The sequence below is a fragment of the Muscardinus avellanarius genome, assembly GCF_963383645.1.
Source record: "Muscardinus avellanarius genome assembly, chromosome: 14".
Taxonomy (NCBI): domain Eukaryota; kingdom Metazoa; phylum Chordata; class Mammalia; order Rodentia; family Gliridae; genus Muscardinus; species Muscardinus avellanarius.
In genome coordinates this window covers 37107777-37179865 of record NC_137800.1, presented here as the reverse complement: position 1 = coordinate 37179865, position 72089 = coordinate 37107777, and the positions used below count along the sequence as shown (strand labels likewise).

Below are 72089 nucleotides of genomic sequence, written 5' to 3'. Positions count from 1 at the left end.
TACACAAGGTCATGAGATTTAAAATAAGAATGTTTAGCCGGGCATGGTGGCACACACTTGTAATCCACTGTGCTTGGGAGACGGAGACAGGAGGATCACAAAGCCAGACTTGCTGGCTTAAGAGACCCTGTTTCCAAATAAAAATAAAAATAAAAATAAAAATAGGTCTGGGAGTGTAGCCCAGAGATAGAAGGGTTTCCAGGAACCCCCAGCACCACCAATAAATAAATAAGAATGTTCACTCACCTTTACTAGTTTTCTTGGAAATATTATCTTGTTGAAATTCTCCATTATCTAGGTCTTCATATGTTCAAGTGTTTGCTTGAAAACTCACAAGTCACTAAATTTAATTGTTTTCATTGAGAACGTGACCTCAAGTATTAGCAACCAGATGGTCCCAGACTCCACCACTTCACAGACCCAATCTTACCAATTCTCTTTGACCTGCTTCCTGGAGAAGAAGGTGGTTTTAGAAAGCTTTCCCCTCTGTACTCTGAATACTTTTAAAAAACTTTTTATGTGGAACATATTGAAAATGGCATACTTTCAGACTATGCTTGGTACCTTCTCGCACTTTCCCTCCCCTTCCCAACAATGAGTGTCCAGGTTAACTATGCTTTTTTATTTATATTTTTACACAGATTAGGATGTAGCTCCTTCATTAATCAACCTCAGTCTTCTTCCTCTCCTATCCTTCCATTCTACCTTTACTGAGGATTCCCCTCCATTGTCTGGTGTCCCTCTGGTATCCCTAATACTCTCTAGTTTGAGCATATTAGAAAAAACATAATGTTCTCCAGGTCTTTCCATCTTCTTGCAAATGACATGATTTTGTTCCTCTTTATGGCTGAGTAGAATTTTTCAATCTATTTTTCAATCTCTTTTGCAATAATGTTTGCAATCTATTTTGCAATAATTATGCAATTTGTTCATCTGTTGATGGAGACCTAGGTTGGTTCCATATTTTGGCTATTATGAATTGTGCTGCTATGAACATAGGCATGCATATGTTACTGTAATTCTCTGATTTCAACTCCTTTGGGAAGAGCCAGTAGTGGTAAAGCCGCATCATATGGTGGATCCATTCCCAGTTTTCAAAGGAATCTCCACACTAATCTCCATAGCAGCTGAACTAGTTTGCACTCCCACCAACAGTGAGAGTTCCTCTTTCCCCATATCCTCACCAGTATTTGTTGTTATTTGTTTTCTTTATCTTTGCCACTCTGATTGGGGTTAGATGGAATCTCAGCGTAGTTTTGATTTGCATCTCTCTAATGGCTAATGATGTTGAACATCTTTTCATGTATCTATTGGTCATTTGTATCTCTTCTTTTGTGAAGTGTCTATTCAGTCAGTTGCCCATTTCTTAATTGGGTTATTGGTTTTGCTAGTGTAGAGTCTTTTGAGCTCTTTGTATATTCTGTATATTAGTCCTTTATCAGAGTGGTGGCTGGTAAAGATCTCCCATTTTGTAGGCTTTCTCTTTAGGTTCTTGATGGTTTCCTTTGATGAGAAGAAACCTTTTCGTCTGATGCCACCCCACTTGTTAATTCTTGCTTTAACTTCTTGTGCTTTAGAGGTCTTGTTGAGAAAGTTACTGCCTGTGCCTGCCTATATATTGGAGTTTTGAGCCTATGCCCTCCTCTAATAACTTCAGTCTTTCTCTAATTTCTAAGTCTTTGATCCATCTCGAGTTGATTCCTGTGCATGGTGAGAGGTAAGGGTTTAGTTCCATCTTTCTACAAATGGATAGCCAGTTCTCCCAGGACCATTTGTTGAAAAGGTTGTCTTTTCTCCAGCATACAGGTTTGGCCCCTTTGTCAAAGATCAATTGACTATAGGTGTGTGGGTTTGTTTCTGTATCTTCTATTCCACTGGTCAGTCTGCCTATTGTTGTACTATTGCTCTATAATATAATTTGAAGTCTGGGATTGTGATGCCTCCTGCATGGTTCTTATCGCTAAGAATTGCTTTGGGTATTCTGGGTCTTTTCTTTCTCCATATAAAATTCATGACTGATTTTTCTAGGTCTATGAGGAATGTTGTTGGCAAGAAGATCAGGTATCCCGATGGCCTCAAGAGACTCCACCTTCAACCTTCAGGACCAAGGTATTTTCTGTGCCTCAAAGTTCCATCTTAAGTAAATCCAAGGCAACTTCTGGCACCTTAAGCACTCCAGCAGAGAGGCACACACAGGACCCACAGTGCAGTGGGTCACTCAGTAATACTGAGTCCTATTCAATGCCCCCTGCTGGCCTTCCCTGTGGAGGCTGGACTTGCCAATCTCCATAAGACTGGAGAAAACTGTGAAACTAACTCTCTCTCTCTCTCTCTCTCTCTCTCTCTCTCTCTCTCTCTCTCTCTCTCTCGTGTGTGTGTGTGTGTGTGTGTGTGTGTGTGTGTGTGTGTGTGTGTGGTGTGTGTGTGTACATGTCCTTTTATCCTGTTTTCTGGTAGGTTGACAGGAGAGAGCAGGTGGACAGTAGAGTTGAAAAGAGCAGCCAGAGCCTTTTATAGAGCTAATCAGAAGCAAAGTTTCAACACCTGCACAATAAAGGCCTAATTATTTTTTCACAGCATTTTAAACTCCAAAAGGATCTTTTCTTATCTATCTTATTTCCCACTAGCTTAATTTAATTCAGATAGAATATTTATCTTGATTCATTAACCATTTACCAAAAAAAAAAAAAAAATACAACCCTGAATTCCTCCTATGAAAACAACTTTGCCAGTAACACTGATGTCCAAATTTTCTGATTGTGCAGCTCTGTCAGTGAGAACCTTTGAGCCTGTACATTGATATATACATAGCTATTTACTTGTGAACTGTTTACATTACTATGTATTATTTATTGTATAAAATATGCGAAAATAAAACTTTGAAAAGTGTGAGATGAAGGTGAAAATATACTTTAAATATTTATGGCATTAAATGATAAGCAATACCTTTTGCTTTCACAAAAAGTATTAATAATTTGTAGAGTATAATATGGTAAAATGCTTCATTAATTTTTAAAATCATGGCTTAGTATTCTATGTATAGCAATTCAAAGAACTAGACCTAATTTTACTTTATTTGATAATACCATTACTCAGTTTTAGTGTTTTTTGCAAATGGAAAAAGCATGCATGTGTGCACGCGCACACTCACACACACATTTTTAAAAATGTTTAACAGGAAGAAATAAAAACTAGTTTCTTTAAAGTCTTGAACTAGCTGGGCATGGTGGTGCATGCTTGTTAATTCCTTGGGAGGCTGGCACGGGGGATCACAGGTTTAAAGTCAGCTTCCACAATTTAGAGAGACCCTCAGTAACTTAGACACCATTTCAAAAAATAAGAAAGGAAGAAAAGAAGGAAGGAAGGAAGGGGGGAGGAGGAGGAAGCAGATGAAGAGGAGGAGGAGGAGGAGAAGAAGAAGGAGAAGAAGAAGGAGAAGGAGAAGGAGAAGGAGAAGGAGAAGGAGAAGGAGAAGGAGAAGGAGAAGGAGAAGGAGAAGGAGAAGGAGGAGATGATGACGATGACGGTGATGACTGAGGGTTTCATTAGGAAGTAAAATGCCCTCGGGTTCAATCCCCAGTATTAAAAAAAAAAAAAGCTCTGAATTAATTATATAATTCTATCTAGTAATTAGGAAAATATTTTTGTTGAACTACTTCTAGAAAATCCATTTCGCCTGCTGTTGTGTATTTGCAGACTATTAAGAAGCTGATACATTTTTGTACTTTTACGAAGCGATTTCATGATCTACTTAAGGTTTTTGTTTCAAAGATTTTTTTTTTCCTGGTACTGGGTATTGAACCAGAGACATTTACCTCCAAGATTATCCCCCAGCCCTATTTTTTATTCTTTATTTTGAAACAGGGTCTCACTGATTTGCAAAGAGCCTAAGTGTAGCTGAGGTTGTCAGTGAACCGCAGTTCTCCAGTCTCAGCCTCCCAAATGCTGAGATTACCAGCGTGTGCCACCATGCCTGATTTGTTTCAAAGATTTAAAAAAATTATAGCTGGTAGTTTTTTACTTTGGTGCTGGGAAATGAACTCAGGGCCTTGGGCAAGCTAGGCAAAAACTCTACCGCTGAACTACATCCCCACCCTGTGTTTTCAACTTTTAAAAGAACAGATACAAGAATATTTATAAGTAACATACACTTTTTCAACTCTAACATAGCACCATAACAACAACAACAAAAATGTCCTCTATGCTTGAAAAAAAGATTGGTATATTATTATTTTTTCGGGTCTAGGGATGGAACCCAGGGGCATTCGACCTCCGAGCTACATCCCCTGCCCTATTTTTTATTCTTTATTTTGAAACCGGGTCTCATTGAGTTGCAAAGGGCCTCACTAAGTAGCTGAGGCTGGCCACGAACTGTGATCCTCCAGTCTCAGCCTCCCGAATGCTGGGATTACAAGCGTGCGCCACCACACCCGGCTATGCTGCTAAATTTCTGGGGTTGGCCTAAATCCTATGATCCTCCTGTCTCAGTCTCCCAAGTACTGGAATTACAAGTGTGTGTACCATGCTGAAGTTTGAAGTTCAATATCTTGGTCTCAATATCTTGGTCTCAATGATAAAATAGATGTGTGTACATGAAGGTATGTGGAAATATATTGACTTATACTATTAAGATGTGTATTTATATTTGTGCTATAATTTTAAAATTTAAGCTACATATAATCTTAACACATTTGGGTTGCTATTGCAAAATACAAACATTAAAATTCATTTCTCACAGTGCTATAGGCTAGAAGTCCAAGCTCAAGGCATCTGCAGTTACTGGTGAACACCTCCTCTCCTATAGGGCCTTCTTGATATATCCTCTGATGACAGAAATCAAACAAGCTTCTCCAGTCCTCTTTTTTAAGGGCACTAATCCCGTTCAGAGGGATTAAAAATTTGTGAGATCACACAAATATTCAGATCCTACTAATCAGTGTGTTCTCTTTTCTTTCCTGTATACTATAATGATGACATTATTCATACCAAGCTCAATTCTTCTTTTTGTTTTTTGTTTTTTTTGGTGGTACTGGGGTTCCTGGAAGCCCTTCTACCTCCGGGCTACACTCCCAGACCTATTTTATATTTTTGATAACAGGGTCTCTTACGCAAGCGCGGCTGACTTCGAACCTGCGCGATCCTCCTGTCTCCGCCTCCCAAGCGCAGAGATTACAAGTGTGCGCTACCACGCCCGGCACCAAGCTCAGTTTTAAAAACATATCTCAGCATTCTTTCCTCATGGTCATATCATGGATCCAAGCTATCTATATCTTGACTTATATCCATAACTTATTACTCATAATTATATTTTTCAACTGAGTATTTCAAAAGTTTATTGGGGCAATAAAAGAGTCAGAAGCACACACAAAAAGACAAGAGAATCAACCTAGAAGGAGAAATAAATCTAAATAAAGAAGAAGTAATCCTTATGGAAAAGCCCTCATTACATTCTTCTTCACAGTAATAAGGTTAAAAAAGGCATCTCATCAATTTCACAATTTATGAAGTCAAGGTCTGATATTGCTTGATATTTTTAAAATTAACAAGCATTTCTAGAAAAACACTATGCAAACAGGAATTAAGTATTTTGAAAATATGGTCTTTCGCAGTTGACTTCTTTCAAGTCTTATCTGAGTAGCAACATGATAGTGCAAAACTGTTAACTAATTTAATTCATGCTCAAAGGGACTGATTATTTCCTTAAGATTAGCGAATTCATTTGGCATTATTAAATTTTGTTTTCCATTTATGCTGATGGAATATGATCTTAAATTGAAATGAGTATAATTGAAATTACCATGATCACAATGGTATAATTTAAAGAAAAGAAGAAAGTCTTCTATTCAGTTTTTTCAATTATCAGACCATGCATAAATAATTTTTTCCAACAAATAAAAACATTTAAAAACCTCACAGTTTATTTGAAAAGGTGAATTAGTGACAGCAACTTTGAGGTTTTTGTTTTACAACTAAATATAATTATAATAATGCAAGCTCCTGAGCTTTCTTTGTTGTAATTTATCATTCTTTAGCACCTATAAAAATAAGTGAGTTTAAATAAACACCAGAATAGGATCAATTAAGTAATTAGTGGTAAGACATATCTGAACTCTAGCTCCCTTTAGGAAGGACTCCAATTACTCAAGTATGTTTTCCCTCTTAGTTAAAATAGCCAATTACATAACTTAGGATCACAAAACAAAGTATACCAAACTTCAGTGTTTTTGAAACAAGAAACACAAGATGTCATAACTAGAAATACACTGAACATTGATCTGTTTCTTGAGTTTGAAGTTGTATGTTAATGAATCATATCTTTTTAAAGCCAAAGTGATACTTTATTGATTTGTTTAACCAACTGCTCTGATCCTAAACAATGAGGCTAGGAGCAGGTGATGTTATAGACTATTTCACCCCTTCTCCATTAAATTGTATTATTTTATGACATGATAGAAAATAACAAGATTGATTAATACAGATATTTGTTACTTCCCTTAAGATAAAATTTAAGAGTAATTTAGCTTGTAAGGATCTGGTTCCTGCTTATCTTTCCAACTTGATCTTCTGCATCTTTCTTACCATGTGTACTACAACCAAACTGGATTTCTTTCAGCTCCTCGAGCATGCCACGACTTTGCTCATCTCCTAACCTTTGTCTATGCTCATCTCTCTGCTGAGAATGTTCTTACCAATTCCCATTCTCCCTGAGAAAAATATTATAATTGGCAAAAGTCTTGACATAAGCCTGATCCCTTCTTCAAGTCTTAGCTGAAATGTCACATCATCAAAGGCCTCCCTCTACTACCTCCAAGCCAAGTCGTGCAATCAGATAGGTCCCCCATAAGGAACACGCTTCTCAGACCAACATCTGAATCATTCATTGCAGTGGCCTAGCACTTAACACAATCTCTGGCACATGGTAGCTCCTCAATAAACCGTTATTGAGTTTTGGGAAACATTTCTGAAGCATAATAGCACCCCAGTTTGTTCTTTTATGTTTTTCTCTGTCCTTGGTATGTTATCTAAATTGGTAGTTGGATAGAAAGGTTTAATGTGATTTACTTGGTTATTTAAACTTTTTGAGGGTAAGACTCTTTGGAAGTTGTGTTGTATTCTTCAGGAATCAAATATTTCTGATTGTCTCTTTTTATGATATTAATAGCCATGTTAAGTACCAATGATATTTATTAATTCATAAAGAGCTACAACATTATTATATTCTAATTTTAACATTCCTTTACATTTACTAGCTGAGATATTTCTGTAATGAGTAGTTTTTTGTTCCTCTAGTTTTTGGTTACTCATTGATATAATTGGTGGATGAATGGCATGATACATGCTTGTTTCTCTTTTTAAAAATTTTTTTATTGGTGCATTGTAATCACACATCATAATGGGGTACAAGATGGTAGAGGCATACATGCACACATCACTCAATTAGCCCTTACTCCAATTCCCACCTCATTCCCTCCCTCTCCCTCCTACTCATGTTTGGCTTAGTGACTGACTTTGATACGTTTGTGAACATACATCACTTCCATTAGGGAATTTCCCTCTTACCTCCTCCCATCCCTCCCAGTTAGGTCGCCTTATTTGCTCATCTGTGGTTTCTCCTTCTTTGTCTAGAATTACTCTTATGACCTTTCTTCCTGGCTTCTGAATATTGGGAAGAACATCTGATTTTTTATTTTTTGTGACTAACTAATCTCATTTAGCATAATGTTATCCAGTTCCATCCATTTCCCTATAAATAACATAATTTTTGTCTTTTAGGAACTGGGGATCAAACTCAGAGCACCACACCTGCAAAGCAGGCACTTTGCCACGGAGCTACATCCTGGCCCCTAAATGATGTAATTTTGTTCTTTTTCATGGCTGAGTAAAATTTTATTATGTACATATCCCATTTTTTCATAAGTTTTTAAAATATTGAGTTTAACATTTTCCAATTGTAATCAAGGTGTGCGTGTGTGTGTGTGTGTGTGTGTAAATGTGTGTGCTACAATCTGAAGAAATTTGTCTACATTAGCAAACCCAACACAGACAATAGTAGGATTTTTCTGAATGAAGCATCCAGAACCTGTTTTGCCAGCACAAAATACTTACGTAACATGTGGTCAAAAAGTTGTGGGATAACAACCAGAAGAGTAGTTTACACATTTCTAATGAGAAATGCATTTTCCTTCTGGAGAAAAATTTACATGGGAATCTGAATTATTATATGATATTTGTTGGTGAATTTGGAATGAGAGCTGGCTTGTTAGATAGGTTTTAGAATGAGCATAATTACACTATAGCACCTTGATGCATCTGTTTTTATTCTAGAGATATGCCTGCAAATAGGCTTGTTTTATTGGGCCACAGCAGATGTTCTAGCTATTATTTACACATGTATTCGCTTCACTGGCACTTTTTTTCAATTTACACTGAAGGCTTGGAGCATTTGTTTTTATTTCATTTTTTATTTTTCTTTTCTTTTTTCTTTTGCTTTCTTCTTCTTTTTTTCTTTTTTGTAGTGCTGGGGGTAGAACCCAAGGCCTTGCACATGCTAGGCAAGTGCTCTACCACTGAGCTGCATCCCCCAGTCCTTACTTTATTTTTTATTATGACTTTGTAAAACTTTACTGGAAGCTGGATGGAGAAAAAACATCTAACCCTGAGGGTGAAAGTTAAAAAATATCTCCATGAATCAGAGAGGCATTCAATCAAGGTCAGCTGAGAGAAAAGAACATCACATTCAGCAAAACCTACAGGAAATGTACAGGGGAGAGAGTGTTGGCTCAGCATTAGGAGTTGAGGATTCTGTGGGAGGTCTAGTTCTGGCAGAGCTTGAGCTGAGATCTGATCTGAAACACATGCTAGTTATGGGGAACAAAGACAGAACATGTCAGTCTCAACTCAGAAGTCCAGTGTGGGGCATAACTGCGGTATTAGTGGGACGTCAAACCAGTAAGGACCACCAGGGAAGTAGAGATGTGTTCATGTGACCATGTGGTACTGCTCTTGAACAACTAAAATAGTCAAAGTAACTGTATAATTAGACAATCTATGCTTCCTTCTTTTTCTTTCTCTAGCTAGCACTGATGTTCATAATTGACTTTTTAGATCTAAATAAATTCCTATGGATTTTGAATAATTTGTGGGGTTAGGATTAAGGGCTCAGAGAGGAAGAGAATAGACTTCTTTTTTTTTTTATAAGGCATTTGGGAGCTGAAATAATCAGTAACCAGAAAAATGTTAGACTTTTCTCTAAATTTGTACTATAAACTAGTAATATGAATTGCATTGGTTACAATCACTGCCGCCCTCAACATCATCAGTAATCATGCTGAGACTCCTTATGTGCCCTGGCCTACATTGCAGGCCAGTGGCTATAAAATATATTCCATGGCCTTCTAGGACATACTGATTTAAGAGAGGGTTATGCATCAATAAATGACAGGAAGTAGTTCAATAAATGATGAGGAAAATGGCAAATAGCAAGCCCACATTTACATGAGCGCAGGGGAAGTTGAATTGCTGATGGTTATGGTGGCCAGAGAAAGTTATGGGACTGAGTCAAACTATGAAAGAAGAACAAGAGCTGGCATTTTGCGAATGAGGAGACAGTATCTTCCTTTGAAAAGTAAATGCATTTAAAAAACAGGCATATCTGGCATGATGGAGCCTTCCTATAATCCCTCAGCTACTCAGGAGGCAGAAGTGAGAAGACTGCTTGAGCCCAAGAGTTCAAGGCCAGCCTGGGAGACATAGAGAAATCATGGCTCAAAAAACATTAATAATAGAATATTCAATTAAATTTTAAATGGGCATAGTTTCCCTTTTTATAACTGGCAATCATTATGCCAGGTTTGTAAGTGAATTATTAGCAAACATTTAAGGAAGAAATACTTTGTCATAAAAGTCAAAAAATAGAAGCAATCATTCAATATTCAATAATTCACTTAAGAAATAATCCTCTGAATTCAAATTATACTAATACTAATACTAATAATAATCTTATAAGAACATCTGAGAGAAGAAAGACACAGAGCAATATCACCCATTAATGTAGATGCAGAAATCTGGAACACAATTTTAGCAAATTAAACCTAGCATTATATAATGGAAGATAGTGCATCATAACAACGTGAAGTTTGTCCTGGAGTTATAATCTTACTTTAGAATTTTAAAGTAAATCAGTGTAATTTACCATATTAGTAGATAAAAAGAGAAAAACGAGATGAATAATTTACTAGACTCAGAAAAATAATTAATAAAACTGATACTTAATTGTCATGACAAAAACAAAACCCTCACAGCATACTAGGAATTTGAAAGCCTTCTTAAACTGACAAAGGGCATCTATGGAGATGATTATTCAGTATTGATGATAAAATACTGAACTCATTGCCCTTAAAATAAAAATGAAGGCAGATATTTCCACTCTCACCATTTCTATTAACTCATTCTACTACCAAAGGTCTAAGCCAACACAATAAGAAGGAAAAAAGGAAAGAATAAGAAATAAAACACTGGAAGGAAGAGATCAGCATAACCATTGGGAATGAAGAAGTAAAACTGTTTATTTGCATAAAACATATTTGTATATGTAGAAAACTCATAGGAACCTAAGAAAAAGCCTACTACATCTATGCTAAATTGTTTTATTCTATTCTAACTCTCAAAAGGCAATGTGCTCTGAACAGATGTGGTGCTTTTCTGCACATTACTTTTTATCATATTCATGATTCATTAGACTTTAATCCACTACTCATGGAATTTCTAACAATTCTATGAGGTTATTAGATTACAGAGCCTTCTACTTATTTTTGGGTTTATTCTCTAGTAGAAACAGTGGTAGTCTCCACCATGCTGTTATATCTCTCTGTAATTGAATGTTAATGTAAGTTACTCGCTTGTATAGTTTAGTATAAAGCTTAAGTCATTTGATTGCTAATGGTAAATAGAAATAGGCATGATAAGAGTTATATTCTTTTAGTTTTCAGCCAACGGATTATGTTCTTTTTCAAAAAACACCCTTTTGTGTATCTTTTAATGAAATCTGGCAAAGCAGAATGACTATTTGTGGATTCAGAATATAGATGGAAATATTATGAGAAAACATGGGAAGTAAACTTAGCACGCTCCTGTCATTAGAGAACCCTCCAGCTGTTGCCCATTTGGGATTGAGATCAGACCCATGAATAAAGATTCTGCATTTTTTTGCTCTTTACCTTTGAATCCAATAAGAGGTACTGAAGTTCAGTTCCCACCTATACCTGTAGCAACTTGCAGGAAGTGACAGCTTCCAAAGAACACAGATCAGGAGCTTGCATGGACTGACTGATTCTAAGTGCTGGTTTGTATAATAAACTTTGTGTTTTAAACAAAGGGAGACTAAGCTGGGCGTGGTGGTGCACACTTGTAATCCCCACGCTTGGGAGGCAGAGACAGGAGGATTGTGCAGGTTTGAAGCCAGCCTCGCTGGTTTAAGAGACCCTGTTTCCAAATAAAAAAATATAAAATAGGTCCGGGAGTGTAGCCTGGAGGTAGAAGTGTTTCCAGGAACCCCAGTACCACCACCAAAAAAATAAATAAATAAATAAATAAATAAAAATAATAATAGTAAAATTTAAAAATAAATAAACAAAGGGAGAGACTATTTTTGCTTCCTGTATGTATCAGATATAGAAACTCTAAATCAAATAAAAAAATGTTCTGAATTTTTATCCCAGTCAACTCTATCATAAAGTTGGGACTATAAAATTAGCACAAAGTAACTTGGACTTTAGCTGTATTATTAGATTTTAGTGTAAATTATGGAAAGAGGGTTAAGTTGATTTCTAGTGCAAGGTAGATTTTTTACAAGTAGATTTTTTTAATGGAAGGAAATATTTTAGGGTTATAACTACTTCTAAAACATCCTGTGTTCTAAAGAAAGCAAACGCTTCAATAGGGCCTGGAGTATTACTTCTTCTTCTGCTAGTGGATATGGAAATCCTCTTAGGCATGGAGGCCACTTAGTTTGAATCTTGGTTCTGCAAATTGTTCTCTAGTAAGTTTTCTGTTCACTCTATGTATCTCCTTATCTGTAAAACAAGCAGATAAAGAGTACTTACTCATAAGGTGGTTGTGATCATTAAGTATTTTGACACATGTAAAGTTTTCAGCATAGTGCTCAGCCCTATAGGATTAGGGGAAATTTTCTCTCCTCCTCTTAAGGTTCACTGAAATTAACTGACAATAGACAGGGTAATATGGAAAATTCACACAAATTTATTAATGCACAAACATAGGAGCCATGCAAAATACAAAATTCAAATAAAGTGTCGGGGTGTTGAATCTTATATATCCTTTTCTTGGGAAGAGGGAAATTTCCCTGTGGACATACTACGCATTTTCATCTTTCCTTATTTATCTTGGTACAGGCAGCTGAGACATGAAGGATGCTGCTCTTTCCTTTAATTTATTGTTTTAATATCATTATTATCATTGTTGTCATTGTACTGGGGATTGAACAGGGCCTTGCATATGGTAGGCACATATTCCACCACTGAGCCACATCTCCAGCCCTTACCAGTTACCTTTAAAGTGACTCAAGTCCATTGCTTGCAGGTACAATTCAAGGTTTGAGGATCACTGATGAAGAAATAAATGCCTTTGCCAGACTTTATTTGGGAAAGCAGCGGTTTTCAAACTATGCTGTAGGATACAAGTGCTTGGGGATCATACAGCAAGTAGTTTTCTGGCTCCCATCGATGATTTGATCCCTCAGGGATGGGCTGGAAACCAGATTATTTTGAGACTCAGTATTTTGAACCAACAGGAAACTCCTGTGAGAAAAGTCTCTGCTTTGCATCTTATGTCATCTATGTCTGTGATCTGGAGAGGTTGCAACTCCCCCTTAAAACATTTTTAGCCATTTCTGTTGTCCTCTAGAACATAATTCCACGGCTTCTCTTTCTATTTAAAAGTTATTTTAGAGCCGGGTGTGGTGGCGCACGCTTGTAATCCCAGCATTTGGGAGGCCGAGACAGGAGAATTGAGGTTCGCGGCCAACCTCAGCTACTTAGTGAGGCCCTTTGCAACTCAGTGAGACCCTGTGTAAAGAATAAAAAATGGGGCTGGAGGTGTGCCTCCTGGGTTTCATTCCCAGTACTGCAATCTGCAATATATATATATATATATATATATATATATATATCCTTATTAAATTGTGATAAGGAATAATTAATTGTACATACAAAGGGCTAATGATCTAAAAAATTTCCAAGGATAGTATAAGACTTAGAAGAATGAGAAAAAAAAATATACTTCCTTCTCCTAGGAGCTATCCAACATGGTTCAGAATACTTCTTATTCAGTCCTAAGCAAGTGTCACCTCAAGTTCTTTCAATAAACCACTCTTCGTATTGAATAGATTAATAAAAGAAGCTGTAAATGATGGAACATCATGTGTGTGTGTGTGTGTGTGTGTGTGTGTGTGTGTGTGTGTGTGTGTGTTACCAGGGATTGAATTCAGGATGTTCTACCTCCAACCATACCCCCAGCCTTATTTTATTTTGAAACAGAGTCTTGCTAGGTTGTCAAGAGTCTGGGTAAATTGCTGAGGATGACCTCAAACCTGTGATCCTCCTACATCAGTCTCGAAAGTGCTGGAATTATAAGGATGCACCATCGTGCCTGGCTTGGACAATTGTTGTAACTTGTGGAGTTTTATTATGTTGCTCAGGAAGATTTAGAGTTTTACTCATATAGAATCTTCCCAGGCGCTCCTCCGCGCACGCGCGCCCTTCCCCACGCAGAGGTGCAGCCTGAGGCGGAAGCGGCCGGCGGACCGGCCGGCTCAGGGCGCCGCGATGGCTACGGGCGTCCCGTGCGCGCTAGTCACCAGCTGCTCCGCCACCTTCTCCGGGGACCGGCTGGTGCAACATATCCTTGGAACGGAAGATCTTCTTGAGGAAACAACTTGCAACGATACGGTGAGATATTACCCCTGGACCATTGATAATAAGTACTACTCCGCGGATATCAATCTATGTGTGGTGCCCAACAAATTTCTTGTCACTGCAGAGATTGCAGATGCTGTCCAGGCATTCGTGGTTTACTTTGACAGCACACAAAAGTCTGGTCTTGACAGTGTTTCCTCATGGCTTCCACTGGCAGAGGCGTGGTTACCTGAGGTGATGATCTTGGTCTGTGACAGAGTGTCTGAAGAGGGAGTAAATCGACAAAAAGCTCAAGAATGGTGCATCAAACATGGCTTTGAACTGGTTGAACTAAGTCCAGAGGAGTTGCCTGAGGAGAATGATGACTTCCCTGAATCTACTGGAGTAAAGCGAATTGTGCAAGCCTTGAATGCCAATGTCTGGTCCAATGTAGTGATGAAGAATGATAGGAACCAAGGCTTTAGCCTTCTCAACTCATTGGCTGGAGCAAATTGTAGTATTGGATCAGCAGAGGCCACTCACTCAGAGCAGCCCCATTCGCCAGCAGCAGATAGGACAGAATCTCTCCCGGACCATCCAGATGGTGCATCTAACACCACAGATGTCCAGGTTGACAGCATTGTGGATCCCATGTTAGATCTGGATATTCAAGAATTAGCCAGTCTTACTACTGGAGGAGGAGATTTGGAGAATTTTGAAAGACTGTTTTCTAAGTTAAAGGGAATGAAAGACAAGGCTGCAACACTTCCTCACGAGCCAAGAAAGTTGCACGCAGAAAAGGTGGCCAAGGCATTCTGGATGGCGATTGGCGGAGACAGAGATGAAATCGAGGGCCTTTCTTCTGATGAAGAACACTAAATTATTCCTTCCAGATCGACTAACAAAGATGCTAGATCTCTCCACCCGGGATACTCCCCGACTCAACAGTTGTATTTTGCTGAGATTCCCCTTATGTTGGCCGCCTGACTTGTTTTTTAGGGTCCCATTAATTTTAGTTTTTAGTAGGGATTTAAGGGGAAATCGTTTCTTCTTCGGTGTAAGGGAATGAGGAGTACCATGACAGCAGTGAAAGAGAGCTTCTCATATATGGCTTCTTGTTCTAGGAATAGTGTAGAATGAATCTCAGAGGCCTGTGGCACTTACCCTAGCTAAAGAAGGCTGCCCGGCCTTGTACGTGGCATTCCCCACATTCACACTTAATTGCCGCGGGTCAATTAAGTGTGTGCCATTTCTCCTGGGTGTTATGAATTCTCCCCCTTCAAGGAGTTGTGCAGCTCTGAGCTACGAGGCTTTTGGGGGAAGAGAGGTGGCATCTCCAGGTGTGCTTTGCGCTGGGTGCGGGAGGGAGCGCAGGCAGTCGGCGGCCCACAGTGCGTCTTTAACTACAGAAGTGCTTCTGGGCATTTCTCTTGAGGCACAGTGTTTGAGTTCATGCTATAAAAAATCGAAAAGCCAGACTATAAAAAGTGAGGCAAAGGTTTTTCAGTCTGGTGAGGATAAAACAAACCATCTACTGAGTTTTGGGGGTCTGTGTGTATGAGAATCCCTGTGTGGGCCATGGAAACAGCGCGTGCTCCTTCCTGAGACTGAGTTGGCATCGTGTTGAAGAAGCTCTCTGCCTTATCGCTCACCCCGCTACTTGAGGTGCCAGAGCTGGGCCCTCACTCTAAACCTTCAAAACGAGGCAGGCGAGCGTCCTTCATTCGCTTTGAAGACCAATAGATGTCACAAAGTGGCAGCTCTGAGCGGGACAGGGACGTGAATTAGTAGGCAGTGCACCCCTGAGCACTTTGTTTTACCTCTCTGTGCCCCCAGGGCGGCAGCCCTCGGGATGCCCTCGGTCCTTATCTTGTGCCACGTGTGAGTGGGCCAGCCCACAGCACTGATCACTGAAAGTTCCAAAGGAAGAGTGCAGAGTAAAGCAAATAAAATTCCTCATTTGTTTTTGTAGACACTTTTCTAATGTCATTAGCCTTTTCATCATTGGTAGTGCCATGGCTCTGAACTGGCACAGCGCCGTGGGCAAGTGGTGCTGGCACACCAGCTGAGCTCTGGTTCTGGACCAGCGTGGGCCCTGAACCTATTCATACCACATGCGGCAACACACCTACTCCAGCACCACTTTTATAAGCACTGTAGTGCCCAAAACAGATGGAATGCCACAGGGCATTTCACTGGCCATCCACAGAGTGGCCATGGGGAGGAGACAGCTTGGTGCCTGGAGTGCCCAGGGAACAGTGGAAGCTGTCCTGCTTAGGGGTTTTTGTGTTTTTGTTTTGTAACTGTTCTGAAGGTCTGATTTTGTGGGACTAATCTCATCAGTGGGACTAATATTTCTATGATGTGACTGCAATTAGCCATTAAGACTATGAGAAGTAGGTCTGTGGTTGCCAGAAAATGGGATATGTTTTCCTTAAAACTTAGGTTTTAGAAAACAATGCCGGTTGTGGTGGCGCACACTTGTAATCCCAGCATTCAGGAGGCTGAGACCAGAGGATCGCAGTTTGCGGACAGCCTCAGCTAATTAGTGAGGCCTTCTGCAACTCAGTGAGACCCAGTTTCAAAATAAAGAGTAAAAAAAATAGGGCAGGGGCTGTAGCTCGGAGGTCGAATGCCCCTGGGTTCCATCCCCAGACCTGAAAAAAAAAAAAAAAAAGAAAATATATTAAGCCACATGATGAAGGGAAAGAAATAGAAAAGGCTGGGTACTTGATTTTGTGGGTAAAACAAAGCCAGGTTATTAAAATGTTCTAATATATATATATATATATATATATATATATATATATATATATATATATATATGAATCTTTCCATTTTAGAGGCTGTTCAAAAATGAAACTGACAGTGACCTGGGGTTTGCTCACACAGGTCAATGGCTAACACAGTGCCCTTCACATGGGGTGAAGTGCTTGCAGCCAAGTGGTCTTTACTGATTTGCATACATCATCTCTACACCCTCCTGTAGACCCCACGGATGCTAGAGGGACTGCTTTCAACAACTAAGTGGAATCTAAAAGCTAGTCTATATCACTTACAGATGTCATCACTTCAATTCTGTTTGTATGTCAATGAGTATAAAGTAACTAAACACATACACATGGGCATGCACGCACACACACATACACACATTTATATATGTTATATATCTATATAACACATATATAATTATATAGTATATATACATATATATCACAATTTTAACATAGTTTAAATTTTTTTTAATTGTTGTGTGGGGGATCAAATCCAGGGCTTCATCCATGTTTGTATAGCACTCTAACCACTAAGATACACACCAGCCCTAATATCATTAATTTGATATCAACTTAGTCTAAGTTGTTATTTCTCTTATGTCTATAATTTTTTTTTTTTTTTGGTGGTACTGAGGTTCCTGGAAACCCTTCTACCTCCAGGCTATACTCCCAGACCTATTTTATATTTTTGAAACAGGGTCTCTTACGCCAGCGGGGCTGGCTTCGAACCTGCGTGATCCTCCTGTCTCCGCCTCCCAAGCGCAGGGATTACAAGCGTGTGCCACCACGCCCGGCTTATGTCTATACTTTTATTGGTGAGTTGTAATTATACATCATAGTGAGGTTCAAAGTGATCCAAGTATATGTACAAAGAGCACGTGGTGCTCTTCTCTCCAGATTCACCCCATTATCTACCCCTTCCATACATATTTATGAAATTGGTACTGATACCTTCATATATGTGTGGACTCTCACCCTAACAATCAAAGTCATTATTTGATGTTTACTTGCAGCACTTTAAAATTAAGCTTATAAAAGTCAACAATTTTTTTTTGCTATTTTTATATCACTACTACTAGTCCTAGTAGAATCTCAGAAGAAAAAAATATATGAAGGCAACTGTCTGGGGATACTCCTGACATCAAATACCACACACCTGGATTATAGAAATATTTCTCTCCTCGGCTTCCTGCCTGCTGTCTGCCCCAGCAATAATTTCTTAAATAAATTTTGTTGTGGTGATTCATATTGATGCATTTTTTGTATATCGGTCTATTAATCTTTTTTTGGTGATTGAAAATGTTTTGGAAGTTGTCAGAAAGAAATGAATTTATTAGTTAGAAAGAAATGAGTTTATCATTTGAGGTGTTTGGTAAAAGTTGTTGTAAATATTAGCTTCCCAGAAATTTTATTTTATTTTTTAGTTATTTGTTTCTGATGGAAAATAAAAATCAGTTTATTTACTTCTATAGTTGTTATTATGCTAGTAAGGGTAATCGTTAATATTTAATCATGCCTAGTCTCCAGCAAAATCATGACTTAGAGAGAGGTCCTTTTGGTCCATTTACCACCTGTACTTAGTATTTATTTTACTAATTCTGTGCCAAATATTTGTTCTCAATGTAAGTTCATTGGTGACTTTGACTGTCATGGGGGAAGAATGGAGGCAAAAGCCAGACTGGATTTGAGGGGGTCTGGGGGTGAGAAATAGATATAATCTTGAGAAATTTTGCTGTCAGTGGTGACAGAGAAACGGAATGATAAACGTGGTGGAATGGGTACAAGTGAAGGCATCATAAGTAGCAGAAAAAAAGACACGTCTGTCTGAGGATAGGATGACTCAGTGGAGATTGAAAACACAGGATGGTGGAAAGACGAGACAATTGCCTGGGAGCGGCCCCTCAGTAGGGGAGAGGGAAGAGAATAATGAGTGAGCAGGGTGGATTCTCTAGGGCTGTTATTGAAGATATTACCTTGTTATTTGTGCAGCCAATTAGGGTTGTGATGGTGGCTTAAGATGCTGCATTGTTTGTTTTCTCATAGAAATAATTTCTTTAAGAACATGGAGACATTTGGGGGATTTGAGAAGAAAAAGGTATAAAATAACTGGGGCAAATGGGAGAAAATGCACTGAGTGAGAGCAAAGGGTTTGCCTGGTAACACTAATGCGTCCCAGGTAGAGGGTCATGACTTTACTGTGGAGCAATCACATGTACCGTCCAGGTATCAGGATAGAGTAGGAAGGGAATTGGATTTACCCCCAGAGGGAATTTAGCCAAGCAATTGAGGATAAAGGAAGAAAAAGCAACAGTGGTGAGGGCTGTTCCAGAGGGTGATTGTTACAGGGGCCTTAGTATCAAATCCAGAGGGGAGCAGTGCATTCATGAAGGGCACGAGGGACAGGAAAGTGCTCTGAGTCACAGGACACTTGATTATTGGCGTTGAAGAAAACTCGGAATCAGGGTATAACATAACAAGCTGGAAAGATAGGAAGTGCTAAGAAGAATGCGAAAGGCTGGATATTGAGAATTCTCATTTTTTCTCATTCCTAAAAGTTCTAACTCATAGCATAGTTGAGACAATTTAATGGGCAATGTGTATGAATAAAAGACATAACACAAAACCCAGATCAAAGCAGATTGCCAATAATTCAAGTTTTTTCTCTCTTTTTAGCATTCTGTGGTGGAAGCCCTGGATGTAAGACTCTAGAAACTCCGAGGTGAGTGGAAAGCTGAGAGGTGATTGGGAACATCAGGACTGATGGAAGGACATTAAATACAAAGGTAGACAGACAACAAGCTTCTTTGGAAAACTACCTCATGGCGAAGCATCTTATTAAATAACTCACTGCCTGGTCCTCTCTGGTAAGATTCTAGAAATAGTATATTCATATCATGCTGCTGCGTTCCAAGGAAAGAAGATTCTGAGGTTCTCAGTGGTAGGGTGTTAAGTTAGTGTGCTTGGGCTGCCATTACAGATTTAGAACAGGAGGCTCAATCAATAGTTCAGTTCCGGCAACTAGAAATGCAATAGCAAGGTGCCTGGGCCACAGGCTGGCATCTGGAAAAAGTTCAGCCTTGAGACTACAGGGGACCCTCTTCCCACTGTATGCTTGAATGGCCTTTCATTGGTGGATTTGGGAGAGAAGTGATATCCCTTCTTAGAAGGACACGGATCCTATTAAATCAGGGCCCCTATTTATCCTGGTGACCCTGCTTAACCTTTATTATTTTTTTAGGTGTTCCATCTCCATGTACAGACATATTGGGGGTTTAGTCTTCAAAACAGAGATTTTTTGTGGGGGTGTAGATACTCAGAACATCAGGTGGGGATTCTCCCATCTCTTAAGAGGGCTTTGAGAGAAAATATCATGAATGCAATATTTTTTAGAAATATTGAGTTTTATAATCTACAAATTAATAGTTACCTTAAGCCCATGTGTATAGTATTAAGTTAAAATATATATTTCTTTCTCTTTTTTTTAACAGAACTGTGGATGGAACCCAGGGGCATTCTACCCCCAGGCTCTATTCCCAGCCCTATTTTTATTCTTTATTTTTTTTGAAACAGGGTCTCACTAAATAGCTGAGGCTAGCCGTGAACCACGACCTTCCTGTCTCAGCCTCCCAAATGCTGGGCTTACAGCGTGCACCACCACATCCGGCTTAAAATAGGTTTTCTAATGGTATTGCATGTATGATATTCTGAATGAGGTATATATATAATTAATAAGAACAATTTGTGCTTTATAGTGAACACTTGTTGGCATAGATGGAGTCACCATTAAGGAAGAAATTTTGTTGCAAAATAAATTGAGAGTATGTGGGGGTACAAGACTAGGTCTAAGTCAAAACTACATAAAAGTTGTTACCAATACATTTGTCATTGTGTGTCTGAACTTGGCCCTTTGAAGTCTGTGTTCATCCATCAAGATAACCCAAATAAAAGTCTTCCAAGGCTAAAGTAAGAATGTTTTCTATCAAGAATACAGATGAAACAGGTCAAGATTTAGGGGGCAGAGACATGTATGAATGACAGTATTAATTAGCATACAAAGAAACAGAACTACATAGGAAACAAAATAGAGCCAGATCAGATAAAAATTCAGAAAGACAGACAGCTTCAAATGCCATACTTTTGACTTTACCAAGGAATCTGCCTACAAATAAATATCAACACATTTTTGTCTGTGAGAGCCTTGAAGAAGCAATCTCAATTTCTGAGCATTTTTATGAAATTTTTTCAACACATCTCTCTGAATTGAAGGATTTGCTTTTTTTTTGATAAACAGGAGTCTTTTTTTCCCCCCTCAAATGCAGCCATACAAAGAAATGGTGACTGCACAATGTATGCAGGAATAATGCCCTGAACGCCATGAATCTCTATCACAGGTGAAAATCCTGAAAGGAAAATGCTCCCTAGGGAGAGTATAACCAAGACATGGGAAGCATCTTTAGAAGAATGACATTTCCCTGGCCATCACCTGGGTTTGTGAATGTCTTCATCGGTGCTCCCTGGCAACAATATTAAGCATGAAGTGTCAAGCTCTGTGCTTACAGAAGGTGGCCTGGACTCGGTCCAGGCCCCCAGCTGAGCCTGTGATGGCCGTCTAGGAGCTGCCTGAATGAGAGATCAATGGCTTACAGGTTACCATGCAGAATCATGAACAGAAGTGGGACAAGCGCAAGCAAAAAGCAGCTGGAGAAACGAGGCTCCTGGAGTGAGCAGCCACCAGCAAGGCGAGGGCTAGAGAGCTGAGGATCAGAGCCATGGAGGCTGACGGGGAGGCACTGGCTGGGGACAAAAAGGCTCCTTTGAAAAGCGAAACCTGCTGAGCTTCTAATCTTTCTCTGCCTTTAATGAAATGTGTTTTTGTGGACTTGCTTTGCGCCATGAACTGCGCTTGCCCTGAAAAGTCAATGAAGACCAAAATCAGCATAGTCTACGGCTTGATGAAACTTAGAGTTTATAACCCAGAACACACAGAATTGCAGAAGGTATGTGGAATGCTGAAATGTGGTCCGTGATACAAAGAAGAGGCACGTGATGCATAAAGGCACACAGGAGGGATTTTCAATAACAACTGAGCTACAACTACAAGGAAGAGCAGGTGCCTGGAGGAGATGGTAAAGGTCTGGAGGAGGGAGGTCATCTGGGGCAGCCAGAGAAAGAGACAGTGCTAGGGGACCCAGAGCAAGGACAGCGGGTGTGTGAGCTGCGAGGGACCAGATGATGTCAGGCTGCACAGACTGTGAGGAGGACCTGGGTCTCTGTCATAGGAGCACTTGGGAGCATTTCAAATGTGTTAAGCAAGGTGATCACACATTCGGAATTTCTCCACAAAAAGGCAATTCTGGAGTAAGTAGATACATTTCCAACCGAAAGGCTTCATCCATACAAATGCAGTGTGGAAAATATGGTGGTTTTACGAGAATAGAGCCTTCTAAGATTTTGCAGTTTGAGAGCCCATGTGTTTCAACTTTAGCAGAAGAGTGAAAGCATAGGGAAATGTTTAAGGCCAGAACTAGACCTCCTGAATAATGGTTTATTTTCATTGGTCCAACAGGGATTACAACTTGGCAGGCATCCAACACCAGAGCTAATTTCTCCCTGGATCTATTTGCTAAAACAGAAGCTAAGCTGGACCCCCAGCTGAGAACAAGACTAATTACCCATGTTATAAAAATAAAAGCTCTTGTAACAAAACTCAAAACACACTAGTAGTTGACAGAGTATGTGCTCCTGGTGCCTTCATCTAGGAAGCCATTGCATCTTTCATTGTTTAGACTCTTTACTTTTGGGTTGTTTATGCATAAGGCCTTTATGTTTACTTCGGTGTCAAGAATTGCTTCCGAAAGTTTTTTCATCCGGCAGCAGCTAAATGATGCCTGCTTACCTGGGGGATATGCCATTCTTCACTGAGGTCTTTTATGTATGTGTGTGGTTTTATGTAGGACATTTGGGTAGCATAAGAAGCCAGAGAATACTCTGGTAGGATTTATACATGAAGCATCACTTTGACTCACTCCTGTGAACCATGTTTATTTCTGGGGTTCTCTAGTTTCTAATTAATAATGGCTGAGAAAATGAACTACTTTGCTCTGTCTTCCCCTCTTCCATAATGATTTATATTCAGTGGACATACACCCAAATATATTTACCATTGTCATTTTGAACAGCAACATGAACAGTGCTCACTCAACTTCCTACTGATTTATGTACCAGACACTGTACAGTGAGAATAACACAGACCTTGAGTCTACTCTTTATGATCTAAAGCGATGAAAGATATTTACATATAGATATAAAACACTAAACAGAAGCCAGGCATAGTGCACATAGTTGCACATCTGTAATCCAAGTACCTGGGAGACTGAGACAGGTGAATCAGATTCAAGGTCAGCACAGTAATTAGCAAGATTCTGTTTCAAAATAAAAAATAAAATAGGGTGGGGAGTATAGCTCAGTGGCAGAACAGTTCTGAGTTCAGTCTCCAGTAAAACACACACACACACACACACACACACACACACACACTCACTCACAACTACACAACCCAAATAGACATAATTTACTTACATTACAAATATAATTGAATTATGACTACTAAGGGTATGGCAAAGATAATGGTGTACTTTTCAATTCCATTTCATTTCTTTTTTGGGCAAGCTGGAAGATTACACTTCCTAGTTTTATTTGAAGTTCTATGGGGGCTATGTAGGGAATTTCAATAATGGAATGGAATAGATGTTGTATGTAATAATTCCAGACTTGGCCATGCATGTCCACATGCAAGCATCCATGCTCTCCTTTGCCTGCCCCTCACACAGCACAGCTGAAGGCCATGCATAGAGATGGAGACATTAAAATGTTAAGGGCCTGGATTCTTTAGTCACCACCTGAATGAAAGGCGCACAGGAGTGTTGCCATCCAGAAATATTCACATTAGATTTTGTAGGAAAGAGATTTTGTTGAGCAGAGATTTGGGGGCTGTCACAGAGAATAGCTCATCCTGATTAATATAAGATATTGAGATTATTAGATTAAATCAAAGCCTTATTAAAAGGAAAACTAATTGTTATCATGTAAGGCGATATGTGTGTGTAAACTATTCCGATTATTAAATATAATTTGTGTATTGCTAAATTCCCAGTATAAAGAATTTTATAAGAGGCACAACATACCAAGGAGGCATTTTTATGGATAGTCACATTTGGCTGGCTTTAATACAAAGCTATTTAAAAGATACTGCTGGACTGTGGGTTTATCCTAGTGGCAGAATGCTTGCCTACCATGCTCAAAGGCCTTGGGTTAGATCCCCATAAAAGCAAAGAGAAATTGTCAGCTAAAGATATTGCCAGCTGAATCTGGGCATCGTGACCCAAGCCTGTAATTTCATTAGTTTGGAGCCTGAGACAGGAGGATCTCAAGTTTGAGGCCAGTCTCAGCAGCTTAGTGAGATCCTTACCAACTTAGTAAGAATCTGTTTCAGTATAAAAAATAAAAAGTGCTGGTGATATACCTTGGAAGTAGAATGTTTCCGGGTTCAATCTCCATAGTCAAGAGAGACTATGACTTCTACTTTGAAGGCCTTTATTCTTTCAGAAAAAAATATATAACTTTATCTTCAAAAATAATGTTGAATGGTATCAGTGATATCTAATGTTGCAGTAGTATTAAATCATAGTTTCTGAATTTTCTTATAGACTGATAAAGATGAAATAAGAATTCTTGGGACACACTTTGATTTTCTACTTAATTGCTGTTTTGTATCCACACCAACAACCCAGCATAATATAGAATAAAAGCAGGTACATTACTACATTGGATGCCACATTGGCATTTATTCATGGAATTCTCCTGAAAGAAAAATAAGTAGTAAAACAGTAATGATTTATGTCAATTTTTCAAGTATTTTTGGACTAGAGGGTAAGATTATGTTGAAAAGTAAATTGTAAGCTTTAATGAAGTTATTGCAAGTCTTTGTTCTTTTGGATAGTTTAACACAACAAATGCTTGTGTGTGAGGCACGGGAAGACCTAATCCAACAGGAAGTAGTCAGAAGCTCGGGCAAGAACCTGGTAAACACAACTTAGTACAAACAGTTCCACGACCCTGGCAGCCAAGTGATTCATACTACAAAAGGCAAGTCAGGCTTAGTGGAGATGATTGCTGAGACCTAAAGATGTCCAGCTGTTAAGTGGGGCAGAGATACAGAAGAAAGTTATTGTGTCAGCTCCTACTCAGAAACAAGTGGGCTTCAACACCATTCTGATTATTTAATTCATGGCAGCAAAGCAGCCAGTGGGCTGGGGGCTGAGAACAGTGGGGAAGCAACTGTATTGTTGAGAAGGGTGTAAAGGAAGCTGGGTCCAGCCCTTAGGAGTGAATTTTGAAAAACAGAAATCTGAGTAGTGTCCAAGATCTGGTTGCAGGTGGGATATTAAACTCTCAGATAGAGGAAACTGGGGCATAACATTACTAATAGTAAACGACTCAACTGGTCCTCCAATTATTAACAATAAATACAAAAATAATAACAGTTGTCATTGATTGGATAGGTATGGTATACCAGTACATTATACATATTATTTTGTTTGAATTCAGTCTTTCCTACAATCCAGTGAGGTAGTTGCTAGAATCTCCATTTGCAGAGATGAGGAAAGTTAAAATGTTATAACATTTAATGATTTGCACAAAGTCACATGGTAACAAGCAGAGACAGAGCTTTAGGGAAAACTTTAACTGCCTATGCCTGCTTTCTTAGACGCTAGGAGCAGTGTATCCGTGATGGGTGTTCTGACATGCCACTGTAAAACCAAAGTAGCTCCATTTTGTCCCCCTCACCATTTTGTGTAACTAAGTTCTAGTAAGCTCCCCTCTTCCCCAGCCACATATAGAGTTTTGTGCAAGGTTCAAAACGTGTGGTTCTTGTCAGACAGGATCTAGCTAACCTGTTGACCTCAGTAATCACCATATAGGGCTCACAGCTGTGTGTTTCCACCCTCGTCCTGTTAATGGCTATTTGGCGTCTGTATTTGGCTTGTTTGCAGTAGCTCGTGTAGTGATTGGGTTAAATGTGTAAGGATGACGTTCCAGCCATTCAGGAACACTGGTCATATGCTTCCCAAGTTCCCATCATCTCCTCAAACCAGCCCTGTAATTCAGGCACCGAGACTGTCACTTGCCACCCTCGATGAGTCCAGCGCTACTCAGGCTCACACCCAGCATGGCCCACCCAGGGCAACTGATGCCCAAACCCATTCTCAGCTTTAGGAATCGTTAGACTTTATCTTACAGTGCAGTCTTTAGTAGACTATTTAGCAGACTATTGAGCAGGAAAGACAGAGTACCTATCTTCTCTCTTTTCCTCTCTGCATTCCTCTACTATTAACATTTTGCATTATTCTCTCATGTTTATCATAATTGATGAACCATGTTGATACATAATTATTAACTAACACCTATAGTTTATATTAGGGTTAAAACTGGATATTGTACATGTTCTATGTTTTGACAAAGTTATAAAGACATTTATAGTTATAAAGTTATAAAGTTTTAAAGAGGGTACCGCCGCTGGCCATCTCATACAGGCTTCAATTGGCACATACCCCTGGACTCTTGAGTCTCTCATTTCTTGCTATACTTGCATATACTACCACCTGTCCTGGACAGGATTTGATGAGGATCTTGATGGTCCGAATCACCTGCTGGAGACCATCAGAGATTTCACATTAAGGGTCTGAGAAACTTGGTTGCTTTCTTCCACACCACTAACACAATGACTTGCATTCAGAGGATGAGCCTTTTATTTGTTTTTTGATTGATTTGCATGGAAGATTAAAGAGAGAAGAAAAACAACAACACAACCAAGAAACTTTCTCCCTTATGACCTCAGGTTGGAGATTTATGTTGCCCATAAAAAAATGATTTTTCTCCCCTATAGAGGCAAGAAGACATATACATCTTCTCATGAATCATGAGCCTTCAGGATACACCTGTACCCTCCATCTGCACAAGTTTGAGTAGTCAGCCAAGCAAATCAACTGGTCCAATTTAACAAATTTATGTACAACTTGAGTTAGATATCCATTAGCTAGCCAAGAATTAATCCAGTTTGTCTTTTCAAGTATTCTATTGCCATGTGTGCCTGACACACAGTAAAGACTCAATAAAAGTTGGCCGCTACTCTTATTGGTGTTGTACAACTGTGTACAAAGGAATCAATATTATAGCTGCAAAGGCTTTAGATTGAGGACCCTCTATTAAAATACTTCTGTGTTTCTAGTGGCCATTAGCCAGGACATCATTAGAGGCTTTGGAAAAGATTAGCTAATGAGTGGCTCAATTCATTAATGAGACAACTTAGCTGTGCTTTTTCTTCCCTTAATGGCAGATCTTCTTACTCTCCAAGGCACTATTAAAACTATTAAAATAACTAATGAGATCATTACCACTGTCAGGGAAGTCCCAGCCTGAGCAGATATCTTTGCTAGTAAATGTCTTACTAGTGTTTGCTCCAGAAGAACTTCTTACATGCTTAATGAAATCAAGAGTCAGGTCACAGCAGAGCAGAGAACCAGCTGCAGGGATGCCTGGTCCAAACAGTGAGAGCACCTTTCCCTAACACTGCATTCCCGTTTTTCAATAAGGTGTGCAATTTGAGTCATTGTATTCTGTGAAGATAATTTAAGGTTGGAATTTTCTATCACTATTAGATTATATGAACACAGTGGCCTTAAGTGTTAATCAGACCTTCATCTAATGTATGTCCTTATCCAGCACAGATGGTTAGTGAAATGTGTATGATAAAGCAATAGTATGTGCAGCACCAATATCTAGGAGTTCCCACATTTATCAGATATAGCTCCCGGAGTCCATATTGCCAAGGTGAGTTTTGGTTTCTAAGCAAAGAACTGACCCTGGAGGGATAGGTTAGAACCAGGCTGCTATTGAATTCAGGGGTCTTTTCACTCATTTATCTTCTCTAGCATATTGCTTATTCTGGTTAGATCGCCGAGATTCATTCTTAATAGCAGATGCAGCCCACAACTTTGCAGGTTTATTGACAATAAACAATCTATCCTGGACAAATATCTTGCTGAAATTACTTCTAGGTAAGTAGTTGGTACATGGCATCCCTGAAAGACCTTCATCTAACTGTTGATGTTTGCAAGGAGTTCTGCTTCATGTGTTCCCGGCGAGGGAGAAGGGGGTTACATGCCCTTTCTTTCCTAAGAACAAATCGCAGTTACCTGGAATGTAAAACTCAATTGAAGATCAAAGCAACTCCCTGCTATTATCAAAACATCAAGTATCATTATGGGTCAACCATTTAAGTCCCAGCCCGTTTTGACCTGAGTGCAGCAAAGTATTAAAAGCAATATTGCCTAATATCAGAGTAAATAAAAAACAAAGTAAGTGTAAGTCAGTCTTCATGATAATTATTTAAGTTAAAAGGTCTTATTTTCTTATATAATTATATTTTAATTCAACCTAATTACCACAGAAAAAACAATTGGTACAAAATACAATAAATTATAAATATTATGTAATGTTTAATATACTCAGAAAGATGTAAATATCAGAAAAGGTTGTGTGATTAGCATTACCTTAAATTAAAACGGACACCTTTCTAAGTTGATAGCACCCTTTACACTTTACATATTTTCTTTTAGTTAATTAAGAGACTCTGAAGGTTATCTGCTTTGAATTTTGAACTGTGTTTGGATGTGATGCTGAAGAAACGTGAAGAACCAACTCTGTGTCCCATTTTTATCCTTTTTGTGTGTGCTTGGTATCCCAGGGTCTTGCATATGCTAGGCATGCATTCTACCACTGAGGTATACTCTGTTGAGGGGGGATTGGGGTACTGGGGATTGAACTCAGGGGCATTCCATCTCCAAGCATCACTCCTAGCCCTATTTTATTTTTATTTTGAAATGGTCTCACTAGATTGGTGAAAATATCACTACTTGTTGAGGCAATCCTCAAAAATGAAATCTTCCTGTCTCAGCCTCCCAAGTACTAGGATTATAGGCATGTACTACTATGCCCAGCTTTTGTTTTGTTAAGGTTGTCCTGAACTCCTGGGCTCAAGCAACCCTCCTGCCTCAAATTCCTATGTAGCTAGAACTACAGGTGTGTGCCACAAAGTCTGGGCTTTCAATATTTTTTCTATAATTTTATTTTATTTTTTTTATTTCCATACTTTTATTGGTGCATTACAGTCTCACATCATAATGTAAATCATAGTGATAGTGACATAAATACACACAGTACCTGAAAGGGTTTTCTCCAGCTACTGACTTATTCTCTCCCTTCCCCATACAGGGTATTGAGTTTGACATTGGTGTTCTTACATATATACATAATATTGATGGAAGTAATTCCTTCATTGATCCTCCCTCTTCTCTCTCCCTGTCCCCTAGACAACCTCGCTGGCTTTACTGAATGAAATTTCTCCTTCATTATCTGAAATCCCTTGGTATCATGATTACTTCCCAGCTTCCATATATTACAGAAAACATTTGACCCTTCACTTTCTATGACTGGCTTATCTCACTTAACATATTCTTCGGATCCATAAATTTTTTTTGCAAACAACATAATTTGTTCTTCTTTATTGCTGAGTAGAATTCTCTTGTATGTATATCCCACAATTTTTCATCTATGGATGGACACATAGGTGGTCCTATAATTTGGCTGTTGTGAATTGTGCTGCTATGAACATGAATATGCATATATTACTATAATTCTCTGATTTCAGTCCCTTTGGAAAGATACCCAGAAATGATATAACTGAATCATCTTGTGGGTCCATTCTTAATTTTCTGAGGAATCTTCACACTGATTTTCTTTCTTTTTTTTTTTTTTTTTGGTGGTACTGGGGTTCCTGGAAGCCCTTCTACCTCAGGGCTACACTCCCAGACCTATTTTTACATTTTCATTTTGGAAACAGGGTCTCCTAAGCCAGCGTGCGGCTGGCTTCGAACCTGCGCGATCCTCCTGTCTCTGCCTCCCAAGCACGGGGATTACAAGCGTGCGCCACCACGCCCGGCTTCACACTGATTTTCATTGTGGCTAAACAATTTTGCAATCTCACCACTGTTGATCTGCTGGTTGTGACCACATGAAGCTGTCAGTCACTGGCATGCATGCACATCTGACCCATACTCTGCTGGCAGAGAGTGTTGAGTTCCCAGCCTGTAGCTGTGGCCATGAGAACCCTTCTAGGTCCTGGGCCACTCTGCTTTCTGGGGCCAAGAAATCCTGAGCCTTGAGCTTGGATGGCTTAGTTATTTAGCCCCAGGGACACCACTTCTGCTCTGGGCAGCTGTGATCACATGAAATCATTTTGGACTCTGACTTTGCTTGTAGTGTTTAAACACTATCAGGCATGAGTTTTGGCTTTCGCAGCCTGCGGCATGGATGGCTGAGTTATTTTACCCCATAGACACCACAGCTGGCAGTCCTCTGGTGATTGCTAGAATCCCTACAGGAGTGTGGCAAACTGGCCACCCTATATCCCTCCTGCCTGAATGTCCTTGGAGATGTCTGCTAAATCATGTTTCTGCTGTATCCACTTCTAACCCTATCCCACCTCTAAAGGGATGATTTGCAAACTCACAGACCCCAGGGTTCTGGTTCTGTTCATTGCCATGTAGATCCCTGTGGCCACACAGGGCTCTAGCTGGGATGCTTTGTAAACTCATGGTCTTGACAAGTGCTACCCAGGGCCCTGCAAGCCAGGACGAATGCACCTGCAGCCACAGAATTTACCTGCACTGTCTGACTGGGCAGTCAAGGGAGTCGAGTCTCAAGGTGTTCAAGCATGGAGAGGAGAGTATGATTGCTTTTTATAGTAATTTTTTGCAGTCACTGGCTTAACAAGATTCTGCTGCTTCTTTGCTGGACTTGGTGTCTGGGAGCTGCTGCCCCAATTCATGCTAATAAGATTAGACTGATGAGGATTTTTCGTCTCTCTTTTTGCAATTAAGAAGAGAGAGCTAGTATCAGGGATCTCTTTTTCCCTGGAATAACAATTATTAGTGTATGGAGGAAGATATTTAATGTCCCTTGCTGGTACCCACAGGGGTCTTTTTTCATCTGGAGGGAAGACGCATCCAAATCCCCTTCCAGCCGTAATCAATGGGTTTGGCCATCTCCATATGCCTGTGAGTGGGTCTTTCCATTTCACCAAGACAGATGTATATGTGATTGAGGATGACCAGTGTTTTTGGAATGGTGAAAGTTTTGGGCTGTATTTCAAAAAATTTAATATTCTAAGCTGATCATGTGGGGGTAATGAGTCCCCCCCCTTTGTTTTTGTAATTCAACTTTAAGGTATAATTAAATCTTTTTACAATGACCTGTCCTCTAGGATTATATGGAATGCCTGTAGTATGGGAGATATTCCAGGTTTGGAGGAAAACAGCAAAAGCCTTGCCCATAAAACATGGTCCATTATCTGTATTTATCTGGTCCGGCAACTGGAGGGTGGCAAAACATTGTAGCATATGACTAATAGCATATTTGGTCTTTTTTCCCTCATGGGCTGAGGCCCAGCATGCTTGGGAGTAGGTATCAACTGAAACAAAGATATATTTTAGTCTGCCAAAGGGGGAATAATGGGTAACATCAATTTGCCAAAGATTGTTGGGGTGCAATCCTCGAGGGTTGCTGCCTGAGATTTTTAGGAGGGGTATTTGAAGGAAGGGTTGGCAGGATCGACAGGCACGCACAATCTTTTTTAAATCAGTTGCTCTCTCTCATTCTTGCTCTCTCTTGTCATATTTTTGGATCTATTCTTCATCCTCAAACCCCTGAATCACCAAAGAAAAACTTTAGAATATGGAGTTATGGTAGGTTGAATTTAAGCATTTCATTTTGCTCTCCCTTAATACAGAAACTCCACCAAAATATCAGTAAATTTGATTTTTAAGAAATGAATGCAAGCCAGGCATGGGGATGCACACTTGTAATCCTAGTACTTGGGAGGCTGAGACCAGACAATCACAGGTTCGCAGCCAGCCTCTGCTACTTAGCAAGGCCCTCTGCAACTTAGTGAGACCTTTTTTCATAATAAAAAATAAAATAGGACTGGGGTGTAGCTCAGAGGTAGAATGCCCCTGGCTTCAATCTCCAGTTCTGCAAAAAGGAAGGAAGGAAGGAAGGAAGGAACTAAGGAAAAAAGGAAATAAAGGCAGGTTAATGAAAAGATCCAGAGAAAGAGAGTAACAACACGTTTTGGTAGGTGAAAAGCAGATACAGACAAGTCAGTGCCTACTTAGAAAACTCAAGAAATCCAAATTCAAAGTCAGCAGGAGAAAAGCTAAAATCTAATATAATTTAAACCACAGAACTTTCAAGAGGCTCAGAAATGGGTAGTATCAAGTATCTGTGAAATAGAGCAGGTAGCTCTCAGGACACTGGACGGATATTTTTTAAAGGAACAAAGAGAAGCAAGCTAATATACAAAATATATATTTATATATTTTAGTAAGAAATTTAGATTTTTCTTTTAATTAATTTGATACCATTTAGAAACTTCCTCTCTCAACTGATAAAGGAGAAGCTTTGTACTCCAGCAAGGGAAAAACAGGGGTCTCTGTCTGGAAGCTCAACGGCACCATAAGGCACACTGTTTCTTTGGTGAAACAAATAGTTTTGAAGCAAGAGTATTTGCAATGCACTGCAACACGTTCTTTTCAAATAACAATAGCAAGGAGAGATGCAGCAGATCAGAAGTCAGAAGACTTGTGTCAGAGTCATTGCTCCACTGATGAGCTCTGTGAATTGAGTGAGTCATAGAACTACTCGGGGTCCCTGTTTCCTATCTATAAAATAAAGATTAAAATAAAATCCTATCTCGCCTATTTTATAAAACGCTTAGGAAGAGGTAATATGTGACTTTCAAATGGGTTAGTGTAAAGCTGCTATTATGATGTCCTTAAGGAAGTGCCATTGTCCACATGTCGTGGTAGATTTTGATCTGTAGTATCGTAGACGTGGAAGAAACAGCAAACAGGAGCAACTTCTGCAAAGAACAGAAGCTTGAAATGCTCTCTCCCACATAGGCCATGGGTTCAGAGCTTAGAGGAAACACTGCAAAAAGAAAAGCTGAGTTTATTCTCGTAATGTAACTGTGAAGTCTTTAGTATTTTGAAAATGTTACTCTGTCAATAAGGATGGCAGATGGCAGCATGTATAACAAAATGAGCAGAACTGAGGTTTATATCCAAAGTTTACACTCAGCTGTACCCTTAATTCTCATTGCGACCATGGAGAAATCCATCTCTTGGAGGCTCATACTCAGCATCTGTAAAAGGTGTTTGAATTTATGGGCATAGGCATTTTCTCTAATCCTGACACTATATAAGTCCAGGGCTGTGGAGAAATTTCTCTGGCACTGAGCTGAACTATTGAGCCCAACTAGGAGAGATCACAAGGGATATCTTTGGCTTTTACAATTTTATAAGTGGTTTTGCATGCATCATCGACTTCTACAGGAGCTTACCATTTCAGTATTGAAAGGGACACAAGATAGCATGCTCTCTGGTCGTTTTTGCGGTGGCATGCTTCTTTTCCATCTCAGTAATGAATGTATACTTAATCTGTCTACGCTCAGGTAGTCCAGGGGCATGGAACCACGTCACAAGGGAGCCCAGTCCCATTCTGAGTAGTTCTCTTATTAGAAATGTCCTCACATGAGCTCTGAGGATGACGTTCCAGCCATTCAGGAACACTGGTCATATGCTTCCCAAGTTCCCATCATCTCCTCAAACCAGCCCTGTAATTCAGGCACCGAGACTGTCACTTGCCACCCTCGATGAGTCCAGCGCTACTCAGGCTCACACCCAGCATGGCCCACCCAGGGCAACTGATGCCCAAACCCATTCTCAGCTTTAGGAATCGTTAGACTTTATCTTACAGTGCAGTCTTTAGTAGACTATTTAGCAGACTATTGAGCAGGAAAGACAGAGTACCTATCTTCTCTCTTTTCCTCTCTGCATTCCTCTACTATTAACATTTTGCATTATTCTCTCATGTTTATCATAATTGATGAACCATGTTGATACATAATTATTAACTAACACCTATAGTTTATATTAGGGTTAAAACTGGATATTGTACATGTTCTATGTTTTGACAAAGTTATAAAGACATGTAACCGTGATTATAGTGTCATACGGAATAATTTTATTGCCTTTTAAAAAATCCCCTGTATCTCATATATTTACCCTTCCTCCCTTGGAACCTCTGGCAATGTTTGTCTTTTCATTATTGCCTTAGTTTTGACTCCTCCAGAATGTCATATAGTTGGAATCACTTAGGATGTAGACTTCTCAGATCGGCTTATTACTCTCGGCAATAGGACTGTAAGCTTCCCCATATCTTTTTAATGGCTTGATAGCTTGTTTCTTTTTATTGCTCAGTAATATTTTATTATGTGATTATACCACAGTTTGTTTGTCCATTAACCTACTGAATGATTTTGATTACTTCCAAATTTTGGCAACTATGAATAAAGCTGCTATAAAACGTCCCTGTGCAGGTTTTTAAGCTTCACTTCTTTCGGGTAAATACTGAAATGTGTCTTTGCTGGATTGTATGGCGAGAATAAGTTTAGTTTCACAAGAATCTGATAAAGTGTGCTCCAAAATGGTTTTAACATTTTATTTTCCCACCAGCAGTTGGAGTGGTCAGTGTTTTGGGTTTTAGCCATTCTAATAGGTGAAATGCAGTTGTACCTCAGTATTTTAATTTGCATTTCACTAATGACATATAATGCCAGACATCTTTTCATATACTTCTTTGCCATTTTCATCTGCACATCTTTGATGATGTGAGGTATCTTTTCAGACATTTTGCTCAATTTTAATTAGTCTGTTTCTTATTGTTGAATTTAAGATTTTTTAAAATATGTTTGGGATTTAAGTTCTTTATCAGATACGCGTTTTGCAAAGAGATTCTTGTAGTCTGTGGTATGTTTCAAAGGAAACTTTTGCAAAGCAAAAATTTTTTATTTTAATGAAGTCCAGCTTATCAGTTTTTCCTTTCATGCATCATGCTTTTGGCATTATATTTAAAGAGTCATTACCATTTCCAAGATCATCTTTATTTTTCTCCTATATTCTAGAATCCTTTGAGTTTCTCATTTTAAAGTTAGGTGATTGATTCATTTTGAGTTGGTTGTGAAATGTGTAAGATATCTGCCTAGATGTTTCTTCTCTCTCTCTCTCTCTCTCTCTCTCTCTCTCTCTCTCTCTCTCTCTCTCTCTCTCTCTCTCTCTCTCTCTTTTGCACGCAAATATTCAGTTGTTTCAGAGTCATTTGCTTTAGAGACTATCAATTCTCTATTGAATTTTCCTTGCTCTTTTGTCAAAAATCAATTGATAGCATTTGTATTTGTTCTGTTTCTGGTCTCTCAATTCTGTTCTATTGATTTAACTATTCTTTCAACAGACCACAATGTATAAATGTATATGAAGTCTTGAAGTTGGACAGTGTCAGTTCTTAAACTTTGTTTTACTCCTTCAACATTGTGTTGCCTGCTCTGGACTTTTTTGCCTTTCCATAAAAACTTAGAAGGCAGCATTATTAAGGAAAACAGGATGCTCTGAGCATATTTCGAAATGTCCCCCTTTTGGAAAAATGAGGGAATGTTTTGCTGTGGTAATCTTATAATCATCTGTGACTCCTGAGGGCTCACAATATCATGCCCCCTAAGACTTGGTATCCTCCTTGATATCTTTAACTCTCAAGCTTGTCTATATTAGTCTTTGAAAATTTGTCAATTGCAATTTTAGTTTTCCTATTCCCATCCTGGTTTTAGAAGTGGTTTCTGTTATTGAGCCCCATTCCAGTAAGTTGCCATTCTCTGTATTTACCTGCCAGTTTTTCCAGTTTGGGGACAGTAGTTTCCCTTTGACTTCAATTCTCTGATGGTTCTAATAAAAGTTATTTATTTACAGTATGTTTGGTTTTATTTTATTGTTAGGACAGCAGGGATGACCTTAAGATCCTTACATCCCGGACTAAACATAGGAAGTTCAGTGTATACTTTTTAAATCAGGATGGCATCCCACATTCTCTGAGTTCTCTAAAGTTTCCACTGTTCAGACTGCGTTCATCTTGACTGCCAGAGTCGATTCTTCAGGGAGGAGCACACTTACCACTCTCACTGATGTCTCCCCTACCTTGACTTCCCTTCTGTCCAGAGAAGGAAAACAGACTGAACACATTAATGCATTAAAACAGTGTGACCCAGTGGGACTGTCTTTTCTCCAGAAAACTGTACTTTTTAACTTTTCTATTATTACCTTTATTACTTTAAGATTTTATTCTATTATTTCATCAAAAAACTTTTTAAATCCTCTTTATGGTCAAACACAATTTATAAATTTAGGTTATACAAAATATTGTCCCCTTTCTTGGATTATAAGTAAGGATTTGAAACAATTATTGAAAGATAAAATAAATTTTTAAAAATTATGATTTTAGAAAATTCATCAATTCTTTAATTTTAATTTAAGAATAATGCTAATTTCATTGAAAATAAATTTTATGTTGTTAAAATGACCCTGAAATACATACGTACAGTTTTTTCTCTTGTATTAGCATATTTATGATTTAGTTAAATCTGACCTCCATCACTGTCATAGTAGTTTCTGAATAATATCACACTCAGCAAAGGAATTCAATGGAAACACTAAAGTTCTATTTCTAGTAATAAGTTCCGTAATAAGCCATTATTGTTGATATAGCATGAATTCTGGCTGTCTCAAAAATGAAATAAGAAAGAAGTTAAATATTACTAATTTTGCTACAGTATAAATCTCAAATAACTCTTTCCTCTTTTCCAATTTCAGCATTAAAGAGCAGCATGTAGGAATTACTTCTAAAGTGCCCCAAACACTTCAGTTTCAGTCCAAATGCTTATTAACTGGAGGCGACAGAATCCATTTCCAAATTCTTAAATGCAGTGGGCACACTGGGAAAGCCTGACTACTTTGCTTTGAATGAAATAAAGAATAAAAAGAATACCTTGAGCCGGGCGTGGTGGCGCACGCTTGTAATCCCCTTGCTTGGGAGGCTGAGACAGGAGGATAGCATGGGTTCGAAGCCAGCCTCAGCTACTTAGTGAGACTTTCAGCAACTTAGTGAGACCCTGTTTCCAAATAAAATATATATAAAAAAAGAATACCTTGAGAAATTATGGCTGGTGCTGACTGAAGATCTTCAACTTCTAGGCTGAAATAAATAATACTGGGTTTTGCAAAGAAGTCTGAATTATTTAAAAAGATTCAAGATGGGCTATTAGTGTGTATTATAAGAGGTAGCATGTAATAGTGTGGTTTGTCACTTAAACTAGAGATAGCAGGCAAATCTATACTATAGCTAGTATAGATTAGGTTATGCCACATTAACAGCTCCCCCCTTTTGTGTGGCTTCAAATAAAAACAGTTGGTTTATAATTTGTGTTCAATCCTCTGCGGGTCTGGGCAACACTCCATTAGCCTGTCCTCCATGGAATCCCCTGTGTGACTGATTCCTCCATATCATCCCAAACTTTTGGAAGTCCTCACAACAGTGGGCAAATTTTCTAGACACTTTTATACCAACAAGCACATGTTCCTATTCATAAATTATACACACACACACACACACACACACACACACACACACACACACACATATACGTGTGTGTGTGTGTGTGTGTGTGTGTGTGTTATATATGATTGTTAGTCACATCCAGAAATAGTAGCATGGCTCTGCCTCATTGCAACAGGGTGAGGTATAGGATTAACCCAGGAGAGGAGACTGAAATGTGGATGAACATTAGAAGTCTCTGCCTTTGTTAGTTTAGCTCCAGCACAGTCTTCATTCTTCCACTTCTGATTTTTGCCATGTGGAGCTCTCTTGTAATCTATCAATTCAATTTATGTATGCTTAGCTTACAATTCATGTATATGAACAAATTCTGTTCAACACACACTCTACCCAGCCAGCCCATCAGGAACTCGGTTTTCTTTTTTTTATTTATAAAGAAGGAAGATACTACCAGCTCCTGCAGGTTATTGGCAATATTAAATGCAATAATCTTTATAAAATGTAATATAGCCTCAGGCTCATAGTAAAATAAGAACACAAAAGGGTATTGCCATTTTTGAAGAAAATTTGGGAGTTTACAAAACTGAATATAATCTTACCATACAATCCAGCAATTGTACTCCTATGTATTTACCCAAGAAATTAGAAAATGGATCTATACAAAAGCTTGCATATAAAAGTTTACAACAGCTTTGCTGAAAATCATCAGAAAACTGGAAAGAACCAAGATGTAATTTAGTGGATACATGAATAAGCAGATTGTGGTGAATCCTAAGATGGAATACTAGTCAGTGATCATAAGAATGAGCTATTAAGTCATACAAAGACACAAACGAAACTTAAATATTTTAATGAAGGAAGTCGTGTGAAAGCTACATCTATAGGAGTCCAACTATGTATCATTATGTAAAAATATAGAGAGAGACAGTAAACAGATCATCAGCTGTCATGTGTTCGGGGTGTGTGATATAATGTAAGCAAAACATAGGGGATATTTTGGTGGAGATACTATTTCATATGATGCCGTAAGGATGACATGTGTGACATTGCCTTTGCCACAAATAACAAAACTTCACAGCACAAATGGACCTTAATGTATAAACATTAAAAAATAGGATATCAGAGAATACAAGGATAAAATTCTATATTCTAAGTATCTAACTACATTATAAATGTATACAAAAGCTCCCTGTAATGGTGGAATGAGAAGGTGCTGACTAAAATAACTCTGGAAATCAGTGGAGTGTGTAAAGACTGAAAATAACTGTATATGTAAGCTAATGTCATATATTTGTCCAAGGACTAGTATCTATAATATGTACAGAACTCTTACAACTATATAATAGAAAATAAATTACCCAGTTAAAAATGGATAAGAGTATGAATCAACATTCCGCCCCCAAATATACAAATCTCCAAAAAGCACATGATGAGCCTTTAAATATTAGGAAGTCACCGTATTAGTAGTCACTAATAGTAGGGAAAATGAGAATCAAAATCACAATGAAACACCACTTCATATCCACTTGGATACAGGATTAAAAAAAGAAAGTAAGTTTTAGCAAAGATGTGGAAAAATTAAAATCCTCAAACATTGTTGATAGGAATGCAGAATGCTGCTTTAAAAAACAGTTTGTTATTCAAAATCTTAAAAAGTGCTAGCATATGACTTAGAAATTCCACTCTTAAAAAAAGATAAACATATTTCCACACAAAAACTTGCACATGAACATTTATAGCAACATTATTCATGATAGTCAAGCAGAGGGGAAGTTCAGGTTTTCATGAGATAAATGGATTAATAAAATATGGATATCCATATAATGAAACATGTTTGAATAGTAAAATGTGAAAAGGAATGATATATGTAACAACATAATTGAACTCTCAAAGCAAAATGAAAGAGAAAGAAAACAGTCACAGAGGACCACAAATTGTATGATTTCATTTATATGAAATGCTCAGAAGAGGTGAACCCATAGAGACTAAAAGTAGAGTAGTGGTTGTAGTGGTATGGTAGAGATGAATGAAAGATTGCTAAGAGGTAAGAAAAAAATCACTGAATTGCAAACTTCAAATGGGTAAATGTTGATGTACGTGAATTCTATGTCAATAAATCTGATTTTTAAAGAAGTGACAGCATACTAGCGACATGAGTCTTCACTGACGATGTTAACTTTGGTCACCATGACATTTTCTCCACTGTAGGATTACCTTTTCATTTTTTTCCACACTGTACTCCTTTGAAACTGGTCGCTAGGAAAGGGGTATGGAGTTAAGCTCCCCTTCCTTGAGGGAAGGAGCAATCTCCAAACGATATTTGGAATTATTCCATTTCCTTCTCTATCTCAATTTTTAATTCATTCAATAATTTATTAGTAGCCTGAACTACTGGATATTTATTTTTCACTTTAGGATATAATCTTATTCTACATTATTTATTTTGCTGCTCGAATTAGACCAGCTTTGACCATTGGGAATTCTTTCAGGTTGGGGTGTATGTACTTATATTACTTTTTTATAAAATCAAGTAAAACTGACCTAAATGGATTTGGAAATAGCCAATTTCAAAAGTTTCAACTCAATGGAAGAGAAAAGACCCACATTTGTGTGGTGGAAAGTTGCCCTTGGGCATTTTGCAGGTGATGAGATCAGTCAAGGTGACCACAGACAGTAATGGGGAAGGCTAGTGTGACTCTGCAAGCCATTTAAGAGCCACATTTCAGCAGATAAAAGGTATCAATGCCTCAAAATACAATTGTCTGCTTTTTCCAGAGTCACTTTGTTAATATGCAGGCAAAGAATCTTATGCGTTCAGACCCGCCACCCCCACCTCCCCAAGGGCACTAAAATAATCTAGAAAATCTAGTAAGATTTCCAGCTGGATTCAAATAGAACCAATTTAGGTGTGCATTCACAGACAAATGTAGAACAAAAATGTGGTATAAACACACAGAGGAATTTTACTCAGCTATAAAGTAGAACAAAATTATGCCATTTGCAGGAAAATGGTTGGAACTAGAGAATATTATGCTGAGTGAGGTCAGCCAGTCTTGGAAAGTCAAAGGTCATATGTTTTCTCTCATATGTGGAAGCTAGAACAAAAATAGGAAGCAAAAGGAGTTGTCAAATGGGTGGAAGGAGATTGGAGGAGGAGGTGGAAGGGGGAAAAACAAGGACTGAGGAAGAAAAAAGTTCAAATAGGATTATATCCATACAAGGCTTCGTTATTGATCTCACTAACATATAATGGGGAAGGATGTGGATATATGGAGGGAAATACACCAATTGCTATGTGCATGTATATTTATACCACTTTGAATCTCATTACGATATATAATTACATTGCAGCAATAAATATAAAAAAACCTCTTTCTAGAATGACAGTCATTGTTTTGGTATTGAAGACAAGTTGGACTACAGAGGCAGCATTATTCCATTCTATCTTGCTTCAAAGCACATTTCAGACCTACCTTGAGCTTTAACCAGCAACTTTTAAAAGAACTAACTCTAAACATTTGGACCTCAAATAGGACCTCTTCAAAGAATAGAAAAATCTACCCAGTTATTCATTTCCCATATTAACATTAATGCTTTCTTTTCTGACAGTATGTGTTCCTGGGGACAGATCTTTCGGGGCCATTATTTTCTATTGGGAAAAATTATATAGAAACCTGAATTTCCAGTAATAAGTATGGGAAAATAGAAAAACATTGTGAATTAAAATGCTATGTGGCTCTGGTTTTATAAATAGATGTCTTTGATAACCAGCAAGAAGCATAGGCTGTCTTTGGCTGAGTCATTTATTTGCTCATTCATGTATTCATTCAGTCAACAAATATTCAATGAAAATCAACTATGCTTTAGAAGCTAGTAGGACTTCTATTCAGTCGGGATGATAGAAAATAGATAAAAACATATAAAGATATTTTAAATTGCAATAAGGACATAAAAAAAGAGTGTTGTGTTAGTGACAGCCTAGCAAAGTTGAGAAAGCCTCTTCATGAATGTGGCATTTGAACTGCGGCCTTAAAAAATGAGAAGGGTCTGTCAGGTGAAGCACTGAGGGTGGCACCTTCCACAGAGAGAAAAAAAGTGAAACGTAACCGAGAAAAGTGCACTGGTGGATGACTTAGTCTCTTTAGGCTGGATCACAAAATACTGTAAATGGAGCAGCTTGTAAGCAAAACAGAGCTACAGAGGCTAGGCAGTCCAAGAGCAGTGTGCTGGCAGATTTTGCCGAGAGCACGCTTCTCACGGGTAGCACCTTCTCACGGTGTCCTCACGTGGTGGAGGGGGCTAGCTCACTCTTGGGGTTTTATAATTCCATTGGGACCTAATCACCTCCCCAAGCCCAGCTGCCCAACACCATCACCTTGCTGGGTGGTGGTGGGGGGGGTAGGATTCAATGTAAGAATGCAGTGCGAGAGGGGGCACAGGAATTCAGTCTGTTGCAGGGGAGATGGTGAGTTAGGGAGGAGAATGATTAGTGGCAAGGTTAGGAGGGACATGGGAGCCCCATAAGCTAGGGCCTTGAGAGTCTAAGGATAAGGAGTCTGATTTTAGGTAGAAATCAAGTAAGGAATCTATCATTTGATTTATGTACTGAAAGTTTGGCTTCCTTGCGAGAACTGAGTTGTAAGGAAGAAAAAAGTAATGGCAAAATATCCACTGAGAGAATCCACGTTAGTGTGGCAGGAGAGAATTGGTGATGGCTCGGTTTGGGTTGACAGCAAGGGCAATGAAAAGAAGTAAAACACCTGTGGGGACTGGCGTGGACCCTCAGGCCTGGCTGTGACTAGACTCAGGATCCTCTTTGGAGGACATTGACTCAGACCTTGGGAGGCCACAGTTTATTTCACCATTAAGTATCAGTAGGGGAGCGGCCACGTAGACAGGTAGGTGGTGTAGTATAGCTCGGCTCAGGTCTCCTAGCTTCCTAGGAGGAGAATCTGCAGCCCAGTTTTGTTTCCCTGGTTGTCCACCATATTTTTATTACAGGAAGAGATGATGTTTTATTTGAAAGAAATGAATTGTCCTCAAAAGCTATATACTTCATAAATATAGTAAATCGGGAGACACGGTGCTTGCCTCCACAGAACAGATTCTGGCTTATGTTTATTTATTTATTTTATTTTTTATTTTTTTGGTGGTACTGGGGTTCCTGGAAGCCCTTCTACCTCCGGGCTACACTCCCAGACCCATTTTTTTAATACTTTTTTATTTGGAAACAGGATCTCTTATGCCAGCGCAGCTGGCTTTGAACTCCGCGATCCTCCTGTCTTTGCCTCCCAAGCGCGGGGATTATAAGCGTGCGCCACCACGCCCGGCCTGGTTTATGTTTAAACATTTGGCTTCTTAAGGCATCTTCTCTCCTCCACCCCAAAATATGTGGCACTCAGATATTTGCCCAACAGGCGCCTCTTAACAGAAGTTTACTTTCTGAAAGTGCCTAGTTTTTTGTTTGTTTCGTACTGAGAATTGAACTCAGGGACATTCTACCTACCTCCAAGGTATGTCCTAGCTGTTTTTAAAATATTGATTAATTAATTAATTTTGAAAGAGGGTCTCACTAAGTTGCTAAGCAGTCTTGCTAAGTTGCTGAGGCTGGCCTCCAACCTGAAATCTTCCTGTTATAGCCTCCCAACTTGTTGGGATTACAGGCGTGTGGGACCAGGCCGAGCTGGGAATGCCTAGTGTCTGAAATTCCATGGAAGGTGGTTTTAGCTTAATAGTGACAGCATCCCAGGCCTTGCTCTGCTATCCAGGCAGGCCTCAGTGGCCCTAGTCTCTAACTGGTCGTAGGCAGCCAGACACAGTTGGATGTTCTCAGAACCTTTCAGGGGCTCTGCTCACCGTGCTCTCTCAATATTAAACTAAATGTCTCCAGATAGTAGAGTTGAATTACAATTTTTTAATAGTGTGCTCCAGAGGAAACCTGACTCCAGGACCTTCTGGAAACCCTAGGGCTGCAGGTCGAGGGCAACAAGTTGTAGTTGGGATAAGTGGAACTGAGAGGGGACTGACACTTTAAAGCTTCTGGCCTTTTTCTCAAGTGTGGAGTTAGAGGTTCCCTTCACAGGCTCACTCTGCCCTCTGGTGGTGATTTAACAGAGCTCTTTCAAGAATTGCACCTGTAGCCCTTTCCTTTGAACTTGTCACCAGTATTGATGGTTCCATCATTCTTCTTCTTCTTCTTCTTCTTCTTCTTCTTCTTCTTCTTCTTCTTCTTCTTCTTCTTCTTCTTCTTCTTCTTCTTCTTCTTCTTCTTCTTCTTCTTCTTCTTCTTCTTCTTCTTCTTCTTCTTCTTCTTAAGTTGCTACCCAGCTGGCTAATTTAGGAGACATTATGCACATGTTAGGGCGGACTCATACCTCCGGCTTTCTGTTCATGTGACATGGACAACAAAATTCTCATGGAAGGTCTGCTGCTAGGAGACTATGTCGTCGTCATTACCACTAGAAGCTTCAAACCCATGGTTTCCTCTGATTTTGCTTCCCTCTGGTTTCACTGGTGCGCCCTATAGTTGGAGTTTGTCAAAGCTTGTCCTGGCCATGGGGACAAGGAAACGCATAGCTAGTAAGACAGCCTCTATGGACAGTCCTGACCCCTGGAGTCTTGGAGTGATTATACCGTGTGTGTGTGTGTGTGTGTGTGTGTGTGTGTGTGTGTGTGTGTAATATGCCTGCATGAGGTATGGGAGAGTATATTTGTCAGCTCATGTTACCAAAAGAAGATAACGAATATAGACCATTTGTAGGTTTATTTAGCCCAGTTGGAGGTTCAAAGGCAAGGTGTCTTTATGTAGAATTCTGGAGAGAGTGGCAGAGGATGGCTCATGGTAGAATGTCGTGGCAGAGCATGAGTCAGAGAAATCTCAAAGCAGGAAGTAGAGAGCGATGGAGAGAATGAGCTCCCGTAATCCCCTGTGTGAACACACCCACCAGTGGCCTTGCAATGTCTACTGAGGTCCACCTCTTCAAGGTTCACAGCAACTACCCTGGGAACATATGCGGGACAGTCATCCAAACCATGACAGGATGTCTTTCTTTTATTTTTCTCCCCCTCCCCCCTGTTATCACCAAACCTTCATTATTTAAAATATAATACTTTTTTTTTTCTGGATCTGGGAATTGAACCCAGGGGCATTCTACCTCTAAGCTATAATCCTCCCAGCCCAATTTTTTTTATTAGTTTGAAACAGGGTATCTCACTAAGTTGTTGAGAGTCTTGCTAGGTGGCTGAGGCAGGCCTCAAACCTGGGATCATCCTGTTTCAGTCTTCCAAGAACTGGGATTATAGGCATGCACCACCACGCCCAGCTCCAATAGGGAGGGGATTCTGTTTTTCATGTTCCATGTTCAGAAAAGCAGATGTGGAGGATGTGAGTGAAGAGAGGGTAGGGAGCCTGGAAAGGCAGGGACAAGACACAAATGACAACCCCAGAGGGTGTGGAGCACAGGCCAGGACTTCCTCTGCCCCTCTGGAGGTGTGTGTGTGTGTGTGTGACAATTGGCGCACACTGACCCACTGTGGACTTGCCTCTGGGGATCCAGTCCAGTTAGTGAGAAAATGGATTGGAGGCCCCGGAGCTGGGGGACTCAGGGACACGTGGTTCAAAGGAGAACCCGTTCTCTAGGAACTAGATACTTACTGTAATATTTGAGAAGTTAAACATATGTGGATTGAAGCAGTTGACTTGATTTCATGTTCGTCAATGTTATGTACACACAGAATTTGTTTAAGCATATTGTAAATTAAGCGGGCTCTGCTTTCATGCTGACTTAAAATGTAATAAAGAGAGGTATAAAAGTGCCATCTAGTGGTAAAATGAAGAATTGAGTTGAAAATGTAAAATATTTACAAGATGATTGGCTTTTCCCCCTCTGTAAAAAACAATAATATTATACTGTTACAATGGGAATAACACTACCTTATTCCTCATGGTTTCTATTGTTTTGTCTTTCTCTGGGAAAAAATCTCTTTTTTATCCAATCTTTGGGCCTGGCCCAAATGCCCTTTTTTCTTATCTCATAGAACCCTGTGCATTCTGCTCATTTCAGTTTGAAATTGTGTCTCCTGTGCAATTGTTCTATTTTGTTGTTTATGCTACATAAGTTGCAAACTTTATGAAGGTAGGGCCAGTTTATTGACTCAACCCCATATCCCTAAAGACCAGTGTGATACTATCACATAATTATGCTTAGTACATATTTTTCGTAATGGATGAATTGTCTAGCTATTGATACAAGATGGAAACTATATGGAGAGAGCTAAAATTCTAGCCTACTGTATACCAGAACAACAGCCAGGTAAATATTTTCAGTAAAAAGAAAACCATAAGCTGGGCACAGTGGCACATGCCTGTAATCCCAGCACTTGGGAGAATAAGACAGGAAGATTGCAGGTCTGAGGCCGGCCTCATCAATTAGAGACCCTCAGTAACTTAGAGAGACCCTCTTTCAAAATAAAAAGGGGAAGATGTGGCTAGGATAAACAATTCCTTTGGGCTCCACCCCCAGAACAACCACAAGAAAGAAAGAAAGAAAGAAAGAAAGAAAGAAAGAAAGAAAGAAAGAAAGAAAGAAAGAAAGAAAGAAAGATTGTGTTATCCCTGCAGTATGGATGTGTTTTATATTAATTTCTGTCTGATACATTTATTCTCTAACTCATGGTTACCCACCCTCATGACAGCAACTTCTTAGTGAGGTCTTGGCTTTGGTGCCCATCATTTTCCCCTCCCCAAACACTGCAATTAAATCTACAGTCTATGCACAAATAGTTTCCCAGGCAAGCGCATCTTTAAGACCTGTGCTCTGAAGTAGCCCTTCCAGGTATATTGCTGCTCTGACTCCTCTCTCGTGTAGAAATTCTAGAGTCTTCCCCCCCAGGCTTATTTTAGCTTGTGTCCACCCAACCTGACTTGAAAAGTAGATATTAAAAACTGAAAAGACAAAAGTTTCTGACCACTCTGAAAACCTTTCATTGAATTCTGTCAGATTCTTCCTTTTTATGTAAAACATGTCCGTCCGCCTAGGGAGTGTATAGAGTTTTGCAAATTGACGGTGGCTGTTCTCGTTCCCATTGTCTCCAGTTTCCATTTTTTCTTTAACAATTTTTTGTGTGTGTTGGTTTCTTTTTTTCAGGCCTACAATATCCCTTAGCACTACTACTTGATACTTCTCTAATATATCTGCCATTTTTTAATCTTCAAAAAAAATCTCATTATACTATTTCTTTGGCTGAGTAACAGTGTGATCCACAAAGCATGAGACTGGATGATGGAAACAAACCACATTAGCATGGGATGGGAGTTTGAAAAAGGCAGTGTGCTTTCATTTTGGCATTTTCCTACAAGCACTGAGCTCCTTCGGTGTGTAACAGTGGAGATGGGGTGGCACGGTGTCTTCTTTAGTAACCTGCTGGCCATTCAGGGGTCAGATGGCGCCTGGGAACTCTCTCACACCGCCTGAGTTTTCTCCAAGATCCAGTCTATGAACTTGGCCACACTGGTGTAGATGCCGGGCCGCTCCCTGTCAGCACAGCCTTCGCCCCAGCTGGTGATGCCCACCAGATGCCAGACCTCGTTGTGCTTGCAGGACAGAGGGCCCCCTGAATCTCCCTGTGGAGAGAAAAGAAAATAAATGGCGTGCAGACTACATGCGACACCTCTCATCTCAGCTCCATTTGGTTCAGGGTGATTTTGCCGGAAATTCTGTGCTCCCTCTTCATGAACTTCAAAGAAACTGACCAGCCGGGCGGGGTGGTGCACGCTTGTAATTCCAGTATTCGGGAGGCTGAGACCGGAGGATCGCGGTTCGCGGACAGCCTCAGCTACTTAGTGAGGCCCTCTGCAACTCAGTGAGACCCGGTTTCAAAATAAAGAATAAAAAATAGGGAAAGGGGTGTTGCTCGGAGGTAGAATGCCCCTGGGTTCCATCCCCAGACCCGCAAAAAACAAAACAACAAAACTGACCACTTGCTTCATCCTATTCTTCTCTTTCAGATTTCAGTTTTAAGTAAAACTAATTCACAGTCTCCTGCTCGTTGGCAGAGGTTGCTTTTCAAGATGCATTAAGCATTCCAAGTCGAATACATTCAATAGGTTGAGACGCTCCATTACCTTGCATGCATCCCTCCCTCCTTCTTTATAGCCGGCGCAGATCATCTTATTGGTTATCTTATGCCCCCTGTATCTTGTCTGGCATTCTTCATTAGATACCAGGGGTATCTTGGCTTTCTGGAGAGTGTTTTGTATTTTGTCTGAAAGAAATTGTTTTCTTTTTAAGTGCAATAGCCATATACACAATATCTATCAATCTATCTATACAATATGTATAACAATATATACACAAAGATATATAACATATATATTTGAAATCAAATAATATGTAAATATCTAAAGAGGGAAATATTAGGTTAAACTCATAGACCTTTTATAATTACAGAATATAAAGACATTATTCCCACCATGATGTGTACATTTTAAAATTAAACCGGGTGTGGTGGTGCACGCTTGTAATCCCAGCACTTGGGAGGCTGAGACAGGAGGATCACACAGATTCAAAGCCAGCCTGAGCTACTTAGTGAGGCTCTCAGCAACTTAGTGAGACCCTGTTTCCAAATAAAGTATGAAATAGGTCTGGGAGTATAGCCGGGGATAGAAAGCCCCTGGGTTCCATCTCAGTACCACAAAAAAATTTAAGAATTAATTATGAGCCAGGCATGGTGGTACACTCTTGTAATCTCAGTTCTTGGGAGGCTGAAGACAGGAGGATTGCAGGTTCACGTCATCCTCAGCTACTTAGTAAGACTCTCTGCAACTTAGTGATACCCTGTTCTAAAATAAAGAATAAAAAAAAATAGGGCTGGGGATGTAGCTTGAAGGTAGGATGTCCCTGGGTTAAATCCCTAGTACTGAAAAAAATTAATTATGACTGTAACTAGAATTACTTCCCAGACAAAATAATTAGAAAATAATCTAGGACATTTACTGAAAAGTGCTAGATCTCAAATTAAACTTCACTAAGAATAGTCTTTAAATAGGTTTAATCATATTTAAAATCTCTACTCAAGCACATGATATTCTAACTTGGCTGAGTTTTTTCTTTCTACTTTTATTAGTATACTTCCTGCAACTCAAAAGATTATTTTACTTGCATTTTAGCTGTATGATGTGATAGAGCAGAACAGTTTTTGGGTATACTGTGCTCTTTATTTTTTAGGATGCAGCACATTTTATAACATCAATTTTTTTTTTTTTTTACCTCTTAGTTTTCTGTAGCCCCATCCGGTCACCCAGCACTCCGTGTACATTACATTTTTATCTCCTTTGGAAGGTAGGCATATGGGTCTTTGAGAACCTAGGTTTTATAATAAAATTATAGTTTAGTTATCAGAGGTAATATGTATCTTGTTTCTGAGGAGATACTCTTTTCTTTTACTTTGTGTTATTTGTGTTTTTCTTTCTTTATATTTTCCTTTTTGTCATATGTTTTCATTTTTCCTGTTTAGTTATATATTATACATCCCAGGATGCAGGGATAAGAGAAAAGCCACACCTTTCCTTGCTGACGCCTTCACTCTAAGGAGGTCTACCATCCTGTAGAAGCTGCTTAATCATTCTGATCTTTGTCCCTAGAAGGGAGATATTAGGCTACATGATTCTTAATATTCCAATCTATTATAAAATTGTGTCGGTTTATGCAGTGGAAAAAGCCTGAAGAAAACTTCTCTTTTCACCAAAATTCTCAAAATAAGATCTCATAATTAGGCAAGAATGTCAGTCTTAATGGACACAAAGATTAGCTTTCCAGGCATTTTTTATGTCATAATAAACCTGGAGTGACTGGTAGGGTCAAGCCATGTATCTTGTAAGGTAAAACAATTTATCTAGTTTGACACTTTTCCACTTAAAATTCTACATACCTGTGTAATTCATGGTTGTTTCCAGTCTCAATAAGGCAATATCATACCCACTTTCTGCCATTTCATATTGATCATGAATTATTATTTCTTGAACCCCAAAGAAAGGACTGTTTTCCTTTATTTCAGATTGATTTACAATGCCACTATAGACACGTAGAATTTTAGGTGACTCTATCCTAAGGACAAAAATTAGAGAGAAAATTTTCCTTCACTAAATAATTGCCAAACATTTTGAACTATATAACTCTTTATTTTTTAAAAAAATTATTGGTGCAACGTAATCATACATCATGATGTAGTTCAGAGTAACAGAGACACACATGGACACATCCCTCAGTGAGCCTCCCTCAGCATCCACCCTCTCCTGCTTCTTTCCCCAGGCACTGGATTGAGATTGGCATAGTTAATTCTGTGTATGTATATCGTATCTGTGTAAGAGTTGCCTTCATTGAGTCTCTCTCCTCACCTGTCTCCCTTGGGTCCCTCCATCACTCCACTAGGGTTTCTCCTCTTTTGTCTAGAGTCCCTTTTGTACCCCAATTTCTCCCTAGCTCTCACATACGAGAGAAGACATCTGGCCTTTCAATTTTTGTGACTGGCTAATCTCACTTAGCATACATAATATTCTTTAGTTCCATCTATTTCCTGGGAATGAGATAATATTGTTCTTCTTTCCACTGTGTGTATAACCTATAATTTTAAAATCCATTCACCTGCTGATAGGCTGGCTCCGTAATTTGGCTGCTGTGAATTGTGTTGCTAGAAGCAGAGATATGCACATGTTACCATAGTCGTCTGGTCTCAGTCTGTTGGGGCAGATACCCAGTAGTGGCAGAGCTGGATCATAAGGTAGTTCCATTTCCATTCTTCTGAGGAACCACCACTGATCTCCAAAGTGGCTGCAGTAATTTGCAATCCCACCAACAATGTATCAGAGTTTCTATTTCCCCACAGTCTTGCCAGCATTTATTATTGTTTGCGTTTTTATGATTGCCATTCTAATTTGGGTTAGATGGAATTTCAATGTAGTTTTAATTTGCATCTCTCTGATTGCTAATAATGTTAAATGTTTTTTTCATATACATACTGGCCCTTTGTATTTCTTCTTTTGTGAAGTGTCTATTTCACTTACCCATTTTTTATTTTTTATTTTTAATGGCAAGTTCTTAGGTTCTTTGCATATTTTAGAAATAAGTCCTCTATAGGAGGCATAATTGACAAAGATCTTACATTCTGTCAGCTCTCTAGTAAGGTTCTTGATGGTTTCCTTTGTTGCACAAAAGCTCTTTAATTTAATGCAATTCCACTTATTAATCCTCGTTTTAAATTCTTGCATTTTGGGGATCTTACTGAGGAAGTTTCTACCAGTGGCTATATGTTGGGTGCTGGTCCCATGCCCTCTTCTAGTAACTGCAAAGCTCTATTATTAATATTTTCTGCTAATGGTGGTCTTTAGGTAGAAAAGTTATTTCATCCTAAAAAATAGTCCATCTATAAAGAAAGTACTGAACTAATTGATCTTATAAATTATATTAAAATATGAGTTATATTAAAATAAATGATAATTTATATTATGTTTGTGCATTATATTAAACACATACAACAGATGCTCTTTCCAATCTCCAACACGTGCACACACACACACACACACACACACACATGCCCATGAAGAGTCCTGGGTGTTGGTTTCAATCCTGCCATTGACCGGCTGTGACCCTGAGAACATGGTGTGGACTTTTGGTACTTCATTTTCCCATATGTAAAAGGCAAAAGGGACTATTGACCTTGAATGTGTCCTTGAGTTATAAGTTATGTTTGCATACTGATAAGAAAACAATAACTAAAACAAATACACCAAATGGTATCTGGAGACCATTCAGCGGATACTAAAGTCCCTGAGTAGAAGCTTGGTCTACTAACATTCCCAGGGATACATACATTCATACATTATCCCCAAGCTTTTATGTTTTCCCAGTATTAAAAGTGACCTAAATAGGAAGCATAATGAAATATTTCTGTATTTAGGGAGGGAGAGATGTATTTTCATTTTGATGGGAAGATGAAATACTATGAAACAGCCTTGTTCTTGCATCTATTCTAGTGCTGGTAGACCATGAGTGTCTCTTCTTCTTTGTTTTTTATTATTATTATTATTATTATTATTATTATTATTTTGGTGGTACTGGGGTTCCTGGAAGCCCTTCTACCTCCAGGCTACACTCCCAGACCTATTTTTTATATTTGGAAACAGGGTCTCTTAAGCCAGCGAGGCCAGCTCCGAACCAGCTCTCCGCCTCCCAAGTGCGGGGATTACAAGCCTGCCCCACCACGCCCTGCTCTTCTTTGTTTTTTATTTTCATCTTCTTATGCTGCTAATGACTGACAATTCATTTTTTTTTTTCCTTTTTGGTGGTACTGGGGATAGAACCCTTCTACCTCCAGGCTATACTCCCACACCTATTTTACATTTTATTTGTAAAGACGGTCTTTTAATCCAAAGAGGCTGGCTTTGAACCTGTGCTATCCTCCTGTCTCCACCTCCCAAGAGCAGGGATTACAAGCGTGTGCCACCACGCCCGGTGACAGGCAATTCATTTAATAAATAGAATAGCTTACATTTTTAAAGTACCTATTGATATGCTAGTAGTAGATTTCCCACATGTGTGAGGATGGTGAACTAACAGAGACAGGAATGGTACTGACCCATAGAAACAATGTGCAGCGGTTAGTATCCACTGGTTTCCAATGATGGAGCCTCCACACAGGTGTCTCTGGGTGGGTGAGGTGGTGTGGAGAGATACCTGCCATGGCCACTCACCAAGGACAGAAGCAGTTCCCCCAACAATCCTGGGTCTGATTTTGGTTGTGCATTCTAAAACAACAAGATTACAATAAGCAGCTCTGGCACTTCATTCCTCGAGGAATGAAAGCTTCCTTCAATGCAAGAGTTTACCATGATCCCAAGTCAAAACTGACTTTGTAATCAAGTTGACAAAGCAAAACATGCACATAAATAGGGAATGACCAAGTCATTTTGTAATTACATTTCCAAAAGAATGGTGTTGTCGTCACCTGGCACTGGGAGACAGACTCGTCCTCCCACAGACAGCAGCAGTCATGGTTCTTTCTGGGCAATGTTTGTCAAGTGTGGTCCCAGCTCAATGGCATCACCTTGGAACTTGTTCCAACTGCTAATTCTTGAGCCCCACCTCAGATCCAGTGAATTGGAAAATGAGAGTGGAGCCCGGCATTCTGCGTATTTAATCAGCCCTGCTAAAACTTGAGAACAAATGCCATAGAGAAAACCTTGGTATCTTCTTGTCCATTTACAGCCCTTGTCCAGCTCCTCCCGTGTCCCTCAGGCTGACCTTAGCTCCCAGTCACACCTTTTGTATCAATGTCCAAACCAGGACTGATTTTCTGTTTTGGGATTTCTGTCTTTTGGTCTTACTGATAGTTTGGGAGTACCTTGAGTTGACCCTTGATAAGTTCCAAGGACTTTGACTCAGACTCATCTCTCTGCCGTTTTCTTCTTTTGGCTGCCCTGGATAGGTGAGTTCAACCTATATCTACTTCTTGGAATGCCAAATATGAACCCATCTTCCTGGTTGGAGCCATGGACAAGTTTGCCATGGATTTGTCCAAGTGTAGGAATGAAGAGTTCATGAACAGCAGGATTCCAGAGCAGAATATCTGAAACTTTAATACCCATATGGATCTCGTGTGTGTGTGTGTGTGTGTGTGTGTGTGTGTGTGTGTTACAATGGATTGAACCCAGGACATTCTACCTCTGAGCTACACTCCCTGCCCTATTTTTGTTTCTAACTTTAAAAAAAGGTCTCTCTAAGTTGCTGAGGATATCACCCAATTGCTGAGGCTGGCCTCAAACCTGTGATCCTCCTGTCTCAGACTCCCAAGTACTGGGATTACAGGCATGTGCCACCACATGGCTCACCTCTTACTTTTAAAATGCATATTTGAATTTAGTTATTTGTGACAGGTGTTGAAATTCTTTCTGCCAAGCTCCCAAATGTTGCTGATGAGCTTTGCCCAGACCATACTTAGAAAAGAAAGTCTCAGAGGATGTTTGTCTTAGCTAAAGGAAGAAAGTATATTTGGCAGAAAAGTCACTAGTCAAAATTTAAGTCTAGGTGGTCCATTCACTAGTTTTATAGGTGTAAAATAACCTTTCAAGACCTTTTACCCCCTTCTAGAAAAATGGTATAATTCTGGAGTAGAATTCAAACAATGAGAAGAGAAGGATGAGAAAATGATATATTGATGGAAACGAGTTAGCAAACTAAAGGAAGAAAAGGCACATGTATCCGTGGACATATATAACTGAATAGACAGTTCTCATCCAAGAGTTCTTAGGGGAGAGATTAGTTTTCGAGTGACATTTTATTTTATTTTTTGGTGGTACTGTGGTTCCTGGAAACCTTTCTACCTCTGGGCTACACTCCCAGATACCTATTTTTTATATTTTTATTTGGAAACAGGGTCTCTTAAGCCAGCAAGGCTGGCTTCGAACCTGCGCCATCCTCCTGTCTCCGCCTCCCAAGCGCGGGGATTACAAGCGTGCGCCACCACGCCCGGCCTCGAGGGACATTGTAAAGATTATAACTATGTCCTGGGATTTCTCGGAAGTCCTTATAGTTTCCAAACTGGAAGATAACATAAAGACAAATCTTAGGAATAGGTAAGTATTACTAACATACATAATAAATAACTCAATCAAGACTGTATTAGGTAAAAAAAATCACAGGTCTTACTATGTGTTCTATTCTGTTTCCCATTTTAAACAAAATGCGAAGAATGCAATGTTCATAATTAAATTGGATGTTAAGAAGTGTTTCCTTTAATTGCATTGCTATCTATCTTCAGAAGGTCCAGTGATACTGTGGATCAATGAGACTGCAGGACACGATAAACATCTCAGTTAGATATTCCCTCTTGTGTTAAAAGTGTTATTTTATTGAATATAGTGCAATAAAACCTGGTTATCTAATTCAGTTAACTCAGAAAATGCACTAAAAAGGTGTAAGTTTTCTTTTCTTTTCTTTTACCTTACATCTTCTCCTGCAGCTATCAACCTGCAACTGTTATAATCTGTAAAGTTATAATCTGTAAAATCTGACTCTACAGATCAGAGTCTATAAATTCAACAGAGAAGAACATGATGGAAGAGAAGGGCAGAAATAGAATCTGCAGTTTATCAAGGTGTAAAGGTTAGTTCCCCCTTTTTTTTAATGTTTAAAAACTTTTATTGTAAACCAGGCATGGTGGCACATACCTGTAATTCCAGTATTTCAGAAACTAAAACAGCTGATAATTTAGCAAGACCCTGTTTCAAAATAAAAATAAGCTGGGAATGGTGGCAAGGTTTGTAATCCCAGTACTTGGGAGGCTAAAACAGGAGGATCACAGGTTTGCAGCCAGGCTCAGCTACTTAATGAGCCTTCTGCAACCCAGTGAGACTCTTTCAAAATAAAAAAATAAAATATGTCTGGGATGTAGCTTTTCCTGCGCCTGGAAGGCTGAAACAGGAGGATTGCACGGGTTCAAAGCCAGCCTCAGCTACTTAGTGAGGCTCTCAGCAACTTAGTGAGACCCTGTTTCCAAATAAAATATAAAATAGGTCTGAGAGTATAGCCTGGAGGTATAAAGCCTCTGGGTTCCAAACCCAGTACCACCAAAATAAATAAATAAATAATAAATAATAAATAAATAATAAATAAATAAATAAAAATAGGGCTGGGGGTATTGCTTAGAAGTAGAATGCCCCTGGGTTAAATCCCCATATCGCCAAAAATAAGTAAATAAATAAACAAATATATAAGCTGGGGGTGAGCTCACTGATAGTTCCCATTTTTTAAAACATGCCAGCATTACTTGACAAACTTTGCTAAGTGCCCTTCTAATGCTAAGAACTAAAGCTATGACAATAAAGTTGTTTCAAGTATCCTTTCTTCTCTTAGGCAAATTTCTCGCAAGGAAAACAGAAAAATATGAGATACAACTAAATTGAAGAGGTTTGTAATGAGGTTTACGATATGGATTCTCATGAGAGTACCTCTAAATTCTAGGAAAACACAGTTTTCTAGTTAAGATATTAGTAATGAACATGACTTAACATCTGTATGTGCCACAAAATGAATTCTCAGAAGTTTCACTTTCTCAGTACAGAAAATAATGGCTTTTTTTTCGGTATTGGGGATGTTCGGAACCCAGGGGCATCCTACCTTTGAGCTACAGCCTCAGCTCCATTTTTTAGTCTCTTTTAATTTTTGAAGCAGGGTCTCACTGAGACCCTTAGCAAAGGGCCTCGCTAAGTAGCTAAGGCTGTCCATGAACCACAATCCTCCGGTCTTCACCTCCTGAATGTGGGGGTTACAAGAGTGCGCCACCATTCATGGCTTGACATAATTTTTATACTTCTAAAACTATTACAGCCGGGCATGGTGGCGCATGTTTGTAATCCCTGCGCTTGGGAGGCGGAGACAGGAGGATTGCACAGGTTCGAAGTCAGCCACACTGGCTTAAGAGACCCTGTTTCCAAATATAAAAAAATATATAAAATAGGTCTGGATTGTAGCCCAGAGGTATAAGGGCTTCCAGGAACCCCAGTACCACACACACACACACACACACACACACACACACACACACACACACACACACAAAAAGAAACTATTACAAAGCATGATTATTATTTCTATTTTACTGGCTAAATCTCACTTGTATCTTAATTTATGGTGCATTATAATACTGGGCAATAAACAAAGCCTAGAAACATGTATTGATGTCAATCAACAAGTGGTAAAACCATAATAAATTATTATGGTATCTTAGTAAGAAGAAGCGTTTGTGATACATTCTTTCCTCTTGGGATTCTGTCTCCTAGAACAATCATTTTTGCTGACAAACTATCCTATGCTATGGTGCTCAGAAATCAGCCACTGGGGTGGCAACACTGCTGAGCTGTTTTCATTTTTCTTATAATTTAATGTATATTTATATTCATTAGTCACATGTCTTTTCTATGATTTTTGTATAATCCAGACAATATTTTATTTCTACCCTACCACACTCATGGTTATAAATTAATAAGCTTTTTCTATCACTTTGGCAATATTCATAACTCTGCAGAAGCTTTGCAGGAAAGTAAAAAAGTAACAGTTTCTAAAGGAGCTACCCCCCAGGATTTCTTGAATAAATACATAATTTTTAGAACATAATGAATGGTTAATTATGTTTCCCTTAAAGATCAAGTGGGGGGAAATGGATACTCTGATTAACCAAGGTACAAGTTGATATTTCAGTCATCAAGAATGATAAAAGTAAGTCATGGGAGTGTTGGTTGAGTCTGTGTCTCATCATGAAATAACAGATGTACAAACTCTTCAGATGGAAACACATTCAATTCATACTAGGCAATGTAGAATTTGGACCAGACACAATTTATACCTTTAAAACATGGTTATTCGGGGTAAGAGAAGTAAAAATAATTAAAATAATGAAAACTTTCTAATGTTTGGTATTTTACGGATTTCCTTCCTTCTATAGCTATTATTGACAATCCCAGTCATGCTCTATTGTATATAGAACGATTTCTTTAGAGGTATTTTTTCAAGTGGCATAGACTTACCATTATCCATTTTACATAACCTTAATGTATATCCAGAGATGCCTCCTCTCCCATAAAGTATTTTAGTTGGAGATCCATTTGAAGAAAGTTTTAAGTAACATTTGCCCCTACAATTGGAAATAAAATAGTATAAACATCATGCACCTCCCAAGAGATGAGACAGGAGCATCTACTTGACCAGTAGTTTGTCTTACTTCCTTTCATTTCCAGATTTTTGTGATGGGGAATAGGTAAAAAATTGGCAGCGGGTGGCATTGGTGCACATTTTCTGACAGGCTTCATGACCTTTCACATCAACAATGTCCAGTTCTTCTCCCAAGAAATCAGTGTCATGGTAGAATAGAGAATGGCAGAATACTAGACAACGAATTACACACAAAATATGAGATACATAACCTTTCATCAACCTCTTCAAGAACTATTGACCCCAACCAGAAGAAAATATGTTTATTGCCTACCTGGGATGCTGTGCCTGCAGTTTTTCAGACTAAAACCAGAAAGAGCATTGTTCTTTTTAATACGTGTACTTGGCACTCCATTTTCAGATGTTTTAAGGAGACACAGATTTCTAGCATAGAAAAATAAATACATAGAACTATATTTCTACATAGTTTTATATATGTTGAAAGAAATATAGAAAAGAAATATAAGCAAAATATACAGAAAACTAAATGAAGAGAAAATAAATATATTGTAGAAAGTATATCAGAGAAAAAGAACATTTTTTACAACATGAATGGAAAAAAGTCAACTCGTGTTGGCATTAATAGTGAAAATATTTGTAGTTTATAAGTACTATTCATGAGTCATTAAGTCACATTACATGACCCATAGGTTGTAGACAAATTTTCAAAACTAAACTGTCTTTGACTCCACAAAAATGATTGGATCTTGCTCTCTTGTCAGTGTTTCTAGTATTTTCCTCCTTTATTTCCTTCCTTTCAGCACTCAAAGACTCAAGAATTTCCATGGTACCTAGAAATCTCCTATCCAGGGTTGTCTGGGCTCAGAAGCTGGTAAGTCAAATCCATAGCTGACTCTGCACCATGGGAACATCTTTCTGGAATGTAGCAGTATAAAATCGCAGTCTTGAGCAGAGCTGTCCAATAGAACTTTCTGCAATGATGGAGATATCCCTATGCCATGTAATGAAGTAACCACTAGCCACATGTGGCTTTTGAGCATTTGAAATATGGCTAATACAGGCAGGAAAGTGCATTCTTAGTTTAGTTTAATTAAATTTAACTAGTCAGATCTTGCCTTGGAATAGCCATGTTCCTACCTACTCTGCATGAAGGGATCAAATAAACTGTTCTTCTTATAAGTATTAATTGGCAATTCTATAAAAGGGAATAAATAAGACAAAGAAAATTGGCTATTACAAAGTAACAAATTACAAAGGTATCTCTTTAGTTTCTGAATTTTATGGTGTCCCAAAGTCTTCATCTTTGGACATCATTTCTTCTCTGCATTTAATAGTTTGATGATCTCACCAATGGGGTGGCATTAATTACTGGCTATATGTTGGGAACATCTAAACACAGATCTAGAATATGTGCCCCTTCTGAATCTTGCCTCTATTTCCAATTGCCAATCCAACATTTCTCCCCTAGATAGGCATCTCCCCCACCACCCCTGGAACTCTGCCCCTATGGAATCTTCTACATTTAAATCATTGGCATTCCAATTCCTTGTGCCAAAAATCTCAGTGATATCACTGACTCTCTCTTTCCTTTACAAACTACATCCACTTCATCAGCTCATCTCCTTGGCTATGTATGACAGTATGCCCCAATCTGAACATATCTCTCATCTCTCTTCTGGCCCGAAAAGTCAAGGTTTTTGTTTTTGTTTTTGTTTTTTTGCCTTTTTTGTTCATTCAGGGTATTCCCAGAACAATACCTGATAAATAATTGGCACCAATTAAATTGTGTTAAATTTGTTGAGTGAATGAAAGTAACAAATACATTTTTTTTGTGGTACTGGGGGTAGAACCCAGGGGCTTTCTACCTCCAGGCTATACTCACAGACCTATTTTATATTTTATTTGGAAACAGGGTCACTAAGTTGCTGAGAGCCTCACTCAGTAGCTGAGGCTGGCTTTGAATCTTTGTGATCCTCCTGTCTCAGCATCCCAAGCACTGGGACTTACAAGCGTGAACCACCATGCTTGGCAAGTCTCACTAAGTTGCTGAAGGTCTTCACTGGCCTTGATCCTCCTGTCTCAGCCTCCCAAGCACTAGGATTACAGGCATGTGCCACCACACCAAGCCACAAATACATTTTTATTTGACAGATCTGGAGCTCCTTAAATGACAGCCTCACTCAGTGGAAAATGAAGAGTACATGATGGGCTAGGGCTTACCTTACATTCCTCTAGGCACTTTCTCCTCAACAATGTGCAGCCAAGTCAAGCAATTGGCTGGCCTGAGAGCTTCAGTTTAGATAATATAGAGAATCTAGGTTTGAAGCTTACTTCATATTATGAGTTGTGTGGATTTTTTTTAGTGAATCTTGTTAATAAGACAACAACCCCAGTAAGTATTCCTTTGAAAACAAAGGAAATGAACTCGAGATGGATCAAAGACTTAGAAATTAGACTTGAGACTGTGAAGTTATCAGAGGAGGGCATAGGATCAACACTACAACATATAGGCCACAGGCAGTAACTTTCTCAACAAGACCTCCAAAGCACAGGAAATTAAAGCTAGAATTAACAAGCAAGATGGCATCAAATTAAAAAGTTTCTTCTCATCAAAGGAAACTATCAAAAACCTAAAGAGAAAGCCTACAGAATGGGAGAAGATCTTTACCAGCCACCACTTTGATAGAGGGCTAATATCCAGAATATTCAAAGAGCTCAAAAGACTCTACACTAACAAAACAAACAACCCAATCAAGAAATGGGCAACTGAACTAAATAGACACTTCACAAAAGAAGGAATTCAAATGGCCAATAGATACATGAAAAAATGTTCTACATCACTAGCCATCAGGGAGATGCAAATCAAAACTACACTGAGATTCCATCTAACCCCAATCAGAGTGGCAAGCATAAAGAAATCAAATAACAACAAATGCTGGTGGGGAAGTGGGGAAAGAGGAACTCTTTTACACTGTTGGTGGGAATATAAACTAGTTCAGCTGCTATGAAGATCAGTGTGGAGACTGCTTAGAAAACTGGGAATAGATCCACCATATGATCTGGCTACACCACTCCTGGGTATTTTTCCAAAGGGGTTGAAATCAGAGAACTACAGTAACATATGCATTCCCATGTTTATAGCGGCACAATTCATAATAGCCAAAATATGGAACCATCCTAGGTCTCCATCAACAGATGAATGGATTGCAAAATTATGGAAATACACACATTGGAATTCTACTCAGCTGTAAAGAGGAACAAAATCAGGTCATTCGCAAGAAGATGGAAAGACCTGGAGAACATTATATTAAGTGAGATTAGCCAAGCAGAGAAAGAGAAGGGACATATGTTTTCTATAATATGCCCAAACTAGGGAGTATTAGGAATACCAGAGGGACTCCAGGTAATGGAAGGGAAATCTCAGCAAAGTTTGAATGGAAGGATAGGAGAAGAAGAAGGCTGAACTTGATTAATGAGGGACTACATCAGAATATGTGTAAAAGTATGAATATAGCATGGTTAACCTGGACACTCATTGTTAGGAGAGGGAAAGGAAGTGGGGGGGAGAGGACACCAAGCAGTCTGAATATATGCCATTTCCAATATGTTCCACATAAAAATAAAAATAAAAAACAAACAAAGAAAAAAAATGGTGACATAAAAAAAGAAAACAGGAAATTTCCTCTCTGTGTTGTTCCTTGTTAATTCCAATCAGCTAATAAGCTGGGTATTAGCCAGGCGTGGTGGCACACGCTTGTAATCCCAGCCCTTGGGAGGCTGAGACAGGAGGGTCGCACAGGTTCAAAGCCAGCCTCAGCTATTTAGTGAGGCTCTCAGCAACTTAGTGAGATCTTGTTTACAAATAAAGCATAAAATAGGTCTGGGAGTATATCCCAGAGGTAGAAAAGCCTCTGGGTTCCACCCTCAGTACCACAAAAAATAAATAAATAAACTGGGCATTGATCCTTGAATCACCTTCTCCCACCACCCCAAGACTCTTGATGTAGATTTCTACTTCCACCTCTCATTCTCCACTTTCGATTCAATATTTTTTAAATATTTATAGCTCTCTTTGCTCCTGGATCAATGACCTTAAACAGGACACTGGACTGAGTTGCCTATTGATGGTCATATTTACTTTCTCCATTCCATTGACAACTAGACAACTTTCTCTTGGACAAAAGCAGAGGCTTCTCAAGCTAAAGAAAGGAAGTTTATAAAAACACCAGATTTGCAGCTAATAGGTTGGAAATAGAACTAGAGAAGAGCTAGGAGTTCTTCACATTTTTTTTTATCCTATATAGACATTTAGATGAAAGTTTAAGTTTTAGTTACTCATAAAATTTAATGTTGGGTTTTAAAGACATGACAAATCACCTTTAATCTTAATTTCTTACCTTTGGGATTCATTTGTCCATTTTTGGGAAAAGAAGGTAAAAAACAGACAAGTGGGATGATGAGTACAAATGCGGCGACAGACAAATGCATCTGGAGCCAAAACACTGTCGATGTTTTTGTCCGCAAACACAGTAGCAGGGAAAATGTCCCTGATACAAGCTGTAGAACAGAAGACACCACGCTAAGAAATCAGTGTGCCCACAGAATCATGGAAATTTCAGTCATAGTATTTGTAAGTTCCATATATTTAAAAATCTAGGTTTATCCCAAGGTCTTTTAAGCTCTTTTTAATTTAGAAAAAATGAAGTGATTTTTTTTCTTAAACTTGAAATTTAAACACGAACTCTATATAGGACATAATGAAATCTTTCATATAAAGAAGGAAAGAGATCATTAGTTCCCTCTTATCAAGGAGCATAAATTGGTACACAAAGTTAAACCAATTGCATATACCATCAGCTTTGTATAAATTTATTGGCTTTACACCTGATTAAATAAACAGTAGTTAGTTACCCAGGTTAGAAAGCGCACAGGATTTCAGTGAAAATCCAGACACCACATGATTGAGCTTCCTTATTCTGGTTGGTGTCCCTGTATGGGTGTACTTCAATAGACAAATGTTACTGAGTAAAAACAAAAATGGAAACATTTTTATTTTTCCAACTGCAAATAGGAAAAAGCATGAAATGATAAACAATGAGAAGAGATAGACATGATAGTGAAAGAATTACCCCCAAATCACTCCTTCACCAGAGAGGCTGGTCAGACGACTGAGTCCTAGCACTGCCTCCTAAACACCTAGTGAATTATGCAGACCTTAGTCCTTATCAGTAAAATGACAGGCAAGAGGGGTATGGACAAGAAGAGTCGGGGTGTGTGAATGTATGGCTTCACAAGCCCTTCAAAGTGTTTAGCTTGATTTGTTTATGTATTGTCTAGGAACATTTTCCTGGCTTACAGCTCACTTTGTGACCAAGTCTGAAACATAAAAGATGTCCTTGGAGCTAAGCTATGGACATGGAAGACTAATTACCAATTTACCAACATATATATATATATATATCTTTTTTTTTTTTTTTTTGCGTTTCTGGGGATGGAACACAAGGGCATTCAACCTCCGAGCTACACTCCCTGCCCTGTTTTTTATTCTTTATTTTGAAACTGGGTCTCACTAAGTTGCGCAGGGCCTCACTAATTAGCTGAGGCTGTCCACGAACCACGATCCTACAGTCTCAGCCTCCCAAATGCTGGGATTACAAGCGTGCACCACCATGCCCAGCTCCAACATGATTTTTTTTTTTTGGTGGTCCTGGGGTTCCTGGAAGCCCTTCTACCTCTGGGCTCCACTCCCAGACCTATATTTATATTTTTATTTGGAAACAGGGTCTCTTAAGCCAGCAAGGCTGGCTTCAAACCTGGCACGATCCTCCTGTCTCCACCTCCCAAGCGTGGGGATTACAAGCGTGCACCACCATGCCCCTCCAACATGGGGCATCTTTTAATCATTGTTTTTGAAATAATTGTGTGGACCCAAGTGTTGTAGCGCACGCTTGTAATCCCAGTACTTGGGAGGCTGAGACAGGAGGATAGCAGCCAATTAGTGAGGCCCTGTTTCAAAATAAAACATAAAGCCAGACGTGGTGGCATACACTTGTAATCTCAGCATTTGGAAGGCTGAGATCGGAGGATCAGACAGCCTCAGCTACTTAGTGAGGCCCTCCGCAACTTAGTCAGACCCTGTTTCAAAATAAAGAATAAAAAACAGGGCAGGGATGTAGCCCGGGGGTCAAAAGCCCCTGGATTCCATCTCCAGACCCACAAAAAATAAAAAATAAATAAAAATAAAACATAAAAATAGGGCTCAGGCTGTAGCTTGGAAGTAGAATGCTCCTGAGTTCAATCCTCGGTACCGAAAGAAAGAAAGAAAGAAAGAAAGAAAGAAAGAAGAAAGAAAGAAAGAAAGAAAGAAAGAAAGAAAGAAAGAAAGGGGGAGGGAGGGAGGGAGGAAGGAAGGGGACTTTGTTTTTTCTTCACTTATCTTTTTGTGACTATGAAGAGCAGAATATTCAAGTTCATTGTTAAAACCCAAATGAGTAGATTTTTATTTCTTGGTTCTTTAGGGCTAAACTACAGAAGGTTGGGAATAGCCTTGTCCATCAGACCAATTGCAGCTGTTTCAACATAGCCACTTTAAAAATGTGGTGGTTTTGAAATCAGAAAGGATATGAGTTATGTACTTATTTATTTTATAATAGTGAGGAGGTAGAAAGGAAATAGACAGATAGGGAAGAGGCCTTGGTAGAAAAACTTAATTTCCTGAGGAGCGACGAATACTAATTAACTTCCAAGGCTCCTAAAAGAGATCAGCTCTTCCAAGGTTCAGAAATAAGAAAGACCAAAGCTTCACAAAACCATCTGTTTACTAATCAACAAACCCAGGAGACATCACTGGAGCAAGTCTGGCACTCCTACTGAAAGGAGACCCTTCAAAGGACATGCAAATACCCTATGCAAATTCTGAGAGCTGCTTCCCAGAATCCCAAACTCCAAACATTATAAGACATGCAGACATATATAAACCCCTAGATCAGCCACCAGGACAGTTACCCACTCTGGGAACCCCTCCCCGTTGGGGAGTTTCTCTCTTGCAGGTCGCGTTAGCCTTGAGAGAAGGTGGAGTGCAATTGAAGGCACTTGGCCTGGGCTACACTCGGGTAGTGACCTGAAGGCTTCTGCTGGACATCAAGGCCGACCAGGGCCCCTAGGGGTGACCTTTTCTTCCTTTCTGGCAGATTGCGTGGACTTTGGGAGAAAGCAGCTTGCAACTGAAGGCACTTGGCCCAGGTTACACTCGGGTAGTAACCTGAAGGCAGGTGCTGGACATCAAAAGTTCCGACAGCCCCTAAGGGTGTTCAGCCACTTTTCCCTGTTCCCTGCTGCTTCCAATAAACCTTTTACTCCCCTTCCTGCAGTTTGTGGGTGTCATTCTTCGCTCACCGTAGACAAGAACCTGGTAAGGAAACGCTGAGTTTCTTCTCAAGAAACTCCATTTCATCTTAAGGAAACGCCGGGTTTCTTCTCAAGAACCCCTGCCCCCCCATTTCAATAGTATCATCAAAAGACTTCTTTTTTTTTTTTTACCATAAGTTAACTTGGCTTTACACTGACTTTTCATCATGAATAACAATGATTACTATTATATGAATGTCTTGTAGGGATTAAATGTAAATTTTGGCATCAGTTTGGCAGCAAACCATTTCAATGAACAGCATTTGTTTTTCCCTGAGTGTGGTCAGGTCCTTGGGCTCAGCTTCCAGCTCCCTTACCGATGCTCCGAGCTGGGGAAGTGCCGGGTTGCATAGGTGAAGAAGTGGCAGTGGACGTCATTGGTGCAACGCCCTTGGCACTCCCGGGCATTCTCAGCAGTAGAGCTGTTATAGTTCATGCCCTTCATGTCTAGGTCCATGTAAAGGTCTTTGTTACAAGCTGGAAATGAGAGTGGAAAATATGAGTAGCCCCCAGATTCCAGGGGCAAACACAGTCTCTCCATAGCAACTGTTCCTCCTAACTTCATCTCCTCAACTTTGTCAACCACTTTTTCTCAGAAGTCCTTTGTTTTTATTTTAATCTGCTTGATTTCTACTCTAGATGGAGGCATTGAAAGAATGCTAATGCCCTTCTTATACTGATACAATTTTAGACTTAAAAGTTTGCCTTTTGATTTTCTAATCTAGCTTCTCTTGACTCCTAAACTCTGTTGACTGTTTCTTTAATTAACCTATTCAAGTATTTCTTTCACTGTTAAGACAAGTGTCACCACATATTTACTCCCTTTGATTTGAATTAATATAATTAATAAAATTCAAGTCTGGGAAGGAGAAAGAAAATAAGTAAATGATGAGAACCGAGAGGTTATAAGATATGTCCTCTTATGCGGAAAAAGAAGCCTTAAAGAGCTATAGTGTGCCTGTAGGGGAGAGGGAGGTGGGCATGCATGGAGTATAATTTTTTTTGCACTGAAAGAACTTCAACAGTGGAATTTATTTCTCCATAGAAGTGTTTTGTTCTATAGCTATAAGACTGTATTTAATATAATTGTATGCATGCATCATAATAAATAGTCTTATTAGTTCTAACAAGACATCTTACCACTTAGGTGGTGCGGGCATTGCTTGAAAGAATATCCAGAAATGGCTCCTGTCAGATTCATCCTTGGAAGGGTCCCAGTGATACTGTCTTTTAGGACACAAGTAAACCTGTTTTTTTTTTTTTTTTTAAAAAAAAAGGATATTAATACTGAGTGGGAATTTATGCTTTAACATAAGAAGTCCTAAAAGTCAGCAAAAAGCTGGGTGCGGTGGCACACACCTGTAATCCTTGTACTTGGGAGGCTGAAACAGGAGGATCACAGGTTCAAGGCCAGAATCAACAACTGAATGAAACCCTTTATTTTTTTCAGTACTGGGGATGGGACCCAGGGGCATTCTACCTTCGAGCTACACCTCCAGCCCTATTTTTTATTCTTTATTTTGAAACTGGGTCTCACTGAGTTGCAAAGGGCCTCACTAGGTAGCTGAGGCTATCCTTGAACCATGATCCTTTGGTCTCAGCCTCCCAGATGCAGGGATTGCAAGTGTGCATTACCACGCCCATCCTCTAGGGTCATTCTACCTCAGAGCTACACCCTCAGCCCTATTTTTTTATTCTTTATTTTGAAACAGGGTCTCACTAAGTTGCTGAGGCTGACTTTGAATCTGCGATCCTCCTGTCTCAGCCTCCCAAGTACTGGGATTACAGGCATGTGTCACTATGCCCAGCTAACATTTTACAAAATGATAGATGGGGGTTTGTAATTAGGTGCTTGGCTTATAAACTCTAGTTTCTCTAGAAAGAAGCATACATTTTTTTACCATTTAGTAGGATCTTCCAGTGATGCTTCAGCCATAAAAGTGAAGAGCAAACACCTTGGGTGGTGGGTACAGATTACTTGGCAGTACTTGGCGCTTGGTGTAAAAACAGTAGCAATGTCTCCTCCTTGAAAGTAGGTGTCTTTGAACAGCTCAGTCATACATTCTGAGACAAAGCACACGGCATGTATTATCTTGGAGTTTAGTGGCACATATCTAGTTGGGTAGTAATCTGACAAAGGCTGGGTGAGTAGGTCTATTTAACAGAAAATATGCAGGCATTTGCCCATCACTGCAATCAATGCTTATGTGTTAGTTTCTTGAATGAATAGCCTCATGTTAAAAGAGAAATTACAAAGCCGGGCATGGTGGTGCAGGTTGTAATCCCAGCATTTGAGAGGCTGACACAGTAGGATCATGGTTCTCAGACAGCCTCAGCTACTTACCACAGGGGGGAAAATAAAGAAAGAAAAGAAATCACAAAATGGCACATTTGCTTCAGTGGCGCCCTACATCCTTATTGTTGTTATTATTATCATTTCATCATCATCATCATTATTATTATTATATTTATACTTTTATTTATTATCTTTATTTTATTATTATTATTTTATTATATTTATGCTTTTATACATATTATTATATTTATATGATGATAATGATGATGATGATGATGATGATGATGATGATGATGATGTTGTACTGGGGATTGAACCCAGGACATGCTATCTCTGGGCTATACCCCCAGCCCTATTTTTTTTTTTTTTTTTAATTTTGAAACAGGGTCTCACTATGTTGCAGAAGTTCTCACTAAATTACTGAGCCTGGCCTCAGATCTGCAAACCTCCTGTCTCAGCCTCCCAAGAACTGAAATTACAGGCATGACCCACCATGCCTGGCTGGAATTCTGTTTATAAAAAGCTAAGTTGTGTATAATTTAAAAATTTCCTGTTACTGGAAAGAGATATCTAATATTCTACATTATTCATGGTTTTTCGGTCCTCTTTCCTTAGTCACTAGTTTTCAGTCTTAGTGTATTTTCATTGGGAGGTACTGCTATCGACCTTTTTTTCCTCATCATTAAAAAAGTTATATAGAATCAAAATGAAAATAAATTCAGACGGAATGAAATATAACTCAAATACTTATTGTTGAAACAACCATCACACCAGTAAATATTTTGGAAAGTATGCGGGTCAGAACTATTTTAAGAGGCTTAAAGAATTTAGGTAGTTCATGAACTTGGAAAGGGAAAAACTCATCTGTATTTTCACTAACCTCAATCTGAAAAGTTGTGTTTTTCTATTATTATTTTAAGCAACATGCTACCTTAGTATTCATAATATCTATGACTTTGTACTAATAATCACAGATTTTTATTTTATTTATTTTTTATTTTTTTGGTTGTACTGGGGTTCCTGGAAACCCTTCTACCTCTGGGCTACACTCTCAGACCTATTTTTTACTTTTATTTGGAAACAGGGTCTCTTAAGCCAGCGCAGCTGGCTTCGAACCTGTGGGATCCTCCTGTTCCGCCTCCCAAGCGCGGGGATTACAAGCCTGCACCACCACGCCTGGCTATAATCACAGATTTTTAAAAAGTACTGCAATTGCTGGGCGTGGTGGCGCACGCTTGTAATCCCCGCGCCCAAGTGGAGACAGAGACCCTGCTTCCAAATAAAAACATAAAAATAGGTCTGGGAGTGTAACCCAGAGGTAGAAGGGTTTCCAGGAACCCCAGTACCACCAAAAAAAAAAAAAAAAAAGAAAAGAAAAAAGTACTGTAATTGCTGCTGACATTTCAAAATATCATTATTTGTCACTAGTTCTCTGGTAATTACTACTATGCAGTTTTAGACCCACTGCTAAATCTCCTTATGTAATATATAAATGAGAACCACATGTAAACTGGGCGTGGTGGTGCACGCTTGTAATCCCCAGTACTTAGGAGTCCAGATTCACCTACTTAGCGAGGCCCTTCATAACTTAGTGAGACTCTGTTTCAAGAATGGAACCCACAATGTCCACTAAACCGCCCAAAAGGACCCTCAGGAGTAAAGAGGGTAAATGTTTCTGCTACAGAACTTCCTCAATAATTCCCCAGCATGTATTCTAAATCACCCATATGTAACTTCTACATACAGCTTGATTCTCTGCAGTCTTGACAAGTATCTCAAGAATGACCTGGACATGTATCTCCCCTTCCCAAGTTCTAAGCTGCATTCAACCCATCCACATGGTGCCTCCCGTTAACTGAGAATCTATTCTCATCTCAAAGTGTTACTGCTGATCAAGGAAACCCATGTACCAATCTGCCAGTACAAAGCAGTTGTGCTACATCAAAATGTTGTTTTTAAGAAGAATATTTGTCAAATTAAATAGGTTTTTTATTTCTCTTTATTTTTTTCTTTTCCTAACCTTTATTAGTTCATTATAGTCTCACATCATCAGGTAGTTCGCAGTGCTAGTGACACGCATGCACTAGTTTTTGATGTTTCAGGATCCCTTTCCACTCCCCTCCTTCTCCATACAAGCTATTGAGATAGGCATTGGTATCCTCACATGTGCACGTATGTCAGTGGAAGTGTTTCCTTTATTGAGGTTCCCTCTTTTGCCCTCCCCAAACCACTTCTCTGCCTCCACTGGAGTTTCTCTTCCATTATCTGACATCCCTCTTCTATCCCCCTGACTCCTGAGCTTCCACATATGAGAGAATACATATGACCTCTTCACTTTCTGACTGGCTCATCTCACCATCTCACTTAATGTAATCTTCCCCAGGTCCATACAGCTTCCTGCAAATCACAGAATTTTGTTCTTCTTTATTGCTGAAAAAATTCCATTATGTGTATATCCCATAGATTTTTAAATGATTAGCAATTGTGCTTGTTTTCTTAGAATATACATGCCCCTATTAATTGACTATTTAATTTCAAAGACAGATTGATTTTCAAAATCCACACATAACTTCTAGTGCCAGTAAAAATTGGTTGCTTTTTCTTTGTTTATATATAGAATTTTTTTTTTTTTTGGTGGTACTGGGGGTGGAACCCAGAGGCCCTCTGGGCTATACTCCCATACCTTTTTTATATTTTATTTGGAAACAGGGTCTCACTAAGTTGCTGAGAGCCTCACTAAGTAGCTGAGGCTGGCTTTGAACCTGTGCGATTCTCCTGTCTCAGCCTCCCAAACACAGGGATTACAAGCGTGTGCCACCATGCCTGGCTATATATAGAATTTGTAATTCAGACTTCTTGCTAATATGACTAAAATTATGTGTTGGCTGTTTCAGCTATTTCTAGGCATGCAATATTGTCTGTGAACAATCTGAGTTAATTTCCATCTAGTCTTTTACCTTTTAGTTATTTTCTCTCCTTGTGCTCATTAGGAGCTCCAGCACAATGTTTAACTGAAGTAACAGTAGATATTCCTATCTTCTCAATTCCTTGGGAAAGTTTTCAATATCTTACCACTAATTATTAGGCTTCTTGAAGCTTTTGGGTTGAATTTTCATTTGTTTGTCTGGTTGTTTTAAGATATTTTTAATGAATGAAGGAAGTTATGACATATAGAAATGTATCACTTTGGATATTGCTATGATATATATAATTTTATTGCACAAATTTCTTAAAAATCAATTTATTTCCCTCCCTGGAGTAAATGTCATGGGATTCTCCTGCTGTAGCGTGATAACCCTTTTTAGACTTAGGCGCTCTTGTCTACAAATCATGAAACAGCAATTTTCAGTCTACACTTAAGTTCTACTTACCACCAGAAACAGAGGCAACTAAAATAAAATGTATCACTTGACATAATAAGGTCATCCTACAAAGAGAAAAAGGTGCATGTTTTTAGAACATAAAATTTATAATTTGTTCTCTGACATTAGAATTTATAAGACACAGGGAGGGAAGGGAGTAAATAGTTGATTCTATAGTATTCACAGGGTTCTATCTATTTTAATAGTGAATTTTATCTTTTCAGAATCACAGAATGGTCTTCATTGTGGTGGGTGTGTAGTGTTCAAAACTATCACAGTTCTGCGGAATCTGAAAATGACAGGGCAGTTAGTTCCCTCGCCCTCCTCCTGCCCCTCTTCCTTTCCAGCTGGCTGTTGCCCAGCTCTTTGGACCATCCCTTGACCCCTCTCCCAATTTCCTCTTCCATTTATTTTTTTCCGCATCTGAGGTTTATCTCTATAGCTATCAAAGAGCTCTGAATAGATTTCTACTTATAACATTTTCTGTTTTAAAAAAAATTCTACTATAAATAAAATACATTAATAGATTATCTTGGTCACCTATAAATGTACTTATCCCTACTAAGTTTTTCAAGGACTGTTCTACCAAAAACTGACTCTCAGTGAAACAAAACAGTTCTTCTGATTTATTAAATATTTCTCTTGAATATCTTTTTTATTTAAAAAATATTTTTTGCCAGGCATGGTGGTGCAGGCTTGCTTGTAATCACAGTACTTGTGGGGCTGAGACAGGAGAATTGCAGGTTTGAGGACAGCCTCAGCTACTTAGTGAAGCCCTCTAAAACTTAGGGAGAACTTATTTCAAAATAAGGAATAAAAAAAAAATAGGGCTGAGGTATAGCTCATAGGTGGAATGTCCCAGATTCAATCCTCAGTACCATTAGGGATTTGGGGCTAGGTATTAAACCGAGGGGTTCTTTTCTTTTTGGTGCTAGGGATTGAAACCAGGGGCAGTCTACCTCTGACTCACACACCCGGCCTCCTGCCCCTCTGCAGTACTGGAAATTAAACTCAGGGACATTATATTTCCAAGCTGTATTCCCAGCCCTATTTTATTTTTTATTTTGAAATAGAGTTTCATTGAGTTGTGGAGGGCCTCATCAAGTCACTGAGACTGACCAAATAACCTGCGATCCTCCTATCTCAGCCTCCCAAGTAGTGGGATTACAAGCATGCACCTGAATATCTTTTTAACTTGCAAAATATTTATTATTGAGTACAAACTACATTCTCTTTTATTCTGCTTCTTCTCTCAAATTGTTATGGATATTAACTGAAATCTCTAAAATGTTAAACCATATACATTTTAAAAATTGTTCTCTATTGCAAAATTTTTTAAAACCCCCATTGCAGAAAGAAAGCATTTCAAGGCATAATTTCTTGAGAGAAATGTTCAGTAATAATTTTTGAAACCATACCTGAGAATACCTTGCTTGCTTATTTGCTGCAATTTTCAATAAGGATGTTTTGCTTCTTCCAAAATGATCTTCAGCCTTTTCTAAATGAGCCTATGTAGGTGATGTTCACTTAAGTATTTACTTTTACTGGTTTCCAGTGTTATGTAACTTTGTCTCTGTACAGCATATCAGAGAAAGACCTTAAAAAGTCTGCATATCAGAAATGTACCCCAAGAGAATTACTAGCTTTTAAAATACGTTTATTTTATTTTTATTGCATATTAGAACAAGCGACATACGTGGAGATACGTAGGGAACTTGAATTTGCCTGTGTGCCTTAGCAGTCAGGCAAAGTCCCATTTAGAATGCCTCTCAGCCAAAGCTGCATACATTTTCCACTATCAATTTTGTTAACCATTAATTTCAGCCTCACTTCAATCCTAGAGTTGACAAAGAAAACATGGAAAGTCTGATGGACTTATTGATTTTCAGAATGGTGAAAGGAGCCGGGCGGGGTGGGGAGGGCTGGGCAGAGAGTAAGGTAGAGTGTAAGTGTTTTGCTCGGGAGATTCAGCTTACCTTCCTTTCACATTACTTTCTCAAAGG

At 39.0% G+C, this 72089-nt stretch overlaps 2 protein-coding genes across 2 annotated transcripts; one reads left to right on the top strand and one right to left on the bottom strand.

The window, feature by feature from the left end:
• Positions 1-13795: 13795 nt before the first annotated feature.
• Positions 13796-14789, top strand: LOC308273488 (alpha- and gamma-adaptin-binding protein p34-like; the record flags this gene model as incomplete). The annotated part of the gene is made up of 1 exon (XM_080710636.1): positions 13796-14789. Exon 1 carries the CDS (start codon positions 13842-13844, stop codon positions 14787-14789), a length of 948 nt encoding a protein of 315 aa, XP_080566762.1. The 5' UTR covers positions 13796-13841.
• Positions 14790-46760: 31971 nt separating this feature from the next.
• Positions 46761-70150, bottom strand: F11 (coagulation factor XI; the record flags this gene model as incomplete). The annotated part of the gene is made up of 14 exons (XM_080709875.1): positions 46761-46922; positions 47424-47563; positions 48568-48663; positions 49229-49404; positions 51932-52100; positions 56877-56983; positions 57071-57233; positions 57335-57444; positions 61419-61578; positions 61933-62042; positions 64746-64905; positions 65569-65675; positions 66330-66492; positions 70096-70150. The coding sequence occupies 14 exons, from the start codon at positions 70148-70150 to the stop codon at positions 46761-46763; spliced, it is 1878 nt and encodes a 625-aa protein (XP_080566001.1).
• Positions 70151-72089: the final 1939 nt, after the last annotated feature.